The 60948-nt window shown below is 65.1% G+C and overlaps 6 protein-coding genes and 2 non-coding genes across 8 annotated transcripts; 6 read left to right on the top strand and 2 right to left on the bottom strand.

Annotated features, from left to right (window-relative positions):
• Positions 1-1243: 1243 nt before the first annotated feature.
• On the top strand, positions 1244-8638 carry APBB1 (amyloid beta precursor protein binding family B member 1). The gene is made up of 14 exons (XM_058823345.1): positions 1244-1464; positions 1950-2610; positions 2992-3170; positions 3468-3524; positions 3601-3701; positions 4061-4097; positions 4372-4509; positions 5026-5150; positions 5824-5938; positions 6672-6756; positions 7214-7297; positions 7414-7535; positions 7972-8148; positions 8253-8638. The coding sequence occupies exons 2-14, from the start codon at positions 2085-2087 to the stop codon at positions 8418-8420; spliced, it is 1914 nt and encodes a 637-aa protein (XP_058679328.1). The 5' UTR covers positions 1244-1464; positions 1950-2084; the 3' UTR covers positions 8421-8638.
• On the bottom strand, positions 8611-14479 carry SMPD1 (sphingomyelin phosphodiesterase 1). Its single transcript, XM_058825634.1, has 6 exons — positions 14201-14479; positions 12474-13246; positions 11541-11712; positions 11385-11461; positions 10671-10816; positions 8611-9962 (listed from the first exon to the last, which is right to left on the bottom strand). The coding sequence occupies exons 1-6, from the start codon at positions 14477-14479 to the stop codon at positions 9547-9549; spliced, it is 1863 nt and encodes a 620-aa protein (XP_058681617.1). The 3' UTR covers positions 8611-9546.
• A 912-nt stretch (positions 14480-15391) lies between these two features.
• CCKBR (cholecystokinin B receptor) lies at positions 15392-19150 on the bottom strand. The gene is made up of 5 exons (XM_058800365.1): positions 18931-19150; positions 17838-18089; positions 16985-17240; positions 16791-16918; positions 15392-15947 (listed from the first exon to the last, which is right to left on the bottom strand). Exons 1-5 carry the CDS (start codon positions 19085-19087, stop codon positions 15430-15432), a joined length of 1311 nt encoding a protein of 436 aa, XP_058656348.1. The 5' UTR covers positions 19088-19150; the 3' UTR covers positions 15392-15429.
• A 4933-nt stretch (positions 19151-24083) lies between these two features.
• FHIP1B (FHF complex subunit HOOK interacting protein 1B) lies at positions 24084-33780 on the top strand. Its single transcript, XM_058825523.1, has 14 exons — positions 24084-24140; positions 24522-24563; positions 26302-26563; positions 26642-26890; positions 27267-27653; positions 28758-28916; positions 28996-29082; positions 29198-29365; positions 29536-29615; positions 29802-29974; positions 30616-31551; positions 31620-31798; positions 32071-32233; positions 33337-33780. The coding sequence occupies exons 3-14, from the start codon at positions 26426-26428 to the stop codon at positions 33606-33608; spliced, it is 2991 nt and encodes a 996-aa protein (XP_058681506.1). The 5' UTR covers positions 24084-24140; positions 24522-24563; positions 26302-26425; the 3' UTR covers positions 33609-33780.
• A 1989-nt stretch (positions 33781-35769) lies between these two features.
• RPS11 (ribosomal protein S11) lies at positions 35770-38130 on the top strand. The gene is made up of 5 exons (XM_058800032.1): positions 35770-35823; positions 36803-36934; positions 37108-37183; positions 37597-37726; positions 37972-38130. The coding sequence occupies exons 1-5, from the start codon at positions 35809-35811 to the stop codon at positions 38093-38095; spliced, it is 477 nt and encodes a 158-aa protein (XP_058656015.1). The 5' UTR covers positions 35770-35808; the 3' UTR covers positions 38096-38130.
• Positions 37269-37352, top strand: LOC131554996 (small nucleolar RNA SNORD35). The gene has a single exon (XR_009274491.1). It is a non-coding gene; the product is annotated as a small nucleolar RNA SNORD35 (small nucleolar RNA).
• LOC131554995 (small nucleolar RNA SNORD35) lies at positions 37796-37885 on the top strand. The gene has a single exon (XR_009274490.1). It is a non-coding gene; the product is annotated as a small nucleolar RNA SNORD35 (small nucleolar RNA).
• An 11056-nt stretch (positions 38131-49186) lies between the features above and the next one.
• LOC131572453 (olfactory receptor 52B2-like) lies at positions 49187-50167 on the top strand. Its single transcript, XM_058825633.1, has one exon. The coding sequence runs from the start codon at positions 49190-49192 to the stop codon at positions 50165-50167; it is 978 nt and encodes a 325-aa protein (XP_058681616.1). The 5' UTR covers positions 49187-49189.
• Positions 50168-60948: the final 10781 nt, after the last annotated feature.

Below are 60948 nucleotides of genomic sequence, written 5' to 3'. Positions count from 1 at the left end.
CTGGCCAGGGCTGTCCCAGAGCTGTCAGTGACCTGCATGGAGCCTGGAGTGTGTGCTCAGTGAGCCCATGGGCCACACACGGCTGGTTGGGATGTGGCTCTGCCGAGGGCAGGAAGAACCCCAGAGGGGCCTGGCCAGGCTGGACTAATGAGCCAAGGCCAGCAGTGTGGGGGTCAACAAGGGCAAGTGCTGGGGCTTCTGCTCGGGTCACCAAAACTCCTGTGACACCCCAGGCTGGGCAGAGGGGCAGGGGGCTGCAAACGGCCCTGGGGGTGCCGGGCACAGGGGCTGGATGTGAGCCCAGGTGTGCCCAAGTGGGCAAGGGGCTGATGGCACCTGGGCTGTGCCAGTGCCAGTGTGGGCACAGCCCAGGGCAGGGATTGTCCCCCAGGGCAGGGATTGTCCCCCAGGGACAACTCCTCGAGGGCTGTGCCCAGTTCTGGCTCTGCAGGAGAGACCTGGAGGGGCTGGAGCGTGTCCAGGGCAGGGAACGGAGCTGGGAAGGGCCTGCAGAATCCCTGAGGAGCTGGAAGGGGCTGGGGCTGGAGCAAAGGAGGCTCAGGGGCCCTTCCCAGGAAACAAGTGACAGGACAAGAGGAAACGGCCACAAGCCGTGCTTGGGGAGGTTCAGGTCGGACTCCAGGAGGAATTTCTCCATGGAAAGGGCTCCCCATGTTGGAAGGGGCTGCCCAGGGAGGTCTGGAGTGCCCATCCCATGTTCAGGGTACAGCTGGGGGTGGCACTCAGGGCTCTGGGCTGGGGACAAAGTGGGGAACAGTCACAGGTGGGACTCAGCCTTGGAGGTCTCGTCAAACGGAGTGGCTGCGATCGTGTACGGGACCAGACCGGTCCCCACACCCCGTGTCACCGTCGCTGCTCCCGGCCGGACCCCCCGGTGCTGCCTCTCCGGGGCTGCTAAGAGCCGGGACCCTCCCGGTCCAGCCGGGGTTGGGGGCTCCGGGGGCACAGCAGCGCACGGAGTCCCGGTGCTGCCCCGGGCCCGTCCCGGTGCCGCTGCGGGGGCAGCGGGGCGGAAACCGGCGGTGCCGGTGCCTTGGGGGATCCGCTAGGGGTAACGGGGGGCTCAGCTGGGCTCAACGCGCCCGTGGCACCGCAACAGCGGGGCGGGCACGGGCAGTGTCGGGGTCACCGGCCTGGTAGTATCACCGGGGGAAAGGTCCCCCGTTCCGCCCAGGTCCCGCTGCCCGCCGCCGGCAAGGCCTGGGGCGCCCGGTCCCGGCGGGTACTCGGGGGTCTCCGGTGGTGCGTGCCGGGCAGGGCCCGGGGAGATGCCGGTGGTCCCGGCCGGCGCCGGTACCGGTACCGGGGAGGTGCCGGCGGTCCCGGAGGGTGCCGGTACCGGTACCGGAGGCGGCGCTGTCCCCCCGCCGGCCGGAAGCGGAAGTGACGCGGCCCCGGGCCCCCCACCCTCCCCCGCGACCCCCGGCAGCGGAGCCGCCGCAGGTACCGGCAGCGGGCACAGAACGGGGGAGGGAGCACGGGCGGCCCCGCTCGCTGGGCACGGGTGGGGCCGGGGGCCGGGCCCCGCGCACACCCCCGGGGCCGGGCCGGGGCAGCGGAGGGGGCCGCGGGTGCGGGTCCCGGTGGGATCCCCCTGGCGGGGCCGCGGGGCGGATGCGGAGGGACCCCGGGCCGGGGCATGGCGGGGTCACCCCGGGGGCTGCGGGCGCGGAGGGGACGGCGGGGGGAGCCGGGGCCGGGCGGGATGCGGGGCCAAGGGGATGCCGGTGCCGGGCGTCCCGGGTTCCGGGATGCGGGGATGCGGATGCCGGTGCCCCGGGATGCGGAGATGCGGGGATGTGGATGCCGGTGCCGGGGAAGGCTGCCCGGGCCGGGAGGGGGCTGCGGGGGGATGCCGAGTCCTTGGGAGGAGCCGGGGCCGCGGAGCGTCCGTGCCGGGGTCCCGGTGCTACCCGCGCTCCCCACAGGCCCGATGGACGCGGAGGCGCCCCGGGGTCTGTAGGACCCCCTCCGCCCGCCGTCCCCAGCACCGGCAGCCGCGGCCGGGCCGGGCCGGGCCCCCGCCGCGCCGGGGGTCCCGCCGCCCCCCGCGTCCCCGCGCCATGTCGGGGGCCCTGAGCAAGCGCAGCGACCTGGCCAACGACAACCGGTGCCCGGGGCTGAGCCTGGGGCTGCCCGCGGGCCCCGACCCCCGCACCGGCCCCGGCGGCGCCCCGGCCGAGGAGCTGCCCGGCGCCGGCTGGGCCAAGGCCGGCCAGGACCAGAACCGCAACGAGCTCGAGCCGGGCCCGGGGCCGGGGCGCTCCCCCGGGCCGCACGGGGACTCCCCCGGAGCGCTGGAGCCGGGGCTCCGGGCCCGCAATGCCCGCAACGCCGCCCGCGACCCGCGGGCCCTGCTGATCGGCGCCTCGGAGGAGGAGGAGGAGGATGAGGAGGAGGACGAGGACGAGGAGGAGGAGGACGGGCCCGGGGCGTCCCCGCCGGCCCTGGGCACGGAGCGCGGCCTGCGGGAGCCGCCGGGGCGCAGCGCCAGCCGCCTCTTCGGGGGGCCCGGCCCCGGCAGCGACGAGGACTCGAGCTGGGCCACGCTGAGCCAGGGCAGCCCCGGCAGCTCCCCCGATGAGCCAGGTGGGCACCGCCGGAGCCCCCGTGACCTGTGGCTGCCCCGCGGAGCCCCACGGTGAGCTCTCGCTGCCCCACAGCTGCCCCATGGAGGCTGCCCACACTCTCTGGCTGCCCCGCAGAGCCCGATGGCTGCCCCTGCTCCTTCCTGCCGTGCCCCGTGCTCCTGTCAGCTCCACATCTCCCTGGGCCCTGGCTGTGTGTGCCGCTGCTGCCCTCGCAGCCCCCCGGGTGCCGACCTGGTCCCCCAGCCCTGGGCACTGTCCTGTGTCCCCAGCCCACACTGGTTCCATGCCCCCCTTTGTCCCCATGTCCCTGTGGAGCCCCCGTGTCCCTGGCACGGGGGGCTGTGGGGGCCGGGCTGAGCCCTCTGCCCCTGCCCCACAGAGTCGCTGTGGCCGTGCGGCGCGGGGGCACACGGGGACCTGCCCCCCGGCTGGCTGCAGGTGCAGGACACCTCGGGCACCTACTACTGGCACGTCCCCACCGGGACCACCCAGTGGGAGCCCCCCGGCGCGCCCCACGAGACCCCTTCCGACGGCAGCACCCCCACCGAGGGGCCCACCGTGAGTGGGGACCGAGGGCTGGCCTTGGGCTGGGGGTGGCTCTAGGGCAGCCCTTGTGGGGCCGTGGGGGTGGTTGTAGGGCAGCCCCTGTGGGGCCATGGGGGTGGCTGTAGGGCACAGGGCGGCCGGGGGATGATGGTGGGGCGGCTGTGGGGGGCTCAGGGCACCCCTGGTCGGGGCGTGGGTTTGCTCTTGGGGTTACCATGGAGCTCCCACACTGTGCTGTGGGGTGACTGGGGGGAACCGTGGGGCACTGGGGGGCTGCCCTACGCAGCACCCTGACCCAGACCCCTGCAGCTCTCCTGGACGAGCTTTGCCCCAGCTGAGACCTTCAATAATGGAGACTTGTGGAAGGTGAGAGGGGCTGGTGGATGGGAAAGGGTGGGGGGGTCAGTGCCCCCCCAACCCCACAGAGCCCCCTTGCCCCTAGGACCCCACGGCTGAGGAGGAAGAGGAGGAGGAGGAGGAGGAAGACGAGGAGCCAGGAGTGTCAGACCTGGAGATGCTGTCACCAGGATCGCCAGGAGAGGGGTGCGCTGGGGGCACAGGGACGGGGGCACACGTGGGCAGGGCCGTGCCTGGGCCCTGTGGGGGTGTGGGACACTGGGTGACAGCGAGAGAGGGTGTGAAATGGGGGCTGTGGGGCAGGGACCCAGGTGTGGGGCAGCGAAATGGGGTCTCAGGATGAATTGGATTCATCCATTGGATGCCTGCCCAGGATCTCAGTGCAGGGGTTCGGGAGGGAAAGTCTGAGGTACTCAGGGTGCAGTGACCCAGGTGTGGGATGTGGGGATCCCAGAGGGGATGGGGCTCTCAGGGCAGGGTTTGGGGGTGCAGAGGCCCCAGGGTGTCCGGGTGCAGTCGGTGACGCCCCCACCCTTCCCTTGCAGCATGGCCCTGTGCGAGGAGGATGTGCTGGACTCCAAGGTAGGGCCCCTCTCCTGACCCTGCCGGCCCGCAGGGCCCCTTCCCCACTGCCTGCTGGGGGCTGGGACCCAACGCTGCCCCAGGGGTGCCCCAGGTGTCACCTGCAGGGGAGGGGCCTGGGCCACGCCCTGTGCGCCCCGCCCTGCCCCGGGGCGGTGCAGATGGGGCCGGGTTGCTGCTGCGGAGCTGAGGCCGCCCCGCACCGTGCCCCTGCCCCCGGCCCCTCAGCATCCCTGCCCCGCACACGCCCTGAGTGCCGTTCCCGCTGCCCCAGGGCCTCCCGGTGCGCTCCCTGGGCTGGGTGCAGCTGCGGGAGGAGGAGCTGGGGCCCGGCCGCAGCAGCAGCGCCGTCAGCGCCTGCATCCGGCAGCTCTCGGGGCCCCGCCAGGGCCCGCCCGGCGCCTGGGGGGAGGTGAGTGAGCCCAGAGCCCCTGTGTCCATCCCACACCCTGTGCTGCCCCCCTGGGGGAGCTGAGTGACCCCCAACCCCCTGTGTCCATCCCACACCCATCGCACTCCCTCTGTGCTGGTCCCCCGGCACCTGGGGGGAGGTGAGTGACCCCTGTGCCCCCTGCACCCATCCCGCACTTTCTCCACTGCACCCCCGGCAATGGGGGCAGCAGAAGCCCCACTGACCCCCTGTTGCCCCACACCCTGTGCTGCCCCCCTGGGGGAGGTGAGTGACCCCAGACCCTCCCTGTGCCCCCACACCCATCCCACACCCTGTGCTGCCCCCTGGCACCTGGGGGAGGTGAATACCCCCCTGACCCTCTGTGCCCTTTGTACCCATCCCACACCCTGTGCTGCCCCCCTGGGGGAGATGAACACCCCCCAGACCCCCTGCGCCCCCGTGTCTATCCCACTCCCTCTGTGCTGCCCCCCGTCCCCCGTGGGAGGTGCCCCCCTGACGGTGCCATGCCGTGCCCAGGCGCGGGCGCTGCTGGTGCTGGAGGAGCGCACGCTCAAGCTGGTGGACCCGCAGGACCGGGCGCTGCTGCACGCGCAGCCCGTGGGCGCCATCCGCGTCTGGGGCGTGGGGCGGCACGGCAGCAGGTGGGGCTGGGCACGGGGGGCACTGTGTGTGTGCAGTGCTGGGGAGGGCGCATGGGGCACAACTGTGTGTGTGTGTGTGTGTGCTGGGGGAGGGCACACCGTGTGTGTGTGTGTGTGTGTGTGTGTGTGCACCCGGGGAGGGCACACAGGGGGCTCTGGGGTCTGCGGGGTACCCAGGGCTGGGGATCCTGTGCACGTGGGGAGCAGGGATGGGGGATCTGGGTGTGTGGGACCCCCACGGGGCCTGGAGGTCCTACACAGTGTGGGGTGGGGGCTCTGGAATGCCGTCTATGGGGGCATCGGGGTGTGGAGGGGCCGTGGGGCTGGGCTGAGGTGTGGGGCTGTGAGGGTCACCTGTGCACTGGGCTGGGAGGTCCCACGTGCCAGTGTGGTCCCATGGGTTGGGCAGGGGGGGCCATGGGGTCCCAACACTGAGCCCCCCAGCAGAGAAGGGTGTGGGGCAGGATCAGATCTGCCCCTCGGGGCTGTGGGGTGGGTCCTGGGCCTGAGGGGCCCCCAGCACCCCCTAAGCCTGCTCTGTCCTGCTGTGCTGCCGGGGACACAGGGAGAGGTATGGCTGCAACCCGCCCCCAGACCCGCAGTGCCCCCAGTCCTGGCTCGGACTGGGTGGGGAGGGCAGTGGGGTGGTCCTGAGCGTGCCCCCCTCCCCCAGGGACTTTGCATACGTGGCCCGGGACCCCCTGACGCAGGTGCTGAAGTGCCACGTGTTCCGCTGCGAGGGGTCTGCCAGCGCCATTGCCGCCGGGCTGCACCGGGTCTGCGCTCAGGTGAGACCCCAGAGCCCCTCACACTGCCCTCACACTGCCCCATGGTCTGCACCGGGTCTGTGCTCAGGTGAGACCCCAGAGCCCCTCACACTGCCCTCACACTGCCCCATGGTCTGCACCGGGTCTGCGCTCAGGTGAGACCCCAGAGCCCCCCAGCACTGCCCTCACACTGCCCCCCATGGCCTGCACTGGCTCTGCGCTCAGGTGAGACCCCCCCTAAACCTCACCTGGGACCCCCACTCTGGCTGGGACTGGTTCTGTGTCCAGGTAAACCCCCCCAACCCTCTGCTGGGCTTCCCCTCAAACTGCCACCTTGGCCTGAGCTGCGTCTCTGCCTAGATGAGACCCCCACAAAGCCCCTGAGAACCCCCACCTGGCCTGCACCAGGTCTGGGCCCAGGTGAGACACCCTCAGGAGCCCCCCAGGCCCAGGTAACCCACCCCAGATTCCCCTTCCTTGGTCTGCACCACATCTGTGCCCAGGTGAGACCCCCAGAACCCCGCCAGGACTTGCCCTAGCCTGCACATCTGCACTCAGGTGAGACCTCAGGCCCCTCCAGCCGGCCCCCAGGGGTGACCCCTGCCCACCCCAGTGTCCCCACAGACCTGCCACAGGGCACCGGGGCCAGGGGTGCCCAGGGTGTGACAGCCAGCAGGGCTGGGGGTGCCCGTGTGTGACATCTGGGTCACCGTGCGGGTCCCCGGGGTCACTGTGGTGTCACATCTGTCCCCAGCTGACGGCGGAGCGGCGAAGTGCCCGGGCAGCAGGCAACGGCCTGGGGACAGAGCCCCCCCGGCTGGGGGAGCCTCCCCTGCAGGGTACGGGTTTGGGGGCACTGGGAGAGAGCTGGGGGCTCTGGGGGGGCACTGGGAGAGAGCTGGGGGTAACCGGCAAGGGGGAATCCTGCAAGGGGACAGGGCGAGTGCAGGGAGGGGCCTCGTGGGTCTGGAGGGTGCATTCCCTGGGGGAGGGCAGTGGGAGGGAGGGCGGCTTTTAGGGAGGGTTGGGGGGTGTCTGGCAATGTCCCCCCCACAGCAGGGCTCCCAGCCCCCAGGAGCAGGGCAGTGCATTGGGGGTGTGGGAGTTCTGGGTGTGCTCTGGGGGTCTTGGGGCTCTGGGGAGGTGTGCCACGGCCCCCCACACTGCAGTGCCCAGCGTCCGAGAGCTCTTGGGGGGTGCTGGGTGAGCCCTGAGCCTTGGGGGGGTTCTGCGGGGATGCTGGGGCTCTGGAGTGTTTTGGGGGCTCTGGGGGTGTCTGACAGTGCCTCCCCACAGTGGAGTTCCCGGCCCCCAAGAGTGAGGTGGTGCAGCGCTTCCCCGTGTGTTACCTGGGCTGTGTCCCCGTGGCCAAGCCAGTGGGTGAGTGGGGGACTCAAGGGGAAGGGGGGAGTCTCGGGGGGCTCCTCTGGCCCACACCCAGCAGCTGTGGGGTGAGGGCACGCCCAGGGCTGCCCTGAGCCTCTGTGTGCCCCCAGGCATGGATGTGATCAACGCGGCGCTGGAGGCGGCGCTGGCCCCTGCCTCGGGGGAGCCCCCTGTGCCCACCCCCGTGGTGGTCAGCGTGGCCCCTGCCACCCTCACCATTGCTCACCGCCAGGTGTGTGCCCCCTCCACCCCTGCCCTGGCACCCCCACCTCACCATCACCATCCCCAGGGGCATCCATCCCCACCTTGGACCACCACCCTGGCCTAGGGGGGCTGTGGTGACCCCGCTCGCTCTGGGGAGATGTGTTGACCCCCACCCTCACTGGTGACCCTGTTCGGGGGTCTGAGTGACCCTGTCATGTGTCAGAGGGGCTGCAGAGACCCGTCCTTGTACCAGGGATGGGTTGGGTACCACCATGGCTCCTCCCACCGTGTCCCCATCCCACCCCATCCCGCGGGGCCTCGGGGATCCCCTCCCAGCCCCGTGGTACCGCGGTGACCCTGTCCCCACCCTCCCCGGGTGACACCCCGTGTGCCCTGCTGGCCCTGTCCCCGTGCCGGGGGCGTCCCCAGGCCCGCTCCCCACCGCGGTGTCCCCGTGTCCCCAGACAGAGGCGGTGCTGTGCGAGTGCCGCGTGCGCTTCCTGTCCTTCATGGGCGTGGGGCGCGACGTCCGCGCCTTCGCCTTCATCATGGCCAGCGCCCCCGGCACCTTCCGCTGCCACATGGTGTGGTGCGAGCCCAACGCCGCGGGGCTCAGCGAGGCGCTGCAGGCCGCCTGCGTGGTGAGTGCCGCCCCTGCGTCCCCCCGGGCCGCCCCCGGCCCCGCTGAGCCCCCCGGGCCGCCCCCGGCCCCGGCTGACCGCGCTCCCTCGCTCCCTGCCCGCAGCTCCGCTACCAGAAGTGCCTGGATGCGCGGCCCCAGGCCTCCAGCTCCTGCCTGCCCGCGCCCCCGGCCGACTCGGTGGCGCGGCGGGTGGGCTCCTCCGTGCGCCGGGGGGTGCAGACCCTCCTGGGGACCCTCAAACCGCGGCGGGGAGGGGCGCAGACCCCCTGAGCGGGGCGAGGGCAGGGGGGGCATTGGCTGGCGAGGCAGCGTCGGGGGCAGGAGCACGGACCTGACGCTCCGGGGCACGGAGTTACCCCGGGTGTCGGGTCGGGGGTCCTGCCCCCACCACTGCCCCCACGGTGGGTCACGCCCCCCCCCCAGGGTCCCCAATGCATGTGGCGTAACGAGGGTCTGTGTTGTACTAAATCATTAATTAATAAACCCATTCCACCAGCCCGGCTCGGCTCTGCACCTAGCCTCACACAGGGAAGAGCAGGGTGTTGTGTCTGGTTTGGGTCTTCTTGGGATGTCACAGGTGCAGAGGGGCACTGGGGTCCATCCACACCCTGTTAGGGGGGCAGTGGGAGCACAGGGATCACGGGCTGGTCCCAGTTGTGATCCCAGTGGGTGAGAATTAGCACAAGGAGGCGGGGTGGTGGCGCCCCAGCATCCCTGATTTGGGTCTCCCTAAGTGGTGGCTGAGATCTGCAATGAGGAGGATGAAGGACAGCGAGATCCATCACACCTGTACTGGGGGGTGATGGGAGCATGAGGACTACATGCTGATCCTAATCTCAGTTCTGGCCCTGGTGGAGAGGATTAGGAGGGGTGTGGTGTCCATTGTGCCTTTATTGTGTAACTGGTGGGACATGGGGACCACGTGCCAATCCCAGTGACCTCGTACCAATCCCGCTCCTGCTGTGATTGTGCTGGATACAGCCCTGCTCCCTGTGTGACCGTGTCCCTGCCCTGCCTCCAGTGAGACCATTGCTGACCCTGCTGCCAGTGTCACCACGCACCGTGTCCCGGGGTGTCACCACATCTCAAGAGCTCCTGGTGTAACCATGTGCTGGGAGCTCCCAGTGTGACCATGTCCCAAGGGCTCTTGGAGTGACCACATACCAGGAGCTCCTGGTGTCACCACATACCAGGAGCTCCCGGTGTCACCACATCCCAGGGGCTCCCGGTGTCCCCATCTCCCAGGAGCTCCTAGGGTCACCGCATCCTGAGAGCTCCTAGGGTCACCATGTCCCAGGGGCTCCCGGTGTCCCCGTGTCCCAGGGTTTCCCAGTGTCACCACGTCCCAGAGGCTCTGGGTGTCCCCGTGTCCCAGCCCTGCACCTGCGGCCGAGGCTCAGCAGAGGCGCCGCTGCAGCCAGAGCTGCTGGATGTGCGGGAAGGGCAGCGCGGGGCGCAGGGGCCGGCAGAGCGCGGGGTCGGCGGCGCGGCCGGAGCGCAGGGCGCAGAGCAGGGCGGCCTTGCAGGGCGCGCCGCAGGGCTCGCGGGGCGGGTGCCCCTTGTGCAGGTGGAACCAGAAGAGCTGGAAGAGCGGCTCGTCGTCCTGCATGCGCCGCACCAGCCGGTCCCAGTCGGCCGGGAAGGCGGCGGGCAGCCCGTAGGCCTCGCGGGCGCCGTAGAGCCGCCGCCAGCGCGGGGCCGTGCCCGGGGGCGCCGCGTTGGCCTCCGTCAGGTTGAGGATGAAGGTCTCGTGGTCCAGCACCGCGTGGGAGCTCCCGGGGTAGGAGGCGGCCACCTCGTACACGCGGTACCCTGCAGGGAGAGGGACGGTCAGCGCCGGGGAGCGGGGGACACACGGCAGGGGACACACAGTGGGGGACACACAGTGGGGGACACATGGCGGGGGACACACGGCAGGGGACACACAGCGGGGGACACACAGTGGGGGACACATGGCAGGGGACACACAGTGGGGGACACACAGTGGGAGACACACAGTGGGGGACACATGGCAGGGGACACACAGTGGGGGACACACAGTGGGGGACACACGGCAGGGGACACATGGCGGGGAACACACAGTGGGGGACACACAGTGGGGGACACACGGCAGGGGACACATGGCGGGGAACACACAGTGGGGGACACACAGTGGGGGACACATGGCAGGGGACACACAGTGGGGGACACACGGCAGGGGACACATGGCGGGGAACACACAGTGGGGGACACACAGTGGGGGACACACAGTGGGGGACACACAGTGGGGGACACACGGCAGGGGACACATGGCGGGGAACACACAGTGGGGGACACACAGTGGGGGACACATGGCAGGGGACACACAGTGGGGGACACACGGCAGGGGACACATGGCGGGGAACACACAGTGGGGGACACACAGTGGGAGACACATGGCGGGGGACACACAGTGGGGGACACACGGCGGGGGACACATGGCGGGGGACACACAGTGGGGGACACACAGTGGGAGACACATGGTGGGGGCTCGTGGCGCACCAGGGTTGAGGTTGATGTAGGTGGTGACACTCGGTGCGACGAAGGCGATGGACACAGGACGTGACAGCGTCTCCTCATCGTAGAACAGCTCAAACTCATCCAGGTGCGTGTGCCCAAAGAACTGAGCCGCGATGGTGCCCTCAAACCTGCCAGGGTGGGTGAGCAGGGGGCATCCCCAGACCCCCACCCTGGAACCCCAACCCTGGCCATCGGCATGTGGGCTGGGGGTCCCGGATACACAGGCTGGGGGTCCCGGATACACAGGCTGGGGGTCCAGGATACACGGGGTGGGGGTCCAGGATACATGGGGTGGGGGTCCAGGATACAGAGGCTGAGGGTCCAGGATACATGGGGTGGGGGTCCAGGATACAGAGGCTGGGGGTCCAAGACACAGGGCTGGGGGTCCAGGATACACAGGGTGAGGGTCCAGGACACAGGGGCTGGGGGTCTGGCACATGGACCGGGCAGTCTGGTGCATGGGATGGAACACGGAGAGAGAGCCCGGGGTGTGGGGTGGTGCAGAGGTTCAGCATGTGGGGCAGGGGCCTGTTGTGTAGGGCAGGGGGACCACTGCGTGTGGGGTGGGAGGTCTGGTGTGGGGGTCAAGGGCACATGGGCAGGGGTCCAGCACATGGGGATGGAGGCCAGGGCATGGAATGGGGGTCTGGTGTGTGGGGCACATGTCAGGGGTCTGGGCAGGGGTCAGGCACCGACCTGCTGATGATGCGGTAGTAGTTCCAGCTCCAGCTGCGCAGACAGTGGGCTGGTGGGATGTGCCCGATGATGTGCACCTGTGGGCAGGGAGCCAGGGCTGGGGGTTTGCCCAGGGCCCACCAAGACCCCCTATGTCCCCCCAGAACCCCCCCACACCTTCTCCCCATCACGCTCAGCATCTGCCAGGACCCCCATGAGCCACTGGAGCTGCCCTGCGGGGTCAGTGGCGTTGATGAGAAGCCAGAAGTTGGCCTGGGAGCAGAAGTTCATGTTGAGGGAGACGACGCGCAGCCCAGGCCAGACCTGTGCCGTGTAGAACCCGCCAGCCCTGCGTGGAAAAGGGGGGTCAGTGCTGAGTCCCCTGAGCCACAGACCCTGCACCCATCCCACGGACCCCCAGCTCTGCCACCTGCACTGCCCACCCCCCTACAGCCCCCAGCCTGGAGCCCCCGTTACCCCACAGCCCTCTCTGTACCCCAGCCAGCCGTGACCCCCTCCATGCACCTCTCCCCCCATAAAGCTGAGACATCTGCACGCAGGCCCAGCTGTCCTGGTACCCCCACTGCCCCCCAGCATGCACACCACGCCGTGTCCTGCTAGTCCTGAGCCCCCAGGTGCCCAGAGTCCCCTGCTCTGAGCCCCCAGCCTGTGCTACTGCAGCTCCCACAATGCCTGACAGCCCGGAGCCCCCAGTCTGGAGCCTCCCTGCGCCGTGTCCCCTGATCCTGGTACCCAAATGCCACAGCCCCAGGCCCCCGGTAGCCCAGAACCCCCTCCCGTGCCCTCCCACCCCCCAAGGCACAAACCCCCCATCCCCGGGCAGAGGGATCCCCATGCCCATCCCTGGGCAGAGGGATCCCCCATCCCTGGGCAGAGGGATCCCCCATCCCCATCCCCATCCCCGGGCAGAGGGATCCCCATGCCCATCCCTGGGCAGAGGGATCTCCATCTCCATCCCCGGGCAGAGGGATCCCCCATCCCCATCCCCGGGCAGAGGGATCCCCCATGCCTATCCCCGTGCAGAGGGATCCCCCATCTCCATCCCCATCCCCGGGCAGAGGGATCCCCCATGCCCATTCCCGTGCCCACCGCAGGGTGCGCAGGGCGGCGGGGGGCAGCCAGGGCTGCCAGGCCTCGGCCATGGCATTGTAGAGCCAGGCAGCGGAGCGGTTGCCGCGCACGTAGGGCGGCGGGAAGGCGTTCACCGGCGTGGCCTCGTGGTTGCCCACGGCGGGGAAGACGCGCAGCGGGCCGAGGCGGGCGCGCAGCAGCGCCGTCACCGTGCGCAGCGCCCGCAGCTGGTCCCCGCGGCTCTGCTGCCACACGTCGTGCGCCGGGATGTCCCCGGTCCAGTAGGCCGCCGCGAAGCCGCCGGTGCCGGTGCCGTTGGGCAGCTGGGCCAGCAGCGCGTCGATGGTGTGCAGGGGAAGGTCGCACTTGCCGTAGGTGCCCCAGAAGCCCGCGGCCCCCGGGCCCTGGGCGGGCGCCCCGCGGCAGCACAGCGGGTCGGGGCAGGCGGCGGCGCTGCCCGGCACGTACTGCCGGTCCCAGTGCAGGTCCGTGAGGAACAGGATGCGGGCCGTGGGCGCTCCGGGCGGCGGCGGCACAGGGGGCCGTACCGGCGGCTTGGGCGCGGCGGGCAGCGACAGGTTCCAGTCGCCCAGGATGTCCCAGTGGCCGCAGCGGGGGCCCAGCAGGAGCCCGCAGGCCTCGGGCGGGCGCAGCACGGAGCGGGCCCAGGCGGCCACCACGTCGCCCTGGAAGAGCTGCACGGCCTGGCGGCACACGGGCGGCCGCGCCAGCCGCAGCTCCTGGCACAGCCGCGACGCCACGCGCCCCACACGGGCCACGTTGGGCTCCAGCTGCGGGGAAAGGACACCGGGATGGACACGGCACCCCCGAGATGGGCACGGCACTGCCGGGATGGGCACAGTTCCCATGGGATGGACATGGCACTGCCGGGATGGGCACAGTTCCCATGGGATGGACACGGCACCCCCGGGATGGGCACGGTTCCCATGGGATGGACACGGCACTGCCGGGATGGGCACGGCACCCCCGGGAGTGGCACGGCACCACCAGGAGGGGCACGGCAAATCCAGGATGGGCAGGCACTGCCGGGATGGGCATGGCACCACCGGGAGGGGCATGGCACCCCAGCTGCCATCACCGTGCAGTCCCCAGCAGCTCCGCGGGATGACCCCTGGTTCTGTCACTGTCCCACAGCCCCCGGCCACCCCGATCCACCCAGCTGGATATCCCGAGGCCAGAAGGGACCCACAGGGTCCCCCAGCCCCTCTGGTCCCCAGCCCGGTGCCCTGCTGCCTCCGTTCCCGTCCCCGCCCCAGCCTGTTCCTGTCCCGGTTCAGGTTCCTATCCCGGTTGCTGTTCCTGTTCCTGTCCCGGTTCCTGTTCTGCCCCGGTTCCTGTTCCTGCCCCAGCCCGTCCCCGTTCCCCCGAGCGGAGCCGCCGGCATGACCCCGCCCGTCCCCGCTGCTCTTCCAGCCGTCCCAGCCCGTCACTCGCCCGTCCCCGCCCGTCCCTGTCCCCATTCCCAGCCGGTCCCGTGTCTGTCACAAGCCCCGACCTGTCCTGGCCTGTCCCGGCCCCGGCCCGTCACGAGGGACTGGCCCGGCCTGTCCCTGTCCCGTCCCGCCCTGTCCCCGCTGTCCTGTCCCCTCTGCCCCCGTTCCTGTCGCCCCCGCTCTTCCCGTCCCGGTGTCCCGGTGCCCACCTATCCCCGTGCCTAGCCCGGTGTCCCCCCGGTGTTCCCCGCTGCCCCCGTGTCCCGGCACTCCCCGACGCCCCGTGCCCACCTGCAGCGCCAGGTCCAGCGCCCCGAAGAGCACCCGGCAGGCCGGGCACGACACGTTCCGCCAGCCCCAGCGCGGCGCCGCCGCCGCCAGCTGCTCCCCGGGGCCGGGCGGCGACCCCGCCGACACCGGCAGCGCCAGCAGGGCCAGGGCCAGGGCCAGGGCCAGCGGTGGCAGCGCTGGGCGCGGTGTCAGCTGTGGCCGCGGGGGCCCCGGTGGGCACGGCGGGCGCGGGGTCAGCCTTGGCCGCGGGGCCAGCGGGGCCCGAGCCCCGGCCGCCATGGCCGAGGGAGGGGCGGGGCCGGCTAGGGGGCGGGGCCGAGCTACGCCATTTATGGATGAGGGGGCGTGGCAAGGACGCATGGGTCGGGGCAGGGCCCGCCCCCGGCGCCACGGCTGAAAACGACGGGGGCGTGGCCTCCAGGGGGCGCGGCCACTCGGGGCGGGAACCGTATGCAAATGAGGAAGCCGGGCTACGCAAGGCGCGCGGGGCACGGTGGGAGATGGAGTCCTGGGGCTGGTGGCGCTTCCCGGGGTCCCCTCCCCTGTGTACGGTCACCCCCCCCCGCCCCGGGGCGACGCTGGGTGCACCGGGCCCGGTCGTCCCATCCCCAGCTGCCGCCGGGCTCAGCAGTTCCCGCAGCGGAGGGTCCCAGCCCGCAGCCCCCGAGCCTCGCGTGGCGCCGAGCCCCCCCTCCCGCCCGGTTCTGCCCCGCGGAGGCTCCGTGCCGGCGGGCAGGAGCGCTGGGAGCAGCGGCGCAGCTGGGCTCGGGGTCAGTTTATTGCGGCCGTAGCCGGGGAGCAGCGCGGGGAGACCCCGGGCTGGGCTGGACTGGGTGCCCTCCCTGAGCCTCCCCCTGCCCGGCCCCGGGGCTCCTCCCGCCGCCCTTCGCTCCCACCCCGCCGGGGCTCGGGGCCGCTGGGATGGAGCCGGGGGTGCCGGGCAAGCGTTTCCCGGGAGGGCGGGCGGGCGGCTGGGGGTGCACCGGGGGGCACGGGGTGTCGGCAGGGCAGCGTTCATGCTCGGGGGGTCCTGCTGGGGGTGTCCAGCTGGGGGGAACAGGCACTGGTGTTGGGGGCCTAAGGGGGCTAGCTCGGGGGTCCCAGGCTGCTGAGGATGGGTAGCTGAGCTTGGCGAGAGAGGAGTTGGCCGTGGGGCTCGTTGGGGTCCCGCTCACAGGGGCCCAGGCACCGGCGTTGGGGGGCTCGGGGGTTCCAGCTCGGGGGGCGGCTCAGGGCGGCCCCAGGCTGCTGACGGTGGTGTAGCTGAACTTGGAGAGCGAGGCGCTGGCCATGGGCGGCTCGTCCTCGGGCGGGCGGCGGGGGCAGGCGCGGCGGCAGCCCCAGCCCGCGCAGGTGGCCCCGAAGGCCTTTCGGAAGCGGCGGTTCATGAAGCAGTAGATGAGCGGGTTGGCGCAGGCCGAGGTGTAGGAGAGCAGGTGGATGAAGGCGATGGGCGTGCCCGAGAGCGCCCGCTGCGCCGCCCGCGGGGAGAAGGCGCGCCAGGTGTTGGCGGCGAAGATGGGCAGCCAGCAGAGGAAGAACATGGCCACGATGACCACCAGCATGCGGATCACCCGCCGCTTGGCCGCCAGCTGCGCCCCCGAGCTGTTGATGCGGGCCCGGTCCTGCTGCGCGGCCGCTCCCAGCGCCCGCAGCTCCAGCGCCGCGCCCGGCCGGGACAGCTGCAGGTAGCAGCCGTCACCCTCGTCGCAGCTGGGCGCAGGGTCCGCCCCGGAGCCGCGCTGGGCTGTGGAGCGAGGAGGCTTGGTCATGGCCACGGCACTGCAGGGACACGCTGCAGCCCGACACCTCGGGGGCGTCCTCCGGGAGCAGGGGACATGGAAATGGCCGTGGGGACACGCTGCACCCCAGCACCGTGGGAGGGTCCTCCAAGGGCACGGGATGGGTGCAGGGGACACGGAAATGGCACCATGGGGACACGCTGCACCCCGACACCGCGGGGAGCATCCTCCAGGAGCAGGGCACACGGAAATGGCCATGGCACGATGGGGACACGCTGCACCCCAGCACCGCGGGAGTGACCTCCAGGAGCAGGGGACATGGAAATGGCCATGGGGACACGCTGCACCCCAACACTGCCGGGAGCGTCCTCCAGGAGGATGGGATGGGGTGGAGGGCACATGGAAATGGCCATGGCACTGCAGGGACACAGAAATGGCCGTGGCACTGCAGGGACACAGAAATGGCCGTGGTGCCATGGGGACACGCTGCACCCCAGCACCGTGGGAGCGTCCTCCGGGAGCAGGGGATGGGTGCAGGGCGCACGGAAATGGTCATAGGGACACGCTGCACCCCAACACTGCCGGGAGCGTCCTCCAGGAGGATGGGATGGGTGCAGGGGACATGGAAATGGCCATGGCGCCACGGGGACACGGAAATGGCCACGGGGACACGCTGCACCCCCAGACCACCAGGAGGTCCCCGGGAACGGGGATGTCCCAGAGGAGCACACCGCTGTGGGAGCAGGGCTGAGGGCTCAGCCCTGCCTCTGCTGCTGGCGTGGGCACTCTGCCCACACAGGAGCCACGCCAAATGTCACCCGCAGTGTCACCCCCGCCCCACCCCTCACCTGCCACGTCCCTCTTGACGTCCAGCTCGAAGCGGATGCCCCGGTAGAGCTCGCGGGAGATGAGCCCGTACGCCACCGTCATCACCACGCCCGGGATGAAGAAGAGCACGAGGAGCAGCAGCACGTACCTGGGACGGGCGGCCCCGGTCAGCGGGCGTCCCCCCGGGCCCGTCCCCCCCGGTGCCCGGACTCACCAGAGCTGCCGGACGCGCTCGCTGGGCCAGTGGTGCGTGCACTGCGCGGGCGGCGGGCGCGGCGCGGCGGGCCGGGTGCTGCTGTACACGGCGTAGGGCAGCATCAGCAGCGCCGCCAGCGCCCAGGTGCCCGCGATGACGCGGCACGCGTGGGACCGCGTCTGCCAGGCGCGGGACTGCAGCGGGTTGCAGATGGCACTGTAGCGCTCGATGGCGATGGCCACCAGGCTGAAGGTGGACACGGCCACCGAGACCCCTGCGGGCAGCGGGGCGTGTCGGCGGGCGCGGCGTGACCCTGCAGGCCCCCAGCTCCCCTGAGCCCCCTGAGCTGGGCTCCGTGCGCCCAGGGCTGGGCATGACCCCCAGGGATCCACGGAGAGGGACGAGCCCCCTCCCTGCGCCCCCGGTACCGGCAAGGCGGGGATGAGGCCCCCCTGTGTGCCCCACCCCGCCCAGGAGAGGGGACAAACCCCGCGTGCTCCATCCAGGAGAGGGGACGCGTCTCCGTGTGCCCCACCCATGACAGGGGACAAGCCCCGGTGTGTCCCACCCATGAGAGGGGACAAACCCTGCATGTCCCACCCATGGGAGGTGACGAGCCCCACTGTGTCCCACCCAGCAGAGGGGACAAGCCTCCGTGTGCCCCACCCATGGGAGGGGACAAACCCCCGTGTCCCACCCGGAAGAGGGGACAAGCCCCGTATGCCCAACCAACAGGGGGGAACAAGCCCCCACTGTGCCCCGCCCATGAAAGGGGACAAGCCCCCCGTGTCCCACCCTACCCACGAGAGGGGACAAACCCCCACTGTGCCCCACCCATGGGAGGGGACAAGCCCCCCGTGTCCCCCCCTACCCATGAGGTAGGCCACGAGCTTGCAGACGACGTCGCCGAAGATGAAGGCGCCCATGAGGCCGGGCAGCAGGGTGAAGGGCATGCAGCACAGCGCCAGCAGCAGGTCGCTCAGGGCCAGGGACAGCAGGAAGCAGTTGGTGACCGTGCGCAGCCGCCGGTTCAGCGCCAGCACGGCCACCACCAGCGCGTTGCCCCCGACGCTCAGCACGAAGATCAGCACGTAGAGCACCACGCGCACCGCCACGTCCAGATCTGCGGGCACGGCGCTGCGCTGGCACCCGGGGCACCGCGAGGGCACCCGGGTGGCACCTAGAGGCACTGTGAAAGCACTCCCGAGGCCACCACCGAGACACCCCCATGGCACCCCGAGGGCAGCCCAGACACGCTGCGAGGGCACCCCAAAGGGGCCCCAGTACAGGCCCGGGCATCGGGACACCGGGGCTCCGGCGCGGGCTCGGCGCACACCCATCAGATGAGAGCATCGTTTCCCCGCGTGTGGCGGCCGCCGGGATTCGGGGTGAGCCCCCCGCCCCTCGCCTCAGTTCCCCGAGGGTGAGGGACCCCCATGCAGATGGGTGCCCCATCCTGCCCACCCTCCGCCTCGGTGCCGGGCGCGGGGACCGGGCACGTCCTGCCCGGAGCGCGGAGTGGCACCGAGCAGGGGTGGGCTCGGTGGTCCCAGCCCAGGGTCCGCTGGAGTCCTGGCCCGGCAGCGGGGCAGGGGCGCGGGGCGGGCGCTGCCGTGTCCGTGGCGTCCCTGTCCGAGTCCCCTCCGCCCTCCCGCTGCCGCCGGCACAGCCCAGCGCGCTCCCCCGGCAGCGCCGGGATCCGCATCGGAACCGCGGGCAGCGCCGGGGCCGCCGAGCCCGCGGGGGTCGGGACGATGGTGCCGGCTGAGGAGGGGCACGGCGGGCACGGGGCGGCTCCGTTCGGGCAGCGGGGGAACCGGAGCACAGGGCGGTGAGCACCGGGGCAGCACGGCGGGACGGAGCGGGATGGTACCGGCGGGCGGGGGGCGCAGGGCCGGGCACGAACGGGGGTGGGGGGTCCCTTCCCGGGTCCATCCCGCTCCTTCCCCCCGCCCCGCTCTCACCTCTGGGCGCCGGGGGCCCGCGGAGGCCCCTGCGGAGGAGGTCGCAGACCGAGCCGTTGGTCCCGTTGCCGGTGCCGGTGCCGGGTCCGTTCCCGGTGCCGTTCCCGGAGCGGCAGAGCATCTCCTGTAGCGACTCGTTGAGGGGCCGGGGGTCCATGGCGGGGCTCCCCCCGCCTGCCCCGGCCCCTCCTCCGGCAGGAGGCACCGGGAAGGAGCGGGCACCGGGAGGCTCCGGCGGGGACGAGGCTCCGATCCGCTCCGAGCCGCCGCTGGATAAGCGGGGGCGGCGCCCGGCGCGGGGCGGGCCGGGGGCGGGGGGCGGCGGCGGCGGCGGGGGGAGCCCGGGGGGTGCCGGGGGGCGCGGGGGAGGCGGGATCGGGGCGAGCCCGGGGCGGGGGGGACGGGCGGGGCGGTGGAGAGCGCCGGGAGCGGGGCTCGGGGGGTACCGGGCTGTAGCCCAGTCCCGGGCGGCTCGGGGGGCTCGGGCGGCTCGCGGGGAGCGCTCCTGAGGCACCGGGCGGCGGCCGCCACCGCGGGTCGGTCACCGCTTCCCCCTGCTGCCCCGGGACGGGCGGCGGGGCCGGGGATCCCGAGCTGCTCACGGCCCCGAGACTCCGTGACCCTGACCCGGCCCCGTCCCCGTCCCGGCTCCTTCCTCTCCCGGTCCTGCAAGAGCAGCTGCCGGTGTCACCCACACCAGCGGTCGCTGCTGTGTCCCCCTCCGGTCACCCCTCAGTCCCGCGGCAGCCCCGCCCCTCGTGGGACCCCCTGAGCCCCGGGGACATCCTGTGCCCCTGTGGATCTCTGTGCCCCGGAGGGACCCCGGGCCCTGCGCAGAGCCTGTGCCCTGCCGGGACCGTACATGGCACTGGGGCCTCGCGTCCCGATCTGCCTCCGTGCCCTGGGCAGCCCCTGCGCCCTGAGGGGAGCCTGTGCCTCCCCAGGGCCATACATGCCACGGGGACCTCGTGCCCCAATGCGACCCCGTGCCCTGTGGGGCCCCTGCACCGTGGGGGTACCGTGTGCTTTGGGAGCACCTGGCACGTCACTGGGACCCTGTGCCCTGTGGGCACCCTGTGCCTTGGAGGGGCCCTGCATCCCAGTACGACCCTGTCCTCCTGCGGAGTCTGGCTCCTGTGCCCTGGGGGCACCCCGCACCTCGGAGGGACCCGGTGCCCTGGGGGGACCGTGTGCCCTGAGGACATCCCGTGCCTCGGTTGGATCCTGCACTCTGGGGGGAGCCTGTCCCCCGGTAGGACCCTGTGGGCCGGGAGGCTGCTGCGGTGAGGCCGTTCCTGCTGTCCCGTCTGCCCGCACCGCTCTATCCCGCACGGCTCCATCCCGCACGGCTCCGTCCCGCACCGCCCTGTCCCGCACGGCTCCATCCCGCACGGCTCCATCCCGCACGGCTCTCTCCCTCCCCGCTCTCTCCCTCCCCGCTCTGTCCCGCCCTGCCCTGTCCCGCCCCGCTCCGTCCCGCAGCTGCAGCCGTCCCTCGAGGCGCCGGACGCGCAGGGCCATGCGCAGGGCACTGGCCTCCAGCTGTGCCAGCAGCCGCGCCGCCCGCGTCTGGAGCCCCTCCAGGGCCGTCTCCAACCCCCGCAGCCGCCGCTCCGCCTCGGCCTCGGCCGCCAGCGCCGCCGCCTCGGCCCCGGTGTCCAACTGGCCCATGCGGAGCAGCAGCTCCCGGCCCTTGGCCTCCATGGCGGCGCGGGCGCTGGGGAACTCGGCCAGCACCTCCGCCAGGTCCTCCTTGCCCAGGCAGAAGAGGTCCGAGTAGCCGATGCTCAGGATGTTGGCCGTGCGCCGGTTCCCGGCCACGTTGCCTGCGGGGCGGGGGCCGTGAGCCGAGGGCAGCGCACCGGGCAGGGCGCCGGGGCGCGGCGCGGGGCTCACCCTTGATGTTGATGAGGCTGATCTCGCCGAAGTAGAGCCCCGCGCCCAGCACGGCCAGCTGCGTGACGCCGTCGGCGGCCAGCACGGCCAGGCGGCCCTCGCGGATGAAGTACATCTCTCGGCCCACGTCCCCGCGCCGGCACACGAACTCGCCGGGCCCGAAGACCTGCGGCCGCAGGCGCAGCACCAGCTGCCGCAGCACGCCGCGCTCCCAGCCGCGGAACAGCCCCACTCGCCGCAGGGCCGCCAGGTGCACGCTGGCCGCCACCTCGGCGCGCAGCCCCCGCGGCAGGTGCCGCAGCACCCGCCACTCGGCCGGCGGCTTGCGCTGCGCCCGCAGGTGCTGGTGCCAGCGCGCCACCCGCGCCGCCAGCCGCCCGCCCGCGCCCCGCGCCCGCAGGTACCGCCGCACCGGGCCCGCCGCGGGGTACAGCGCGCTGCCGGCCGAGCTCAGGTTGACGATGACGGTGCTGATGCTGCCGGTGATGGTGGCGAAGCCCAGCACGGCCAGGAGGAAGCCGGCGGTGAGGAAGAGGAGCTCCTCCTCGCGCTGCGCCGGCGGCGTGTCGCCCACCATGGCCAGCACCAGCGTGGAGATGTAGAAGCTGTGCAGGTAGCGGCGCAGCAGCCGCGGGGAGCTGGGGCACACCCAGGGGTCGGCGCCCAGCCCCAGGCGCGCCGACAGCGCGAAGTAGAGGCAGGCGTGCCAGTGGATGCCCAGCAGCAGGTACAGCATCAGCTTGGCCATGCGGAAGGCGTTGGGCCATCCCGTGCGCGTCTCGCACCGGTCGAAGGCCTCGAAGAGCCGCGGCACCCGCAGACAGCGGTTGGCACGGGCCGCCGGCACCCCCGGCACCCTCGGCACCCCCGGGAGCAGGCACAGCAGCTCGGTGGGCAGCACGGCCACCACGTCCCAGGGGAAGCTCCAGGAGCCCAGATAGCGCCGCCGCGTACGCCTGGCGTCCCGCACCAGGATCCCGTCCTCCAGGAAACCTGGTGGGCAGCCAGGGCAGCCGTGGCACCCCGGGCACCCAGCCCTGCAGGGGCTGCTCCCCGTGATGGCAGAGGGGACCACGCAGGCGCCCAGCCCGGGGCACAGGGAGGCACAGGAACACTGGGTGGGCACCCTCGGGAGGTCGCTGGCGGCTCCCTGGGCTGCCATGGGGCTGGGGAGTGAGGGTGGGTGTGAAACTCGAGACCACCCACCCAGACACCCTCTGTGTGGGGCTGGGTGGTGGCTGTACCAGGTGGGAGTGCACACGTGTGTGTACGTACATGTACACACCTGCACGTGTGTGTGTGTGTGTGTGTGTGTACACACCTGTACCTGTGCGTCTGTGTGTGAGTGTACACACCTGTGTGTCTGTGAGGTTACATGCCTGTGTCTGAGTGTGTACGTACCTGTGTGTCTGTGTCTGCGTGTGCCTGTGTGTCTGTGTACACACCTGTACCTGTGTGTGTGTCTGTGTGTACCCGTGTGTCCGTGTGTCTGTCTGCGTGTCCGTACCTGTGTGGAGGTGCACGGCGATGTCCAGCAGGTACAGCACGTCGCTCAGCCCGTCCAGGGCCTGCCACAGCCCCGCGTGGGCCTCCTGCACCTCGGGGAAGCAGCACCTGGGGTACGAGTGGGGCATCGCTGGGACGGGGCCGGGACACCCCCACCCCAACCCCGACCCCAACCCCAACCCCACTGCCTGGCACCTGAGGATGAGGACGACCCAGTTGTAAAGGATGGGCAGCACCATGAGGCTGATCCATCGGTAGTGCCAGTCCCCGGCGGGGTCCAGGGTCCAGTTCCGGGGGGTGGCAGTGCGGCTGGGGGCACAGAGGGACCGGGGGTCACTCTGTCCCCATTTGGGGTCCAGGGTCCAGCTCCGGGGGGTGGCAGTGTAGTTGGGGGTGTAGAGGGATCGGGGGTCCCTCTGTCCCCATTTGGGGTCCAGTTCTGGGGGGTGGCAGTGCGGCTGGGGGCACAGGGGGACCGGGGGTCACTCTGTCCCCATTTGGGGTCCAGTGCAGGGGTGGCAGTGTGGCTGGGGGCACAGGGGGACCGGGGGTCCCTCTGTCCCCATTTGGGGTCCCTCTGTCCCCGCTCAGCCCGGCTGCCGGTGGCTCCGAGGCTCAGCCGCCCCCCAGCACCGGTGGGACTCAGGGGGTCCCTGCGGCGCCCCTACCCCACGCTCGCAGGAGGCGGCCGTGCCCCGCTCACCCCGTGCCGTGTCCGGTGCCGGTGCCAGCCCGGGCTGCGGCCATGGCTCAGCGGTGCTGCCGGGATGGAGCCCGGCCCAGCGGCGGGTCAGGACGGAGCCGAGGGTCCCGGTGGGGTCCTTCTCAGCGGGGATCCCGTGTGTCCCGGTAACCGGGGGTCCTGCACACCTGAGCACCTGCCGGGCGCTGCTGCCGGCCCCGGTGCCGGGCGCGGCTCCTCCAGGGTACCCGCGGCTCCTGCGACACCGGGCGTGTCCCAGCAACGAGGGGTCCCCAGGGCACCGCCGGCCCCGGGGACACCTGGGCGGAGCAGCCACCGTGCCAGCTCCGCCGGGCACGCCGGGGCACGGAGCCGTGGCCAGGTGTGCGGGGCCCAGGTGAGCTCCGGGAACAACAGCCGGTGCCAGGCAGCGCCCGGGGCAGAGGCGGCGGCGGCGGCTCCCGGCACCTGGCACGGGCTGCCTGGCACAGAGGTGCCCGGTACAAGGTTATCTGGCACAAGGTGCCCAGGGCCAGGGAGGGCCCGTTTCTGGGGTGCCCGGCAGAGGGGTTCTGGGGGTCCCGGTACCGGGGTGCCCGGTTCCGAGGCGCTCAGTTCCGGGGAGTGCAGCGTGCAGGGGTTATCCGGTGCAGGGTTACTGAGGTATCCGGTTATCCGGTGCAGGGTTGCCCGGTACCGGGGTGCCCAGTTACAGGGGTGGCTGGGCAGCGCGGTGCCCGGTTCCGAGTGGTGCCCGTGCTGGGGCTCTCGGTGCCGGGAGTCCCGGCAGCTCGGTACCGCTGCCCGGCTTGGAGGGCTTCCCGGTTTCTGGGGATGCCCCGCTCCGGGGGTGCTCGTGCAGGGTACCCGGTGCCGGGGTGTCCCGGTACCGCCTGTCCCTGATCCCGGCTCCCGGTTCCCACGCGCCCCGGCCCCGCCCCACTCACGGCCTAGCCAATGAGCGCTCGGGCTTTCCCGGAGAGACCACGCCCACCGAGGGGTGTAGGCGTGTCCCCGTGCCGCGGTGGGCGTGGCCGTGCCGCGGTGGGCGTGGCCGCGCGCGCGGTGCGTCGGGCGCGGCGGGAAGATGGCGTCGGGAGCGCGGGGCCCGTGGCGGGGGCGGGCGGTGAGCGGCGGCGCCGGGCGGACCGGGAGCGGCCGGGGGGCGCCGGAGCGCCGGCGATGGGGACGCGGCGAGCGGGGACAGCGGGAGGGGGGGCGCGGGGAGCGGGGCGGGCCGCGGGGCAGGTCCAGCCGCCCTTGTGCCGCGGTGCCGGGGTGCCCGGGCCGCCGCCCGCCCTTGGCCGCGCGGGGCCGGAGGGACCGGCCCGGCCCGGGCGGTGTCGAGGGCGAGGGGCCGCGGCGGGGACGGGTCCGGGCGGGCCGCAGTGCCCAGGGGCGAGGAGCCCCGTCCTGCGGAGGCCCGCGGAGTGCCGGGGGCTCCCGGGGGTGCCGGGGGGTCCCGGGGTCCCGGCCCCGCGCCCGACGCCTCCTGTGCCCTCCCCAGGTGCGGCGCTGACGGGACGGGACCGCCGCGACCTTGACCCAGGTAGGCGGCCCGGCCCCGCGGCATGCAGGGGCCCCGCTCCGGGTGACCCCGGAGCCCGAGGGCGTCCCGGTTCCTGCCATGGTGCCGGTGCTCCGCGGCTCCGGGATTGAGGATGCCCGAGTGAGCAGCGCCTTCCGCGGGCTGGGGAACCGCGGCCCGGGGCTGTGACAGCCCCTCGCCTCACCCGCACCGCCCTGGCGGCCCCTCGGTGACCCCCGCACGGTGCTTCGGTTCCCGGGTGCACCGGACGGGCCGGCGCTCATCGCCCACAACCTCCTGGCACTGGGAGCCATCCTCTGCCCATGGTGGCCGTGCCCCGGTGGCCCTGTCCCTGCCCTGGTGGCACCTGGTGTCCCTGTGCTCTCGGTGTCCTGCCTGCAGTGGCCCTGTCCCTGCCCTGGTGGCGCCTGATCACCCCCAGTGCTCTGGGTACTTGCTGCCTGGGCAGGTGCTCTCCCACCTCAGCCCGTCCTGGTGACACTGGGGTGACACTGGGGTGACACTGGGGTGGAGCCACGGCCCTGTGCTGTGCCCCAGTGGCTGGGTGCTTTGGCATGTGACAGGCACAGCCAGCTTGGGGTGAGGGGCACTGGTACAGGACAGGAGTGGTGGCAGCGGGTGCCCCTGTCCCAGCAGCACGGCTCTGGCCGTGTGTCACACAGGTCCCTGCGCAGGGACACCACACTGTGGCCTTTGCCTCTGTTCCTGCAGGGCCGCAGGGCTGGCACTGCCCTGGCATTCAGTGGCTCTAACTTTAGCAGCCACACGAGCGCTGGCTGTGGGTGGGACGGGCTGAGCGGGGTATAAATAGACAGGCCCTGCCTGTGCTGTGTCCCACTGCCCCAGCTTCAGCCACTTTCCCTTCCTGCCTCTGTGGTTTGGGGCGTCTTTAATGGCTCTTTCACTTCCCCAAGCGCCGTGTAAGGGCTGTGGCACTGACTCTCAAAGCTACTGCCCTCCCCACGAGCTGATGGGGACCTGGGGGGCCCCTCTGGTGTCTCTGTGGTGTCTCTGTGCCCCTGGCACACCGGGGCTGTGGCTCTGGGGCTCAGTGCCGTGCAGGTGCCTGCGGTGGCAGTGCTGGTGCTGGGGCACGGGGCACTATAAATATCCTGGCAGTGCTGCCATGGGTGCTGCTGAGCATGGGGGTGGGCAGCTGTCCCAGCTGTCCTGGTGTCCCCGTGGCTGCTGGGCACGCCCCACACCCATACTGGGCCAGTTCCCAGTTTAAAGTCCAGTCCTGGGTGTGAGCAGGGCTGGGATCCAGAGTCCTGCAGCCACCACTGCTCCGACATGCTTGCCCGGCCCAGTTCCCACTGCTGTCCCTCCTGCCTGCCTTTCCTCTCCATTGCCTTCCTTTCCTCCTGACTTTCTTCCTTCCTGGTTTCCCTCCTCTTCCCCTTTCTGCCTCCCTCCCCGCTGCTGGCCGTGAGGTCGGGCTGGCCATGGTTGGGCCGGGTGAGGTCGGGCTGGCCGTGGTTGGGCCGGGTGAGGTTGGGCCAGGTGAGGTTGGGCCGGGTGAGGTCGGGCTCGCTGTGGTTGGGCTGGCCGTGGTCGGGCTCGCTGTGGTTGGGCTGGCCGTGGTCGGGTTCGCTGTGGTTGGGCTGGCCGTGGTCAGGCTCGCTGTGGTTGGCCTGGCCGTGCTTGGGCCGGGTGAGGTCAGGCTGGCCATGGTCAGGCCGGCCGTGGTCGGGCTGGCCATGTTGGGCCGGGCTCTCTGATGCCCCTGTCCCTGCAGCCCGCTGGCAGCAGCATGGAGACAGGCCCCTGGCCCCCTGCCCGCTGCCCCGTGCCCCTGCGGTGGTGCCAGGCCGCATGCAGCCCGGCTGGGGCGCCCCGGTGCCGCGCGTGACCCCGTGCCCATGGAGAGGATGAGCTGGCTGAGCAAGCTGACCCCACGGGCGGGCGGGCAGCGAGCCCCCCGCAGCGCCAGCCTGCAGCCCCCCGTCACCGCCGACCCCGAGACCTGCCTCATGGTCTTCAAGAACCACTGGGCGCAGGTGAGCGGGGCTGGGGGCGGCGAGGATCCCCGACCCTGCGGCCCCCAGCGCCCACTGCTGCCCCTCTCCCTCCCACAGGTGCTGCGGATCCTGGAGCGGCGCGGGAGCAAACCGGCCCCCGACGACCTCAGCGCCGTCCGCAACAACACCTACCAGATGCTGAACCTGCTGGCTGAGGACCGGCCCTGGGGGGACGGGGACAAGGACAGGGCACAGGGGGATGGGGACATGGCCTGCGGGCCCATCCTGGAGTTTGTGGCTGCTGAGAACCTGCTGGAGCGGCTCCTGTGCTGGCATCTGCAGGGCGACTTCACAGAGGAGAGGAAGGTCTGAGTGAGGGCTCTGAAATGCTGGGGGGTTTCTGGGGACCTTGGGACAGGCTGGATCCCAAGGGTGAAGGTGCTGGGTTGGGGGTCAGCCAGGCCAAGGGTAGGGCACTGTCCCATGGCAAGTTCTGGTTGGGTTGGGGTTGAGACTGCCCAAGCCATCCTGGAAACTCTGTGGTGCTGGAGGAAATTCCTCGTGGAAGGAATTCCCTGCAGCCCTGTCCCAGATGGCGCAGGGCAGTGCTGGGATCCCCAGCCCTGGGGGGTTTCACAGCCACGTGGATGTGGCATCTGAGGCTGAGGCTGAGTGGGCTGCGTTGTGCTGGATGAGCAGCAGGCCCGGGTGGTCTCTGTACCTTTGCTGTGCCCGTGTGCAGGTGGAGCAGCTGAAGCTGTACGAGATGCTGATCAGCCAGGCCCGGCAGCCCCTGCTGCGGCACAAGCCGGTGCTGACGCCGCTGCTGCGCCTGCTGAGCGTGTGCGCCGAGCCCGCCTCGGCCCCGCTGGAGAACAGCCTGGTGCTGCTGCTCAACCAGCTCTGCGTCTCCGTGGCGCGCGAGCCCGCCATCCTGGAGCTCTTCTTCCACAGCCACACGGACCAGGGCCCCGCCAACCTCATCATCTTCTCGCTCCTCATCCCCTTCATCCACCACGAGGGTGCGCGGGGCCAGCAGGCACGGGACGCGCTGCTGCTCATCATGGCCATGTCGGCCAGCAACCGCGCCGTGGCCCAGTCCATCACCGACAACTCCTACTTCTGCCCGGTATGGATCCTCCTGGGGCAGCGTTCCTCTCCTGGAGCAGCGTTCCCCTCCTGGGGCAGCGTTCCCCTCCATGGGCAGCATTCCTCTCCCCGTGGGCCAGTGTTCCCCTCCCTGGCGCAGCGTTCTTCTCCTGGGCCAGTGTTCCCCTCCTCGTGGGGCAGCGTTCCTCTCCCTGGGGCAGCGTTCCCCTCTATGGGCAGCATTCTCCTCCCCGTGGGGCAGCATTCCCCTCCTGGGGCAGCGTTCCCCTCCTGGGGCAGCGTTCCCCTCCTCAGGGCAGCATTCCCCTCCCCGTGGGGCAGCATTACCCTCCTGGGGCAGCATTCCCCTCCTGGGGCAGCGTTCCCGCGTTCCCCTCCATGGGCAGTGTTCCCCTCCATGGGGCAGTGTTCCCCTCCTGGGGCAGCGTTCCCCTCCATGGGCAGCATTCCCCTCTATGGGCAGCGTTCCCCTCTCCGTGGGGCAGCATTCCCCTCTCCCTGGGGCAGCGTTCCCCTCCCTGTGGGGCAGCGTTCCCCTCCTGGGGCAGTGTTCCTCTCCTTGGGGCAGTGTTCCCCTCCTGGGCCAGTGTTCACCTCTATGGGCAGTGTTCCCCTCCCCAGGACTGTGCTGGGATCCTGCACTGCTGGCACAGGGTTGGGCAAGAGCCATGGACAGGCCTAGAGGGAAAAGTCCTGCCCTGGCCTGGGGATGGTGGGGGGCAGGGCTGGGGATTATGAGGGACTTGGGAATGATAGAAGCTGAGTGATGGAGAGCTTGCAAATGATAGAGGGCTTGGAGATGGTGGGGGGTCTGGGGCTGATGGAAGGTCTGCAAGTGATGGGGGGCTTGGAGGTGACAGAGTAGCCTGGAGATGATGGAGGGCTTGGGGATGAGGGGCCTGGGAGCAGGGTGCTTGGAGATGATGGGGGGACTTGGTGGTGATGGGAGGCTTGGGGATGGTGGAGGGCCCAGTGCAGTGGTGGATGCAGGGCCCAGCCCAGCTGCCCTGCCTGGAGCTCTGCAGTGGGGCAGGTCTGTGGGGCAGGCTCCTGGGCTTTGGGGAGGGCTGGCTGGGTGCAGCGGCCGGAGGGGCTGCGGGGCAGCAGAGCACGTGTGTTCCAGGTGCTGGCCACGGGCCTGAGCGCCCTGTACTCCTCCCTGCCCCGCAAGATCGAGGTGCGAGGGGACGACTGGCACTTCCTGCGGCGCGAGGACTGGATCGGCGTCTCCTCCCTCGTGCTCTTCATGAACTCGCTCGAGTTCTGCAACGCTGTCATCCAGGTGGGGCTGAGGGGCTGCGAGGGGCCGAGAGGGGCTCCCAGCCCCACAGGGGCTGCCTGACGCCCCTGCGGCCCCTCAGGTCGCCCACCCGCTGGTGCAGAAGCAGTTGGTGGATTACGTCCACAATGGGTTCCTTGTGCCCGTCATGGGGCCGGCGCTGCACAAGGTGAGGGACCCCCGGCAGCAGGGGTGGGATGGGGGTCTCCTGCCCGTGCCACAGCCCCTGCGGGTGGGCAGGGCCCCGTGGTGCCCGTCCCCAGCTGCCCGTGCCCCTCGTGCAGACCTCGGTGGAGGAGATGATTGCGAGCACGGCGTACCTGGACCTGTTCCTGCGCAGCGTCAGCGAGACGGCGCTGCTGAAAACCTTCCTGCGCTTCGTGCTGCTGCACCGGCACGACAACACCACCATCCTGGACACGCTGGTGGGCCGCATCAACAGCAACTCCCGGGTGAGCCCCGTGCCCCCTCGGCCCCCCAGCACCCTGTCAGCATCCTTATCCCATCCCCAGTGTCCCCATCCCTGTGCCATTCCCATCCCCTTCCCCTGTCCTGCCATGGGGTGGGTGGCACTGCCCCCTGCCCGCTCTGCTGCCCCTCTGACACCTTGCACTGTCCCCAGCTGTGCATGGTGTCCCTGAGCCTCTTCCGGACGCTGCTCAGCCTCAACTGCGAGGATGTGATGCTGCAGCTGGTGCTCAGGTGAGGGAGTGAGATCATCTGCTGCTGGCCCACTCTGGGGCTTCTCTGGGATGGGCCTGGGGTGTTGTGCCAGGTGGGCATGCAGATGTGAGGCAGCCACATCATCTGCCCCACTGTGAAGGGGCTGGGGTCCTGTGCAGGGTCCCCGTGTGTCCCCTGCAGCTGCCCTGTGCCACCTGCCCGCAGGTACCTGCTGCCCTGCAGCCACGTGATGCTGAGCCAGAAGCGGGCGGTGCGGGACCTGGACATCTACGGGAAGACAGCGGCCAAGTTCCTGTCCCTGATCCCGCGCTGCTGCCGGCCCGAGAGCCCCCCGCCGCCCCGCGACCGGGACGAGGAGCCCCCCGCCCGGGCCAGGGGTACGCCACTGCGGCCCTCAGAGACCCCCACAGCCTTCCCGTGGCCCCTTGGACCCTGTACCAGCACTGAGCCCTCTCCCAGGGTCCCTGCAGCCCCTCAGACTCCTTTCCTACCCTGGCTTGGCACTGAGCTGTCCCATGCTGTCCCTGTGACCCTTAGACCCCATCCCCCTCCTGGCTTGATGTGGGGCCCTCTCCTGGGGTCTCCATGGCCACTTGTAACCCGCCCCTGCTCCCACTTGTTGATAGTCCCAGCTGTGCCATCCCTATGGCCCCCTCAAACCGTGGCCCATCCTATCCCATTGCTGAGCTCTGCCTTGCTGTCCCCTTGGACTCTGTCCCAGCTCAGCGCTGAGCCCCTGGTGCCATTCCTGTGGCAGCTTGAGCCCCATCCCACCCCATCCTGCCACAGTCCTCCGTGCCGTGCCATGCCGTGCCATGCCATCCCCCCACATACCGGAGCCTGTCCTGGCACTGGGCTCTCCTGTGCCACCTCTGCAGCCGCTGGGACCTCGTTCCTCCGCCAGCTGAGCTTTGTGCCACCATCCCTGTGGCACCTGGAATTCCCCCAGCCCCAGCCTGGTGTTGACTCCCGGTCCTGACCCCCGTGCTGACCCCGGTGCTGCCCCGTGTCCCCGCAGGCCACGGCAGCCCCGGCGCAGACGCGCCCCTGGCCCCGAAGCCCTCGACGCCGTCGCGCCTGTCGTTCTTCATGCGCCAGGCCGGCAGCGCGGCGCCCGCCGAGGCCGCGGCCCCCCGCTCGCCCGGGCCCCCCGCGGGCAGCCCGGCCCGGCCCGGGCCCCGGGACGAGGTGGCCGAGCTGGACAGGAACTACCTGGAGTACTTGCGGGACGCGCGGCACAGCATCGACCGCTGCGCCTGGGCCTGCCGCGTGTGGTCGGCGCCCTACGACGGCGAGGAGCCGCGCGCCCCCGAGCCCGACAGCCCCCCGGGACGGCCCCCCACGCCACGGACTAAGAAGCGGGGGCTGCCCGAGGAGGGGGCGCGGGAGGCGCCGGGGGGGGCCCTGGGGGACGACGAGCCGCGGGCGGGGGGGCCCGGCCCCGAGCCCCGCGAGGGGGGGACGCTGCTGAACGGGGCGCACGGGGCGGCCGAGCCGGGGCGGCCCGAGGGGGACGTGGCGGTGAAGAAGGTGCGCCGCAGCCCCCAGGGCGAGGGGGAGGGCGGGGGGGGCGCTCCGAACGGGGCCGCTGGGGCGCGGCCGCCCGGCTGGGAGCCCCTGCCCTCGGTGGACTCGCTGCTGGAGGAGCTGCTGGCCCGCGTGCCCGCCGAGCCCCCGGGCGCCGGCGTCTCCATCGAGACCTTCACCGAGGAGCTGCGGGAGATCGAGGCCGAGATGCAGAACGGGGGCGTGGGGGGCGCCCCGGCCGCCCCCACGGAGCCCCCCGAGCCGCCCCTGTCCCACGAGGAGGAGGAGGCCTTCGCCAGCTTCGCCGCGCTGCCCGAGGGGGACGCGGGCACCGGGCGGGCGCCGCCGCGGCCGCCGGACCCCCTGGCGCAGGTGGTGGCCAGCCCGCCGCGGGCGGTGGGGCCGCCCCCCAGCCAGCCCTTCACAGGTGGGCACGGGGGCACGGCGAGGGTCCCGGCTCCCTGCGGGCCCTGCCTGACCCCGCCGTGTCCTCAGGCCCCTTCGTGTCGGTGCTCTTCGGGAAGCTGGAGAACATGCCCCACAACTCGCTCTATGTCAACTTCCTGCTGACCGGGCTGGTGGCCCAGCTGGCCTGCTACCCCCAGCCCCTGCTGCGCTCCTTCCTGCTCAACACCAACATGGTCTTCCAGCCCAGCGTCAAATCCCTGCTCCAGGTGTGGCCCCTGGGGAGCCCCTGCCCTCATGGAGTCACGGGAGGGTGTTGGAAAGGCTTTTAACCCTTTTTAACCCCAAGATTGCTGAGTTTGCCCTGTGCTGCCCAGCCCACCCCTGCCCCATGTCCCCCATGGCTGGAACCCCCTCTGGATCCCCTGTTACTGCAGAGACCCCCCCCCCCATTCCTGTTGGGGTACCCTGTGCTGAAGGGAACACCCCATCTGATGGGGACCCCTGTTCCTGTGGGGACCCCCGTGCTGTGGTCCTGCAGGTGCTGGGCTCGGTGAAGAACAAGATCGAGAGCTTCGCTGCCACTCAAGAGGATTTCCCAGCGCTGCTCTTCAAGGCCAAGAAGTACCTGATTGCCCGGGGGCGGCTGGACTGGGCCGAGGGGCCCGGGGCTGTCCCGGCCCTGCGGCGCGCCGACACCCTGGGTGAGGACATGGCTGGGGACTGGTGTCTGCATGGGGGCTGGGGTCAGCCTGGGGGCTGGGGGCTGCCTGGGGGGCTGTCCCTGCCCTGTGGCGCACCGACACCCTGGGTGAGGACATGGCCCTGGCTGCGGGGCTGGGGTCTGCCTGGGGGGCTGCGAGTTCTGCAGGCAGCTGGGACAGGCATGTGGGGCTGGGGGCTGTACACTGTGTGTTGCCCGGGGTCTGCACAGTGTGTAGTGCAGGGGGTGAGGGCTGCATGGCAGGGCTGGGGTCTGCACAACAGGCTGCACTGTGCAAGGGGCTGGTTGGTGGCCGGTGGGGTGGGCTGGGGGTTGCTTTGGGAGTCTGGTGTGTGGGTGGGGTGAGGCGTCTATGCAGGGACTGGGGAGGGGGCCTGGCGATTGTGTGTTGTGTGATAAGGAGGGTTGGAGATGGTGTGGGGGAGCTGAGGGCTGCACTGGGGGCTGGGTGCCGTCCCCTCTGTGTGTGTGCACAGCCACGAGCTGTCCCTGGGCTCCGGGCTGGGGTCTGGGCTGGGGGCTGCACTGGGGGCTGTGTGCCTGGGTGCCTGGGCTGGGGGCTGCGCTGGGGGCTGTGCTGTGTGTCCCTGTCCCCCAGCCCCTGTCCCTGACCCCCCGTGCCCCCAGCCCGCAGCCGGAAGCCATCCCTGGGGTCCGGGCTGGGGGCTGCACTGGGGGCTGTGCTGGGTGCCCCTGTCCCCCCAGCTGGTGTCCCAAGCCCGCAGTCAGAAGCCGTCCCTGGGGTCTGGGTGCCCGGGCTGGGGGCTGTGCTGGGGCCATGTGCCTGGGCTGGGGGCTGTGCTGGGGGCTAGGGCTGTGCTGTGTGTCCCTGTGCCCCAGCCCCTGTCCCTGACCCCCCGTGCCCCCAGCCTGCAGTCGAAAGCTGTCTCTGGGGTCTGGGTGCCCAGGCTGGGGGCTGTGCTGTGTGTCCCTGACCCCCTGCACACCCCAGCCTGCAGCCGGAAGCCGTCCCTGGGGTCCGGGCTGGGGTCTGCACTGTGTGCCCGGGCTGGGGGCTGCGCTGGGGGCTGTGCTGTGTGTCCCTGTGCCCCAGCCCCCGTCCCTGACCCCCCGTGCCCCCAGCCCGCAGCCGGAAGCCGTCCCTGGGGGAGCTGCTGCTGCGGCACGCCAACAGCCCGACGCGGGCGCGGCAAGCGGCGCAGCTGGCGCTGCAGGGGCTGCGGGACGGGGGGCTGCACCCCCTGGGACCCCCGGCGCGGCACGGCGAGGCCCTGCGAGTGCGCAACGCCGTCTACTGCGCCGTCATCTTCAGCGAGTTCCTCAAGGAGCTGGCCGCCATCGCCCAGGCCCACGCCGTCACCTCGCCGTTCCTCACCGAGCCCCCCGAGGAGTGAGCCCCCTTTTTAACCCGGACCTTTTTAATTTATTGGGGCGGCGCGGGGCCGGGCCGGGCCGCACCGTGGCCGGCCCCGCCGCCGCCGGGGGAGCAGGGCAGGACCCTGGGGAGCCCCGGGGCTCGCAGGGCGGGGGGCGCGGGGCGGGCTGGCTCTGCCCCCTCGGCCCCGCCGGCCGGCCGCTCTCTATGCAAGCCCCGGGGCTGGGCTGGGCGGGCTGTGCATGGGGAGGGCTGTGTGTCTGTGCTGTGTAAACCCTTGGCAATAAAGGGTCTGATTGAGGGCGGCGCCTCCCGGGGCTCTGTGCGGCGCTCAGCGTGGGGGTCAGCCAGGGCCCGCCTGCACGGTGGGGTGCCTGTCCCGCTGCTGGCCTGGGACAGCCCTGTCTGCTCTGGGCGTCTGGGGGTCTGTGGGCAGCACAGGCCCTGGCTGAGGCTGTGACTGTCAGGGACAGCAGGCAGCTCGTGGAGCAGGTGTCAGCACTGGCTCCCAGGTGCCACCGCAGTTCCCATCCAGCACCAACCCCTGGGGACACCGCCAGGACCCCCTCATGGCCCTCACACAGAGGTTTCCCACTGTTCCTGGGGTGAGGGTGGAGATGTAGATAATTAGGATGGGATGGGGATGAAGATGGGGGTGGGATGGAATGAGGCTGAAGGGGATGGAGCCCCATTGGTGGGGATAGCCAGTGGTGGTATCTCCTGGGGGGTTCTAGGGGTACTGAGCCCTCTGGGCCATGGCTCCATTCTGTGTCCCAAACACCCCCTGGCTGTGTGACCTGTGGGAACAGGGACTGGACAATCTCTGGATTTCAGTACTTGTCTTTATTCCTGTGAGTTTCTCCAGCTTTTCTCCAGCTGCACGGGTGCTCCGGGCAGAGTGGGGTGAGCTGTATCCAGCCTTGCCCTAGCAGTGTGCAATGTCAGCCAGCCAGCAAAGGGACACGGAGCCAGCCCGGGCCAGAACCTGGGGGTGCTGCCTGCGTTAGCTGCACTTCCGGCCCTGCAGCCGAGCCTTTTCACAACTGCCAATCCATCTGTGACCAAGTCCCACTCACCTCTTGGGGGTTTTGCCCCACGTGAGGTCCTGTCTGTAGCAGAGACAGTGCGGCCAGCAAGGCAGGGAAGCGCCCTGTGCCGGCACTGCTGAGGCCACACCTCGAGGGCTGGATCCATCAGTTCAGGAAGGACAGGGAGGGGCTGGAGCGTGTCCAGGGCAGGGGTGGAGATTTCCTGAGGGAGCTGGGAAGGGGCTGCAGAATCCCTGAGGAGCTGGAAAGGGCTGCAGAATCCCTGAGGAGCTGGAAGGGGCTGCAGAATCCCTGAGGGAGCTGGAAGGGGCTGCAGAATCCCTGAGGGAGCTGGAAGGGGCTGCAGAATCCCTGAGGAGCTGGAAGGGGCTGCAGAATCCCTGAGGAGCTGGAAGGGGCTGCAGAATCCCTGAGGGAGCTGGAAGGGGCTGCAGAATCCCTGAGGAGCTGGAAGGGGCTGCAGAATCCCTGAGGGAGCTGGAAGGGGCTGCAGAATCCCTGAGGAGCTGGAAGGGGCTGCAGAATCCCTGAGGAGCTGGAAGGGGCTGCAGAATCCCTGAGGAGCTGGAAGGGGCTGCAGAATCCCTGAGGAGCTGGAAGGGGCTGCAGAATCCCTGAGGGAGCTGGAAGGGGCTGCAGAATCCCTGAGGAGCTGGAAGGGGCTGCAGAATCCCTGAGGAGCTGGAAGGGGCTGCAGAATCCCTGAGGAGCTGGAAGGGGCTGGGGCTGGAGCAAAGGAGGCTCAGGGGCCCTCGTGGCTCTGCACAAGTCCCTGCCAGGAGGGCACAGCCGGGGGGGTCGGGCTCTGCTCCAGGGAACAGGGACAGGAGCAGAGGGAGCGGCCTCAGGCTGGGCCAGGGCAGGCTCAGCTGGGACAGCAGCAGCAATTTGCCCATGGAAAGGGAGCTCAGGCCTTGGCAGGGGCTGCCGGGGGGGGTTTGCAGTGCCCATCCCTGCAGGTGTCCCCTGCAGCCGGCACACGGAGGGCACAGCCGGGGCTCTCGGGCCCGCTCCGTTCCCGCTCCCCTCAGGAATTCCGGGCCCGTTCCCGCCTTTCCGGCCCCGCCGCGGCACCCCGGCCGCGTGACGTCACTTCCTGCCCCTGGCCCCGCCCCGGGTTAACCCGCGCCCCGCGCGCTTCGCGGCCTCTTTCCGGCCGCGCTCGCCAAGATGGCGGACACGCAGGTGGGCGCTGCGCGCGGCCCGCGGGACAGGCCCGGGATAGCCCGGCACCGGCCCGGGATAGCCCCGGGGGGACCCTCAGGGGGTGATACCGGCCCAGCAGTGGTGGGGGGTGCGGGGAAGGCGGCCCGGACCGGGGAGGGGCGGCGGGAGGGGCGCTCGGTGCCTTAAGGGCGTGAGGAGGTACTGAGGGGGCGGCGTGGGGGATCTCGGTGTGCAGACCCGTTCCCCGCGGGGGACCCGTTCCCCGGGGTCGGTGGAGCGAAGGGGAGCCGGAATCCCGGAGCCGGCGAGGCCGGGGATGTCTCGATGGGCCGGGGTTTGGGGAGGGGGCGGCTCTCGGTGCTCCGGGATGGCGGGGGAGCGCAGAGGGTGCCGCGCTCCGGGGTTTCGGGGCGGCGGAAACCTCCGTGCCCTGGGCTTTACCCAGGGTGGGGGGCATGTTTCGGGGCAGGGGGCGGAGGAGCGGGCGGAATCCCGGTGCCCTACGGGTGCGGGCTAGGGGAGCAGAGCGGTCCGTGCCCGGAGCTCGGGACGGGCCTCGGTGCCCCGAGTTTGGGGGAGGGCAGAGGATCCGGTGTCCCGGGGCTGGAGGGAAGGATGTGGGGGCTCTGGGGTTTTGTGGGGTATCGTCAAGCGAGATGTAAGTTAGAATTAAGAAGGAAATATTTCACAGAAAGAGTGGTCAGATACTGGAATCATTTACCCAGTGAGGTGGTGGAGTCATCATCCTTTGAAGAATTCAAAAAAAGACTGGATGTGGCACTTGCTGCCATGATCTAGTTGAACAGTTAGAACATCGGCTGGACTTGATGATCTTATAGGTCTCTTCCAGTCTTGAACTTCTGTGATTCTGTGATCGGTGCCCCGGGGCCGGGCTCACTCGGTGCTGAGTTCCTCCTCTTGCCGGGGGTCCCGGTGCCCGGCTGCCCGCGGGGCCCGGCTCCCCCCGGTGCTGATTGCCCGTTGCCTGCCCCCACAGACGGAACGCGCCTACCAGAAGCAGCCGACGATCTTCCAGAACAAGAAGCGCGTGCTTCTGGGTGAGGGCGGCAAGGAGAAGTTGCCCCGCTACTACCGCAATGTGGGGCTGGGCTTCAAGACCCCCAAGGAGGTGAGGGGACTGGGCTGGGGGCTGTGGTGCGATGGCTCCGTGGTGGCCTTGGCAGTGCTGCTTAGACTCGAGGCCTCTGCTGGCTTTCCCCACCTGTGTGTGAGTGCTCTCTGGGCTCTGCTGGCACCTGGGCTGTGTGTGTGTGCCCACCTGACGCTCACCTGTCTCTGCAGGCCATCGAGGGCACCTACATCGACAAAAAGTGTCCCTTCACGGGCAACGTCTCCATCCGGGGCCGCATTCTCTCAGGTGAGCTGGAGCCTCCCCGGAGGAGTGCCGGGGCAGGTGTGTGGGGCAGGTAGCCAAGGTAAGCCAGCCCCGAGGGTCCTGGAGCCGCAAATGATGGCAATCTCACGATGGTCTGCCGAGCCCGCGTGGGCATGACGACACTGCCACAAGGCTGTACTGATGCTGTGACGGGACCAGGTGTGCTGGGGGCACGTGGGGTGGGGTGTGGTGCTGTGGGGAGCGTTAGCAGGGGTGTCAGAAGGGTTTGGAGAAGAGCCAGGGTGGGGTTTGTAGCAGAAACGGGGAGGCTGTGGGCTGGCACTGAGGGCCATGAACAAGGGGAGGCTCCTGGAGCTGGTGCCTGTCGCTGCCAGGTGGCACGGGGATCCTGGCAGTGCCCTTGCAGCCCCTCGGGCGTGTGTCCCCCGTTGCAGGTGTGGTGACCAAGATGAAGATGCAGCGCACCATCGTCATCCGCCGCGATTACCTGCACTACATCCGCAAGTACAACCGCTTCGAGAAGCGCCACAAGAACATGTCCGTGCACCTGTCCCCCTGCTTCAGGTGCGTGCTGGCCCTGGGCTGTCCCCACACCTGGCAGGGACACAGCTTGTCCTCCTGGAGCCTGCCCACAGGTCATGATGTTCAAACTCACGATGGTCTGCAGAGTGCCCCGGCTGGGGGGCTGCTGACAATGCCTCTGGCATCCACTGAACCAGGGGCAGGTTCCAGGCACTGGCTGTGCCAGGAGGAGGCTCTGGGGGCCAGGTGAGCCCCAGGAGCTCCCTGACCCCCAGGTGTCATTGCAGGGACGTGCAGATCGGGGACATCGTGACGGTGGGCGAGTGCCGCCCCCTCAGCAAGACCGTGCGCTTCAACGTGCTCAAGGTGACCAAGGCTGCCGGCACCAAGAAACAGTTCCAGAAGTTCTGACACCTGTGGGAGCAATAAATGTTGGGAAAGTGGAACCCCCTGTGTGTGAGCTGAATGACTTGTGTGTGGTGCAGCCTGGGACCGGTGACGTGTGGGCTCGGCTGTGTGCTGCTGGGCACAGGTCACAGCACAAGGTCACAGCTCAGGTGTGTGCTGCTGGGCACAGGTCACAGCTCAGGTGTGTGCTGCTGGACACAGGTCACAGCAGAGGCCTCAGGTGTGCTGCTGGGCACAGGTCACAGCACAGGGCTCAGGTGTGCTGCTGGGCACAGGTCACAGCATAAGGGGACACTGCAGCTGCTCTTGTCCCCTGCTGTGCCCCAGGTCAGTGTGGTTTGTTCTGGGCTGTGTCTGCCTTCCCAGTGCTGCTGCAGCAGGTGCTGGGTGTGGGTTTGGTAATAATTCAGAGTGTGGAGTGACCTGGTGGTGACAGGGCCAGGCCCTGAGGGTCCTCCTCAGCAGGAATGAGGGGTTCAGCACTGGTGGCAGCACCTGGGGCGAGCTCTGGCGGTGTCACCTTCACATTGAAGTGTCCAAGGCCAGGTTGGACAGGACCTGAAGCATCCTGTCCCTGCCCATGCAGGGGGTGGAACTGGGTGAGCTTTAAAGGTCCCTCAGCCCAAACTGATTCCAGGACCTCTGGCTGCCTCACCTGCTCCAGGTGAGCCACACACCTTTGGCTGTGGGCTGGAGCTGCAGCTCCAGGGTGGAGCTGGAGCCACTCTTCCTGCTCAGACTCCTGAAGGAAAGCTCTCTGTTTGAGGTAAGTTCACACAATTCCCAGCAAATTCAGATTTTTGGGGCTTGGTGGCATCCGTGGCTGTGTTCCTGGTCCTGCCAGAACCACGGGACTGTGCACTGAAATCAGAGAGCAGTGCAGCACCAGGGACCCGGTGCAGGGACAAACGAGAGTTTCCAGCTGGTTGGGGGTTTCCTGCTGGTGTCCAGTGCCAGGAGGTGCCAGGGGTGCCCTGGGGCTCATGCCCAGGTGCCAGGGGTCCTGGGTTACCTGAACCTGCTGTCCTGGGGGCTCCCAGAATGGGGCTGGGTCCTGCTGCAGGGCCCCCCTCGCTGTCCAGCTGCGGTCTGTCAGCACCGGGGGGTTTGGGAGCACTGGCCTGGTGCAAACCTCATTTGTGATGATTCCTGTGGCAGCTCTGTGCCCTCAGCTGCCCTGGGCTGACCCTTCCCGGGGCCAAAAGCCACTGGGGTTTTTCTCTGAGCCCTGCAGCACTGAGGGTTTGTGCTGTTTGTGCTGTTTTTGTGCTGTTTGCCCCCACAGTTCCCCCAGGGCCAGGACACAGCACAGGCTGCTTGGAGCCTGCATCCCCCACACCTCAATCCCCAATTATTTGCTCTTTGGGAGATTATCCCAAGCCTTCATCCCGGAGTGATTAGTCCTCCTCCTGCGCTCCCTGAAGCAGATTTGCCTGGCTAATGCGCCTCCCCTGTGAATTACCCCAGCAGGCTGGTTTTAACCCAAACTGTGATTTCAGCGGGGGTCTGAGCTGGGGGTGGGCTGTGTCACCCCTGCTGGGAGCTGTGGGGCCCTGCTGCACCCCAGAACTGGCACAGGGACAGCTCATGCTAAAAGCTTTCCCTCTTAATCCCTCCTAAACCCTCAGGACATGCTCAGAGCTGCTGCATTTGGGTTTTTCAGGGAGGCAGCTCCCAGCAGTGGTGAGGGGAGTGATTTGTGTCCCTTGGGGACCCCCATTTCCCCACCCCTGGGTTTCACCTTCTCACAAACAAGGGACCAACCCCTTCCTGTGGCAGGAGTGGGGCACTTTGTCCTTTCCTGCTTTGCTGCAGAGCGGGAACTGCTGCCTTTGGGGCTGTGGGGACCGGAGGGTGCTCTGGCACAGCAGAGCCAGCCTGGCTGCTCCGTGCCCCCAAGGAGCCCCAGCCTGGCACAGCAGAGCCCCAGCCTGGCACAGCAGAGCCAGCCTGGCTGATCCGTGCCCCCAAGGAGCTCCAGCCTGGCACAGCAGAGCCCCAGCCTGGCTGCCCACGCCCCAGGAGCTGCTGGCTGCTCCTTTGCCCTGGCCATGGCCCTGCCAGGCTGGAGCAGAGCCCCCATTCCATCCCGAGGGCTCACATCGCCAGCCTCATCCCCACCCAGCTCTCTCCAGGCTGGCACATTTGGGATGAATTCCCCTGCCAGGCAGCCCAGTTACTGTCACTGCCTTTGCTCCAGCTGCCAAAGGGGCCCCTGACCTGATCATTCCCTGTCACAAAGTGGGAATTCGCCCCCCTTGGGCTGACTGTGGCGCCTCTGCTTTCAGTCCAAAGTTCCCAAAAACAGAGACATCTGTGCATCTAAGGGGCTCCTGATTCCAAGGTGGAGCTCCCCAATTCCGATTTGTCCAAGCTGGGAAGGACCTTAAAATCCACCCAGTGCCACCCCTGCCATGGCAGGGACACCTCCCACTGTCCCAGTGCCCAGCCTGGCCTTGGGCACTGCCAGGGGTGCAGGGGCAGCCCCAGCTGCAGGGTCCCACGGACACCTGTGTGGTGTTTTCAGGGACCCTGTGGCAGGAAGGAAATGATGAATCTGACTCCATGTTCTTAGAAGGCATATTATTATATCACATTACATTACATTATATATATTATATATATTATATTATTTATTTTTATTGTATTATATTATTTTTATGATATTATACTAAACTATGCTCTAGAATAGAGAAAGGATACAGACAGAAGGCTAAAAGATACTAAAGAAAACCTCATTACTCTCTCCAGAGTCTGACACAGCTTGGCTGTAATTGGCCAATGAGTAAAAACAATTCACCCGTTGGATAAACAATCTCCAACCACATTCTGAAGCAGCAAAACACAGGAGAAGCAAATTAGATAATTATTGTTTTCTTCATTCTCTGAGGCTTCTCAGCTTCCCAGGACAGCAATCCTGGGCAAAGAGGATTTTTCAGAGCACATGATGGGGACAGCCCTGGTGCCCAGCCCAGCTCCAGGCCCTCAATCCCAGCCTGGGGCAGTGGCGACGTGCTGGGCTCCTCGTGGAGCTGCAAATCCCTGTCCCCACCTGGGCCGTGGCTGTCCCACCCTGTCTCACACCACGGCCCATGGCCAGCCAGGCTCCCTCACTCCCCAGAAACCCCCAGAATGTCCCCAGGCCGTTTGTCCTGCTCCCTCTGCTGCCCTGTGGGATGTTCCAGCTCCAGGAGGGCCGGGAGCAGCGCCAGGCTCCGTGTGGGCTCAGACACAGAGTGACGGATCCTGCGAGGGACATCAGCCTTTGGGACCTGAACGGGGCAGGGAGGGGACCTGGGACCCCCAGGGACACCCAGGGACAGGGACAGAGCAGGGGTGGCACTGGGGACACGAGACTCCAGATCTAAACCCGTGAAGAGGAGCTGCTGCCAAATGTGCTGGGAGATGGACAGATGTCCTGAGGAGATGGCAAATGTCCTCAAGGGTGGCCAGTGCCCTAAGGAGCTGGCCAGTGCCCTGAGGAGGTGCCAGTGTCCTGAGGAGGTGCCAGTGCCCTGAGGAGGTGCCAGTGTCCTGAGGAGGTGCCAGTGTCCTGAGGAGATCGGTGGCTTTGCCGGAGACATGCCACCCTGCGTGGCAGCTGTGGTGTCCCCCGGTGGGCACAGTGCCCAGCAGGGCTGGGGGTGCTGCCAGGGCTGCTGTGCCCCTGCAGGGAGCAGGGCAGGCGAGGAGCTGCCCCCATCCAAAGGGGGGTGTGCTTGGACCATTACCTCACCTGAGGCAACAGGTAAAACCAACGGGGCCCTGAGGGCTCCATTGAGCTTCTCAGGGTGTGCCAGCCCTGCCCAGGGGCCTGAGCACAGCTTGGTGTCCCTGTCACCTGCCTGGGTCAGCTCCCTGGGCTGTCCCTGTCCCTGTCTCTGTCTGAGCCCCCCTCCTGGCCCCCCGGCCCCCGGGGGTTCCTGAGATGGGGCAGAGCAGACCTGGCCCCGTTGTCAGCCCGGTGCTGAGCTCCTCACCCCACCTGGCCAGGTGGAGAGCCCGGGCCAGGCAGGAGCCCCCTCCCTGCTGCTGCCAGCCTGTGCCAGGGGTGTCCCGGTGGAATTGTGTCACAGACACATTTATCAAAATCCTTTCCTTGGGATGTTTCCTCCTGAGAAGCTGGGAGGCCTCAGGAACAAAATGCAAACAATGGTTATCTGCTGCTGTGGAATGCAACAGGTGCATCTGGGATTGGTTTCATGTGGTTGTTTCTGATTAATGGCCAATCACAGTCAGCTGGCTCTGACAGAGAGTCGAGCCACAAACCTTTGTTATCATTCTTTCCTTTCTATTCCTAGCTTAGCCAGCCTTCTGATGAAATCCTTTCTTCTATTCTTTTAGTATAGTTTTAATGTAATATATATCATAAAATAATAAATCAGCCTTGTGAAACATGGAGTCAGATCCTCATCTCTTCCCTCATCCATAAACCCTGTGAGCACCAGCACAGGATTGCTGTTTCTGTGGCTGCCCAGCCTGTGCCAGGACAGCTGTCACACAGGAGGGTAATTACATGTCATCATCTGTAATTATGTGTAATTCCACGCCATTCTTTGCCGTTTTGGTGACAGTGTGTGCTGGGCTGGGCTCAGCCGTGCTGCGTCAGCCTTTCCCCAGCCAGGGACTCTCCCATGGGGATTCCTGACCTTGCTGTGGCCTGAGACCCCCACGTCCCCCTCACCTCGCGTCACCACACACCCCCTTTGTGTGCGTGGCCCTGGGACAGGGTCCTGGTGGCCCTGGCAGGGCTGGGGCACAGCTGGGCTCAGTGCTCCAGAGGGGGGGAAAAACGCCAGTCACTCAGTTTTATAAAATTGTAAAAGTTTAATAGTAATAAAATGGTTATAAAAGTAGCAATATAATTAGGGTAATAATAATTTGGACAATTTGGATTAGGACAATATGAGACAATAGAAACAAAGAGTTACGGACAGTCTGGGTACCTTTTCTGGGCAAAATAAGCCGGAAAAAGGACCCACGTTAACAGAGGATTAATCAGGAGAAATGAACTTCTTCCCGCCTCACTCAGCCCTGGAGATGCCGTCAGGATCCAGAGGAAGGAGCTGACACTGCCCAGCCAGAATCCTGTGTTTGAATGGAATTTATGCATCATGGATGAGGTGTATGAATATGCAACAGGTGATTGTTTTTAAGGGTTAATCCTCTGTTAATGTGGGTCCTTTTTTGGGCTTGTGCTGCCCAGAAAAGGTACCCAGGCTGCCCGTAACTCTTTGTTTTTATTGTCTCATATTGCCCTAATCCGGATTGTCCAAATTATTATTACCCTAATTATATTGCTATTTTTATAACCATTTTATTATCATTAAACTCTTAAAAGTTTCAAAAATAAGTGATTGGTGTTTTTCACAGGCAGAGAGGGCAGTTAATTGAAACAATTAATTACCTAGATAATTAATTGCCTGCTGCTTCTTCATGAGGCCCTTAATTGTCTATTTATTTATTTATTTAGCTATTGGCTAGTTTAGTTGTTTATTTAGTTATTCCATAAAGTCATTAGTTAATTACCAATGACTTTAATAATTTAGTTATTCTGGAAATTCATTCTTTAATTAGTTAGTATTGTAATGATTTATTTTTTCAGTAAAATAATTATTTTACCAGCCCAATCTCTGTCAGCCCAGCAGTGCCAGGAGCCACCACAGAAATAACCAGGGCAGCAACAGGGAAATTCCTGCAGGTTTGTGGAGTCTGAGCCCTGAGTGCCCCTTTGTGTCACCTGCCCTGAGCCTCCTCCTCCTCCTGGGCTGGGAATGCCCTGGGCTGAGCCAGCTCTGCTCCTGGAACGATGGGAAATGGGGGATTTTGGGTGTGAATTTGGGATGGGAAATGGGGGATTTTGGGTGTGAATTTGGGATGGGAAGTGCGGGATTTTGGGTGTGAAACTGGGATGGGAAATGGGGGGTTTTGGGGTGTGAAATTGGGATGGGAAATGGGGGATTTTGGGTGTGAAATTGGGATGGGAATTGGGGGATTTTGGGTGTGAATTTGGGATGGGAAATGGGGGATTTTGGGTGTGAAACTGGGATGGGAATTGGGGGATTTTGGGTGTGAAACTGGGATGGGAAATGGGAGACTTTGGGTGTGAAATTGGGATGGGAAATGGGGGATTTTGGGGTGTGAAACTGGGATGGGAAATGGGGGATTTTGGGTGCGAATTTGGAGGTTTTGGGATGGGAAATTGGGATGGGAAATGGGGGATTTGGGGTGTGAGATTGGGATGGGAAATGCGGGAATTTGGGGTGTGAGACTGGGATGGGAAGTGTGGGATTTTGGGGGAGTTAAATTGGGATGGGAAGTGTGGGATTTTGGGTGTGAAACTGGGATGGGAATTGGTGGATTTCGGGTTGTGAATTTGGGATGGGAAGTGGGGGATTTTGGGTGTGAAATTGGGAAGGGAAATGGGGAATTTTGGGGTGTGAAATTCAGAGCTGGGTATGCCCTGGGGCTGAGCCAGCTCTGCTCCTGGAAGGATGGGAATTGGGGGATTTTGGGTGAGAAACTGGGATGGGAAATGGGGGATTTTGGGGTGTGAAATTGTGATGAGAAATGGGGGAATTTGGGTGTGAAACTGGGATGGGAAATGGGGGATTTTGGGTGTGAAACTGGGATGGGAATTGGGGGATTTTGGGTGTAAAACTGGGATGGGAATTTGGGGATTTTGGGTGTGAAACTGGGATGGGAAATGGGGGATTTTGGGGTGTGAAATTGTGATGAGAAATGGGGGAATTTGGGTGTGAAACTGGGCTGGGAAATGGGGGATTTTGAGTGTGAAACTGGGATGGGAATTGGGGGATTTTGGGTGTGAAATTGGGATGGGAATTGGGGGATTTTGGGTGTGAAACTGGGATGGGAAATGGGGGATTTTGGGTGTGAAATTGGAATGGGAATTGGGGGATTTTGGGTGTGAAACTGGGATGGGAAATGGGGGATTTTGGGTGTAAAATTGGAATGGGAATTGGGGGATTCTGGGTGTGAAACTGGGATGGGAAATGGGGGATTTTGGGTGTGAAATTGGAATGGGAATTGGGGGATTTTGGGTGTAAAATTGGAATGGGAATTGGGGGATTCTGGGTGTGAAACTGGGATGGGAATTGGGGGATTTTGGGTGTGAAATTGGAATGGGAATTGGGGGATTTTGGGTGTGAAACTGGGATGGGATATGGGGGATTTTGGGTGTGAAATTGGGATGGGAAATGGGGGATTTTGGGTGTGAAATTGGAATGGGAATTTGGGGATTTTGGGTGTGAAACTGGGATGGGAAATGGGGGATTTTGGGTGTGAAATTGGGATGGGATATGGGGGGTTTTGGAGTGTGACACTGGGATGGGAAGTGGGGGATTTTGGGGTGTGAATTTGGGATAAGAAGCGCGGGATTTTGGGTGTGAAGTTGGGATGGGAAATGGGGGATTTTGGGGTGTGAAACCGGACCTGGGACTGTCCCACCCGTGTCCCCAGGCCCAGGGGCAGGGGCAGTGCTCAGGGGACTGGGGCAGCCCTGCAGGGCTGGGGAAACTGAGGCACGGTGAGCAGGGGGGTTCAGGCTGGCTGAGGGGATGATGCAGCCCCCGTGCCCGGGGCTTTAAGAGCCCTGAGGGTTGGCACTGGGGGCACGGGCAGCGGTGCCCTGGCAGTGCTGGGGAGTGTGGCAATTCCATGATTCCATGATCTGCAGGGCTCTGTGGGCACCCCTGGCCTGGCCGTGCTGCAGCGGAGGAGAACTGACACTGTTGAGTCAGGGATGGAAGGAAAGACTCCCGGTGGACCAGAAGGCTCAAGAATGATCTTTATTAGCAATCTCTATTAGAGTTGTTTTGACTTATTGGCCAGTTATGGTCCAGCTGTGTCGAGGCTCTGCAAAGAGTCACGAGTTTTTCATTATTGTCTTAGGGTTAATGATTTTGTGGATTAATGATGATTTAGTGGATTGTTGATTTAATCAATGATCCTCCCGATAATTATAATCACGGTGGTCCATCAGTGCCCATGGGCTGGGTTAAGGATTTAGTGAATTAATGATGATTTCGTGGATTTTTGATGTGATCAATGATCGTCATTGATAATTATAATTGATAATTATAATCAGGATGGTTGATCAGTGCCCATGGGCTAGGGTTAGGGTTAATGATTTTGTGGATTGTTGATTTGATCAATGATCCTCCCGATAATTAAAATTGATAATTGATAATTGATAATTATAATCAGGTGGTCCATCAGTGCTCATGGGCAGGGCTGGTGGCAGAGGGGCCCGGCAGCTTGAGGGGATGCTCGGGGAGGTTCCAGCAGTGGAGACAGACCATTTCCACCTGCTGCGGGTAAACTCTCAGACATCCGTTGTGCCCTGGATGCCAGCTGTGCCCATCTCCCGCTCGGCTCTCACAGCCCGGCCCGGTGCCCCAGGAGAGAGGAAAATCCCTCGCGATGCAAATGTGGGAGAGCAGGAAATGCCTCGCCGGCAGCGTTAACTGCAGTTAATGGTTAATGCGCCGGCGATTTAAACCTGCCCGGGCAGGGGCCGGTTGCTGCTCCCGAGGTGTGCAGGGCAAGGATCGGTACCCGGGACCGGTACCCGGCCCCGGCCGGGCTGCGGCTCCTGTCCCCAGCCAGGGGCTGCTGTCCCCATCCGGACCTGCCCCGGTGAGTCCTTCTCCGCCGCGCGCCGGGCTCTGGGGCAGCGATTCTGCTGAGGATGCTGAACGTGCGAGAGGAGCAGGTGCCCACATTGCTGGGAGGCCGAGGGGGGAAGCCTCGCTGCGCTGCTCTGCAGCCCGCGCACACGCCCGGGGATGCGCCCAGGCTGATCGAGTCCCTGCTCTGCCCCACGCTGCTCCATCCGCCCACCCGGGTGACACGGGTCTGCGGGTGGGACAGGCGACTGCGCAAATATTTGCCGTGAGCTGAAGGTCCTTTCTGGCCCGAGCCGTGTTTTCTGTGGGCTTTTGGTTCAGGGAGCTGAGAGTCCTTAATGGAAGCACTTAGAAATGCAAACACGTCCGGCTCGGGTACCTGCTGCTTGCGAGGAAAGCAAATCTGGCTGCAGGCAGGGAAAGGTTTACCTTTGGTCCGAATCCAAGTGGTTTTCCTCCATCCCAGCCCTGGCCTGGAGCTTTCCTGATGTACGATGGGGTTTACACAGGGGTGAGACGGGGGAAGCTCACAGACCCAGCAGCGCTGTGGTGGGATCTCCTCTCCACGCAGCCCTTCCCATGGCAGGAGGATTTGCAGCTTGGCTGGTCTGCATTATTCACATCTCCAGAGATGCCCTCAGGCCATCAGTCATGGGACAGTGCTTGCAGGTGGGGACAGGGGTGCTCCCAGCGCTTCAGGAGCCGGGAAAACCGAGCTGAGAGCCTGGAGGGGCTGCAGGGCCAGGAAAACTGAGCTGAGAGCCTGGAGGGGCTGCAGGGCCAGGAAAACCGAGCTGAGAGCCTGGAGGGGCTGCAGGGCCAGGAAAACCGAGCTGAGAGCCTGGAGGGGCTGCAGGGCCAGGAAAACCGAGCTGAGAGCCTGGAGGGGCTGCAGGGCCAGGAAAACCGAGCTGAGAGCCTGGAGGGGCTGCAGGGCCAGGAAAACCGAGCTGAGAGCCTGGAGGGGCTGCAGGGCCAGGAAAACCGAGCTGAGAGCCTGGAGGGGCTGCAGGGCCAGGAAAACCGAGCTGAGAGCCTGGAGGGGCTGCAGGGCCAGCATCCGTGCAGAGCTCTGCATTTGGGGTGTCACCCTGGGCTGTTTCTGCTCCGGGCCAGAACTCCTTTGTCCAGGGGTCACCCTGTGCAGTCCACCATGTCTCTGTCCCTCTTAGTGAAGGAGTGGAAAAGGAATGAAGCAAAAGGAGGAAAAGAAAGGGCTCCCTCTGCTCCAGCGCCAGGCTGGGAGGGCTGGGGCTGTTCAGGCTGTCCAAGGTGACCCTGGAGCCCCTTGCACTGCCTCAGGGGGCTCCCAGTGAGAAGTGTAATGGGCGGCACGGCCCTCAGAGGTGCAGCTGGGTGTCAGCCACACCCCAGACACGGCCCAGCATCGGCACTGGGGAAGGATTTATTCCTGTGTTTGGGGTTTTACAGGGAACTTTGGTGTGAGCAGGGTGAGGAATGCGTCATTCCACCTCCCTGGAGGAGCCTGGAGTGCCACCACAGGCACAGCTCTGTGTGTGCTCACAGATGGAGCCGCTGGCTGGGAAGGCTGACTTTATGGCTGTTTCTATGACTTTCACAAGGGTTTTGTGGCAGTGGATAAAGCAGAGCTGGGAAAAGGCCTGGCCTGTTTAGCAGTGGCAGAGCAGAGATGTTTTCCTTCCAGCCACACCTGGCAGGGCTGGCAGTGTGACAGCATTCACAGGGGTCCGAGGATGAGGGAAGAGACGAGGGTCTGACTCCGTGTTTCAGAAGGCTGATTTATTATTTTATTTTATATATTACATTAAAACTATACTAAAAGAGTAGAAGAAAGGGCCAGCCAAGAATAGAAAAGGAAAGAATGAATAACAAAGGCTTGTGGCTGGGACAGAGAGTCCAAGCCAGCTGACTGTGATTGGCCATTAATCAGAAACAACCACATGAGACCAATCACAGATGCACCTGTTGCATTCCACAGCAGCAGATAATCATTGTTTGCATTTTGTTCCTGAGGCCTCCCAGCTTCTCAGGAGGAAAGATCCTAAGGAAAGGATTTTTCAGAAAATATCATGGTTACATGGCAAGACAAGCAGGGTCCTTTGTAGAGAGCACAGCGAGGGAGGGCGGCCCTTGGGGCAGAAGGCAGGAGCCTTGTCACCTGTGTCCTGCTTTGCAGCACCTCTCAGGTGCCACGGGCAAGGCCAGGCTCACAGGGTGGTTTGTCCTTCCTCATTTGCAGCATCTCTCAGGTGCCACGGGCAAGGCCAGGCTCACAGGGTGGTTTATCCTTCCTCATTTGCAGCATCTCTCAGGTGCCACGGGCAAGGCCAGGCTCACAGGGTGGTTTATCCTTCCTCATTTGCAGCATCTCTCAGGTGCCACGGGCAAGGCCAGGCTCACAGGGTGGTTTGTCCCTTCTCCTTCCTGCAGAGAGCCGGGTCAGGCCGGGGCTGAGCCTGGGAGCGCCATGTACGAGCTCAACGAGAGCAGCTTCGACCCCATCACCTTCGTGCTGACGGGCATCCCGGGCATGGAGGAGTCCCACATCTGGATCTCCGTGCCCTTCTGCCTGATGTACCTCACCGCCGTGCTCAGCAACCTGCTGCTCCTCTTCCTCATCGCCACGGACCGCAGCCTGCACGAGCCCATGTACCTGTTCCTGGCCATGCTGGCCCTCTCGGACCTGCTGCTGTCCACCGCCACCGTGCCCAAGATGCTGGCCATCTTCTGGTTCGGCGCCAGGGAGATCTCCTTCGATGCCTGCATGGCGCAGATGTTCTTCACGCACTTCAGCTTCATCGTGGAGTCCTCGGTGCTGCTGGCCATGGCCTTCGACCGCTACGTGGCCGTGTGCGCCCCGCTGCGCTACGGGGCCCTGCTGACGCCCTCGGCCATCGCCAAGGTGGCGGCGGCCGCCGTGGCCCGCGGGCTGTGCATCATGTGCCCGCCCATCTTCCTGCTGAAGCGCCTGCCCTACTGCGGGCACAACGTCATGCCCCACACCTACTGCGAGCACATGGGCGTCGCGCGCCTGGCCTGCGCCGACATCCGCGCCAACGTCTGGTACGGGCTCACCACGGCGCTGCTCTCCTCGGGCCTGGACGTGGTGCTCATCGCCGCCTCCTACGCGCTCATCCTCCGCGCCGTGTTCCGCCTGCCCACCCGCGAGGCGCGCCGCAAAGCCCTCGGCACCTGCGGCTCCCACCTCTGCGTCATCCTCATGTTCTACGTGCCCGCCTTCTTCTCCTTCCTGACGCACCGCTTCGGCCGCCACGTGCCCGGGCAGGTGCACATCCTGCTGGCCAACCTCTACGTGGTGGTGCCGCCCATGCTCAACCCCATCGTCTACGGCGTGAGGACGCGGCAGATCCGCGAGCGCGTGGCCCGCCTGCTGTGCCCCGCGGGGACGGGCTGCGCCTGCCCCGCCTGGGGGCACGGCTGCTGACCTGCAGGGACCCGCAGGGGGACGGAACATGAGCAAATACAGGCAGTATAGGATGTAATCTTACCCCCCAAAGGGCTGCAGCTGAGCCAATCACTGAGGGTTAGGAGCAGGCCCGATGTTAACAGGCCACACCTGTAGCAAATAAGAAGAGTGTCATAAAAGAGTGGATTGGTTGATTGAGGGGAGCTGGAGTCAGTTGGCTGCTGTGAGGACAAGGAAGAGTCAGAGCTAGAGGAGGTGCCTACAAGGAACACCAAGGAGGTACAAAACTCTGGCAATATGGAACCCTGGCAATGTAATGACAATAACGACAATAGAACTCTTGAGCTGGATATGGCAGCAGGGATGGGTGTGGGATGGCTCTGGGGCGTGCCATGGCTCTGGGGCGTGCCATGGCTCTGGGGTGAGAGATGGTTCTGGCATGGAGAGCAGCACCAAGGCAGCAGCACGGCCGGGCCTGGAGGAGCCAGCCTTGCCCAAGGGCTTCCAGGGAAGCTGGAGGTGTTGGGGTTTCTGGAAATGTGGGCTTGGCCCGTCAGCGCCTCCGCTGCTGCTGGTTTCTGCTGGAGCTGCCTCCCCTGGGTTTCCCTCACTGGCACAGCCTGGGCAGGCTCAGCTGGGAAGCATCCAGGCACTCAGGCCTGCTGACTCGCTGTCACCTGCTGCAGCTGGGTGTGTTTGCTGCCCTACAGCCTCATTCCTGCCTGTTCCTTCACCTTTCCAACCACAGAGACGCACCACGGACACCGTGCTGGTCGCCAGATGGAGCATGGCACACCAAGCACAGCTGGACGGGCCCCACAGTGCCCACCATGGCACAGAGGGGCTTCGTCCTCCTGCCCTCGCTGCTGACATTGCTGCTGCTGCTGAAGGTGCTCCCTGCTGAAGTGCCCTGAGAGCTTGGGAAAGGCTTTATTGCCCGTGTTTGAGGGAAACATTTCCCTTAATGACTCCCAAATGCAATCCAGGCCTTCAGAGTGTGTGTAAAGGGACAGAGGTTTCCTACACCCACCACATCCCACAGAGATGTGTCGCTACAGGACACAAAATAACACGACACGGACATGCAGTTTTTGATGGTAAAAAGAGAACTTTTAATTTTTGACTCTTAACATTTATGGATTTCTGAAAGTGACAGTGGATTGGAGGGTGATGGTGCCACCTCTCCAATGACACTGGACAAACAAGTCTGTTAAATTTCTCTTCTTCCATAAAAGAATATAAAACCATAAGTTATTTACATAAAGTGTGTGAGAAAGTTTGTTACAAAAATATGAACCTGAGAAGGCTTAGAAAAACTTTAAAAATCAGGGTGACAGGGATGCTTTCTGTCTTGGCAGCACAGCTCTGCCCCATCCAGTCAGGGAAGGCACAGCTGGCACACCTGGCTGGGCTGTGGAGCCCTGTCACACCTGCCCAGGTGAGGAGGGCTCTGCTGCACACCTGGCTGGGCTGCAGAGCCCTTTGGGACCTGCCCAGGTGAGGAAGGCACTGCTGCACACCTGGCTGGGTTCATGGTTTCAGAGCAAACCCCCCAAAAGTTTTTCACTTTCGCAACGCGTTTTTTCCTCTCTTTGTTTTATTTCCCTCTGATTTGATCAAAGGTGGCACCCTGTGACAGGAACAGGGGAAATGAAAGTCTGTTCATTAAGGGCTGTTTGTCTAGCAGCAGAGATAACGGAGCTGGTACAAAAGCTGCTGCTGTCACTGGGCTTTTAATGTCCCCAGAATGTTCGTGTTTGCCTTGGCTTTCTTAGAAAAAGGGGAAAAAAAAGAGCGTTTGCACAGAGCTGCCGTGTGATTTTTGATAGGAGATGGGGCCGTGAGAAGGGAAATCTGTCAGGAGAGCGTGTTGCTGTGGGCAGCACACAAATCCAGCTGCCCCCTGGATTTGTCAATAAATGGGGCTGGAGCAGCCTGGCACAGGGGGAGCTGTCCCTGCCATGGCAGAGATGGGATGAGATGGATTTAGGGTCCTTTCCAGCCCAAACTGCCCCGTGCCCCCATGGCTCCATGGATCTGTCTGTCCCTGGGGTTTCCCAGGATGGAGTTACACCAGGGAGGAGGCAGAGCTGAGTTTGGAGGAGGCAGAGCTGAGTTTGGAGGAGGCAGAGCTGAGTTTGGAGGACGCAGATTTGATTGTGAGCCCCTGCTCTGCTCCTTGGCTGGAGGTGGGGCCGGGCCAGGACAAACTGCCCAGGAAATGTCCCCAGGTCAATGAATCACCAGCTGGGCCATTCCTGGCCAGGGGCCCGTGCCTAATGGGGCATTAGCCAGCCAAGCAGGGAGATTTATATTCCAAGGTGGTTAAAATGTCAGCTTAATAACTCACACCGGCTGGGAAACCACGGCTCCTTCAATTTTTTTTTCCAAATCTGGAGACACCCATTGTGTTTTTAGCTCAGTTCATGGCTTTTGTGAGCGTGCTTGGATTGCAGGGATCTTTGCCTGGGAGGGAGGGAGGGAGGGAGGAAGGGAGGGAGGAAGGCTCCCTGCCTGTGGCACGGAGTTAGAATGAGATGAGCTTTAGGGTCCATCCCCACCAGAACCATTCCACCATTCCATTATTCCATCATTTCATAGCATTCCATTATTCTGTCATTTCTACGGGTGCTTTTCCCACATGGAAGAAGTAAATAGAATGTCAGGAATCTTTGGGCAATAAGTGGAAGTCAGTGGGAAAGCTCATGTGCCCTCAGTGGATGTTTGTGTGCTGGAGAAGGAGCTGAGCCTGCACCTGGAGCGGGGATGGAGCCCCGGGCTGGGGACAGGCCTGGGGTGGGATGTGTGAGAGCCCACCGGGATGGGTGAGAGCCCACCGGGATGGGTGAGAGCCCACTGGGATGGGTGAGAGCCCACTGGGATGGGTGAGAGCGCACTGGGATGGGTGAGGAGCTCACCTGGGATGGGTGAGGAGCTCACCTGGGATGGGTGAGAGCCCACCTGGATGGGTGAGAGCTCACCTGGGATGGGTGAGAGCCCACCGGGATGGGTGAGAGCCCACCGGGATGGGTGAGAGCCCACTGGGATGGGTGAGAGCCCACTGGGATGGGTGAGGAGCTCACCTGGGATGGGTGAGGAGCTCACCTGGGATGGGTGAGAGCCCACCTGGATGGGTGAGAGCCCATTGGGATGGGTGAGAGCCCATTGGGATGGGTGAGAGCCCATTGGGATGGGTGAGGAGCTCACCTGGGATGGCTGAGAGCCCACCTGGGATGGCTGAGAGCTCACCTGGGATGGGTGAGGAGCTCACCTGGGATGGGTGAGAGCCCACCTGGATGGGTGAGAGCCCATTGGGATGGGTGAGAGCCCATTGGGATGGGTGAGAGCCCATTGGGATGGGTGAGAGCGCACTGGGATGGGTGAGGAGCTCACCTGGGATGGGTGAGGAGCTCACCTGGGATGGGTGAGAGCCCATTGGGATGGGTGAGAGCTCACCTGGGATGGGTGAGAGCCCACCTGGGATGGGTGAGAGCCCACCTGGATGGGTGAGAGCTCACCTGGGATGGGTGAGAGCCCACCTGGATGGGTGAGAGCCCACCTGGATGGGTGAGAGCTCACCTGGGATGGGTGAGAGCCCACCTGGATGGGTGAGAGCTCACCTGGGATGGCTGAGAGCTCACCTGGGATGGGTGAGAGCCCACCTGGATGGGTGAGAGCCCACCTGGATGGGTGAGAGCTCACCTGGGATGGGTGAGAGCCCATCTGGATGGGTGAGAGCTCACCTGGGATGGCTGAGAGCTCACCTGGGATGGGTGAGAGCCCACCTGGATGGGTGAGAGCCCACCTGGATGGGTGTGAGCCCACCTGGATGGGTGAGAGCTCACCTGGGATGGGTGAGAGCCCACCTGGATGGGTGAGAGCCCATTGGGATGGGTGAGGAGCTCACCTGGGATGGGTGAGAGCCCACTGGGATGGGTGAGAGCGCACTGGGATGGGTGAGGAGCTCACCTGGGATGGGTGAGAGCCCACCTGGGATGGCTGAGAGCTCACCTGGGATGGGTGAGAGCCCACCTGGATGGGTGAGAGCCCATTGGGATGGGTGAGAGCTCACCTGGGATGGGTGAGAGCCCATCTGGATGGGTGAGAGTCCACCTGGATGGGTGAGAGCTCACCTGGGATGGGTGAGAGCCCATCTGGATGGGTGAGAGCTCACCTGGGATGGCTGAGAGCTCACCTGGGATGGGTGAGAGCCCACCTGGATGGGTGAGAGCCCACCTGGATGGGTGAGAGCTCACCTGGGATGGGTGAGAGCCCATCTGGATGGGTGAGAGCTCACCTGGGATGGCTGAGAGCTCACCTGGGATGGGTGAGAGCCCACCTGGATGGGTGAGAGCCCACCTGGATGGGTGTGAGCCCACCTGGATGGGTGAGAGCTCACCTGGGATGGGTGAGAGCCCACCTGGATGGGTGAGAGCCCATTGGGATGGGTGAGGAGCTCACCTGGGATGGGTGAGAGCCCACTGGGATGGGTGAGAGCGCACTGGGATGGGTGAGGAGCTCACCTGGGATGGGTGAGAGCGCACTGGGATGGGTGAGAGCCCACCTGGGATGGGTGAGGAGCTCACCTGGGATGGGTGAGAGCTCACCTGGGATGGCTGAGAGCTCACCTGGGATGGCTGAGAGCTCACCTGGGATGGGTGAGAGCCCACCTGGGATGGGTGAGAGCCCACCTGGATGGGTGAGAGCTCACCTGGGATGGGTGAGAGCCCACCTGGATGGGTGAGAGCCCACCTGGATGGGTGAGAGCCCATTGGGATGGGTGAGGAGCTCACCTGGGATGGGTGAGAGCCCACCTGGATGGGTGAGGAGCTCACCTGGGATGGGTGAGAGCCCATTGGGATGGGTGAGAGCTCACCTGGGATGGGTGAGGAGCTCACCTGGGATGGGTGAGAGCGCACTGGGAGCTCCTGGGCCAGGATGCCCCTGGATCCCTGGGAGTGTTCCAGGCCAGGCTGGATGGGGTTTAGAGCAGCCTGCTCCAGTGGCAGGGGCAGAACCAGGATGATTCCATCACTCTGTGCAATGTTAGTTTAATAAAGTCCTATTTGAATACATCACATGGACTCCATTTTCTTCATGGTGGAAAAATCCTCTTCTTTATTCATGTAGCTCAGTTTAATATAATTTTTGCCAAAAAAAGCATTTTCTTGATTCACATAACTCGTATTTTTACCATTTTTTGAGACCTCCTGTGTGACCCCAATTGTTCAGGAGCTTCCTTGCCAATTACCTTTATTGGCTGATACCAAGTTGTTATTCTGTATTGATGGGTCTCAAACCCCGTGAGTGCCTGCAGGCACAGCAGTTTGCGAGAGGCAGTTTCCATTTTCCCATCTAACGTCGGTACAAGTGCTGGCTGCTTTTCACCCGGGAGCGGATTGCCGTGCTAACGAGCTGCTCTGCCCGCACCAGGGCTGCTTTCGCACGGGAACCTGCACAGGCCTGGCTTACACAAGGCCAGACACCGACCCCAGGAGAGCAGGCTGGGTTTCATGAAGCCTTTCTTTATGGTTTTTTACCTCACTGCAACAGAATCCCGCCCCACAGAAGGCAGAGGGTGAACAGCAGCCCCTCCTTGCTGCAATGGGATGGTGACTCAGCCTTGGGGCAGTGTTGGGTGGGGGTTTGGTCCCATGGGTGGAGGCTCCTGCTGGTGCCAGAGGTCCTGGCAGCTCCCTGGAGGGTGCAGGCACTCGGGAGCTGCTGACAGCATTTCCAGCCGAGGGTCTCTGCAGGGCTCTGGGGGTCCAAACAACCAGAAAGGGGCACAAAACCACCTGAGGGGATTCCAGCAGGGGTGAAATCAGCCCACCTCCAGCTCAGAGCTCCCAGTTTGCTCTCCACTGTGGTTCCCAGAGAGTTCAAACAGTTCAAACAGGTCCTAAAGCACTTCCAGGCTGGGGCAGGGCTCACAGGTCCCTGCCAGCCCATGGCAGCGGCGCAATGCGATGGGGTTGAAGGTCCCCCCAGCCCAAACCGTGTGTAATTCGGTGATTCTGTGATTGCCCAGCTCCTGCAGGTGAGCAATGGTGTGCTGCGCTCTTGGGGACACCAGCCAGGCAGGATCCCTGTGCTGCGCTCACCTGGGGGACACCTGGGCTGCAGAGGCTCCCCATGCTGGCCTGTGCTGGGAGCTGGGTCCTGCTCTCACTGCAGGGAGGTGTCGGAGCTCAGTGCATCCCTCTGTCTGTCCTGAGCTGCCAGGACCCCGCCGGGGGGCTCACAGACCCTGGCATGTTTCCCAAAACACCTGGGGATTTGATTGTGACCCCTGGAGCAAGTTACCAACTTGGTATGAGGACCTGAAAGTCACACAGGTTTGAACGGTGTAATAACAAAATGATCACAGGGTGAAAATGTAGGTTTTAGGATTTTTGGTATGGGGGTTATGGGGACAAGATGGATGAATCTGGGTGTGTCCAGCCTTTCTCCTTCTTGTTCTCCATTTCCTGCAGTGATGTTGGCACTTTGGGATTGGGTTAGAGTAGAGGTGCACTGTCTAACATGGGTGATAGGTATTGGGAATTAAGTGTAAATATGTTATACGTAGTTTGTAGTGTAAAAGGACAACACAGAGTGCCTGTGGCTGCCCTGCTGAGCAGATCTCGGCTGGGCAGAGAGAAAATTTCATAGATAAGAATTAATAAACAACCTCAGGACCGAACAGTGAAGAGTCCAGACTCGTTCTTCAGCTGCGTGAGCTGAAACAGAGACACCCTGCACATCTGGGGCTGCAATTATCAACCAAAAACCTGAGAGAGAGGGAGGGAGGGCAGCCCCAGCCCTGCACCCTGCTCTCCCAAACCCTTGGTGTCCTCTGCTTTCTGCCCACGCTCTTCTCTTCCACTGTGTGCCTGGTGCAGATGCCAAGCAAACCTTCCTCAGGTACCTCTGGCTCAGCCTAGCTATGGGAAAGGGAAAAAAATAAGAAAAAAAAGAAACAAGTTTCTGACTTAAGTCAGGAAAACCGTAAGTTCATGTGCTTAAATTGAACAGAGAAATGGGATTATCAGAGAAATCTGAAACAGCTTCCTTTGCCTTTAGATTCAAATAAAATAATGCTAAAGTGAATCTGAGACTTGATCAATAGAGTGTAAAAGGGCAGGAATGTAATTAACGGCAATCAGGGCTCGTTTGGGCATCCAGCTTCCGTGGAGACGTGGGATTTCATCTTCTGCTGCATCCAATGGGTGATAAAGTTACCCCAGCCTGAAAAACTGACCCCGGGGCTTGGTGTGCCCTGAGTGTGTTTATATTCACACATTGTGACACAGGGCTCAAACAAATGAATAAATGATAGGCAAAGCAGCTGCTGGTGGGCTTTGCAAAGTGCAGATCCTCTCTCCAGTACAGGTCTCATTTTCTGTGCGCTCTCTCCAATGCAGGTCTCATTTCTGTGTGCTCCTGGAGAGGGCCTGCAGGGACTGGCCTGATGCTGGCTCTGATGTCCTGTGATTGGGATCAGTTGTGCAAACACAAGCCTAAAATCGTTGCTAATGAGGTTTCTGGCTGATGCAGAGACACTCGTTTACTAATTTACTAATTTAATGGAGGGGAGAGCAGGAGGGGCCTGGCCCCAGGCTGGGCAGCTCAGGGGTCTGGGGGAAGGAAGGCCTTGGTGGGGGCACCTGGGTGGCCCAGGATGGTCACAGGTCACAGGTCTCTGTGTCCCTCAGCCAGGGAGGGTCGCCGGGTGTCTGTCTGTCCCTGGGTCGCAGGGTGTCTGTCTGTCCCTGGGTCACAGGGTGTCTGTCTGTCCCGGAGTCACAGGGTGTCTGTCTGTCCCTGGGTCACAGGGTGTCAGTGTGTCTGTCCCTGGGTCACAGGGTGTCTGTCTGTCCCTGGGTCACAGGGTGTCTGTCTGTCCCTGGGTCGCAGGGTGTCAGTGTGTCTGTCCCTGGGTCACAGGGTGTCTGTCTGTCTGTCCCTGGGTCACAGGGTGTCAGTGTGTCCCTGCAGCCAGGGAGGCTCTCTCTGTGTCCCTCAGCCAGGGAGGGTCACAGGGTGTCTGTCTGTCCCGGGGTCACAGGGTGTCAGTGTGTCTGTCCCTGCAGCCAGGGAGGCTCTCTCTGTGTCCCTCAGCCAGGGAGGGTCGCAGGGTGTCTGTCTGTCCCTGGGTCGCAGGGTGTCTGTCTGTCCCGGGGTCACAGGGTGTCAGTGTGTCTGTCCCTGCAGCCGGGGGGTGTCACGGTGGCAGCACAGGGCCAGCGTCCTGTCCCTCACCTGTCTCCCCAACACTCCCCCAGGTGTGACAGGTGTGTGTGTGGGTGGCACCAGCAGGGCTGGGGCTGTGCCGCCCCCAGGACAGATCCTGCTCCTGCTCCTGCCCAGCAGTGCCAGCAGTGCCCTGTGCCCTGGGACATGTCCCCTGTGCCAGCCTGGCTGCTCCCAGCCCCTCTCAGAGCAAAGCCCTTGCAGGGTTGCAGGGGACACAGCTGGGAGATCCCTGCAGTCCTTCCTTGGGAAAAGTGAGACTTTGGTCCCAGGACAGGACAGGCTCCTGGAGCATCTGCTGAGGGGATGGGAGGCACCAGGTGCCTTCAGGGGAGCCCTGGGTGTTGCCTTGGCCCTGGGCTGGGATGGGAGGTGGGCAGCTTTGCCTCAGACCTATTTCAGCATTTGTGGGGTTAAATTCCCTCCTGCCCCCAGCCCTCCCCTGTGTCTGGTGAGGCAAGGAGAGCAAAGCCCTGTTTGGGTCAGGGACATCTCTGTGTTGTCACCAGCATCTGCAGAGCTCTCTGACACCAGAGCAAAGCAGGAGCTGGAACACCTGCCTGCAATGCCAGCTCTCTCTGGACACTGTAAATTACCAGCTGCAGTGGGAACAAAGCATGGATTTTCTGTTTCTTCAGTCAATGCTTACATTTTGAAACGGTGTGGGGATGGAGGGAGGCAAATTGAGCTGGGGAGAAGAGGAAAACAGGCTCTGATTAGACATTTACTGTTAGATATTTACTGTTACTAGAAATTCATCCAGTATTAGATGTTTATTTACTATTTAGATATTTATCTGTTGTTAGATGTTTATTATTAGATGGTTGTATTGATAGTTGTTTAGCATTGTCCGATACTTATCTATTGGTGGTGGGCACCCCTGACCCGGGCACGGGGTCTGGGCATGGGCAGGATTGCATCACAGGGTGGGCTGGGGTTGGGAGGAGCCCTAAAGGGTGTTTCATCACCCCAAATGGGCATGGATGCCACTCTGAGCCTGAACTGTTCCACCGTCCCAAATGGGCACGGGTGCCATCCTGCTCAGCCCCACGAGGGATCCCGAGCCCGAACCCTGCTCCCATCCCCGGAGCAGCCGAGCCCTCCGACCTCCTCCCGCATTCCCACGGGGAAACTCTTTTCCAAATTCCCTTCGCCCAATTAATCACCAAGAGTGATCTGCATAACAATAATTATTCAGAGCAGGGGTTGCTATTTACAGAGGGTGCTGCAGCTCGCAGAACGCATCCCGCGTCAGAGCGGTGTGTGGGATCTGCGGGAGCCCCCGGGATCCACAGTGCAATATATGCTATGAAATAATTCATGCTATGGAGAGAATGTGTTTTATCAAGTTGTGAAATCCAAATGAGTCTCTGACCACAAGACAGACATCTACTTGAATTCCGAGGCTCCTGGAGGCCACAGGAGAACAGTACTCAGTTAACTCATGAACAGACGCTCACTGCTGTCCCGGGAGATTGGAGGATGCCTAAAAGGGATCATGGCCCTGTTGATAGCATCGGTCAAGATAGCAGAAGCCATCAGAAGGATACATGTGAGTATCTTCCTGACGGCCTCTGGGATTCGATCAACGCTGTCAACCAGGGAACGGTGATTGTCCAGCTCTGCACAGCGAAAGAACCAACTGTGAACACGCAGAGTTACAAAAGAAGCTTGGGCTCCTTGGCCTCGGGCACAATAAACTGTATGAAACATGAACAGTGGAAGGTCCGATGCGATAGAGGTCGGATCCAGGTTCACCCAGCACCGATCCTGGGCTCGACGCTGTCTCCTTGGCTGTGGTGGTTTTGGGGAACACATTTTGGTGGCAGAAAAAGATAAATAAATATTTTCGCATTTTTGATGATTTGGCTTTTGACTGATCGTTTATAACAGCGGGAACCGCCGGGTTCTGTGGGGACCCCCGTCCCTGAGCTCTCCCCAAGGCCGGGCTCAGGGGGCTCCAGCCCCTGTCGGTGCCGAACCCTCCCACAGCGACCCCAGAGCGCTCAGCCCTTCCCGGGGCACATGGAGCTCCTGTTTTATTTAATGTAAAAGGGAAAGGTTTTAGGGGAGAGGCAGAGCCCTGCACCCTTAGAGTCACATAGAAAAGTGTAATTGCAGAGTTTTATAATGAGGATGGGTCATGGGAAAGGACCCAGAACATCGTGGAGAACGGGCTCTGATAGGTTTGGGAGAAGGGGTCTAAAGCTGAGGGACTCCTTTGGTGCAGAGCTCCTGGGTGCTCTGAGATTCCCACTGGATCCCTGTTTATTTGCAGTTCAGTATTTTCATTTTGTCACAGAGGCTGAGCTGTTGGCATGGCAGCGCAGCTGCCAGCTCCCAGCACTGGTAATATCTATTCTCTTAACACCTCACATCTGTTTTTGTTTGATGCAGCATTTATACTGAACTGCTTTTTAAAAAATTACAAAATTTGTTGCTATTATTAGAGAATAGTAGGTTTTGTTATATAATAGCTCTTCTTCTTCTTCTTCTTTCTTCTTCTTTCTTCTTATTTCTTCTTCTTCTTTTCTTCTTCTTCTTCTTCTTCTTCTTCTTATTAT

Source organism: Ammospiza caudacuta, chromosome 2, assembly GCF_027887145.1.
Source record: "Ammospiza caudacuta isolate bAmmCau1 chromosome 2, bAmmCau1.pri, whole genome shotgun sequence".
NCBI lineage: Eukaryota > Metazoa > Chordata > Aves > Passeriformes > Passerellidae > Ammospiza > Ammospiza caudacuta.
The sequence above is the reverse complement of the archived record's forward strand: the minus strand, read 5'-3'. Positions and strand labels throughout refer to the sequence as shown.

Excerpts from the sequence above, each read along its gene's own strand:
- LOC131572453 (XM_058825633.1), top strand. The coding sequence starts at position 49,190 with ATGTACGAGCTCAACGAGAGCAGCTTCGACCCCATCACCTTCGTGCTG.
- CCKBR (XM_058800365.1), bottom strand. The coding sequence starts at position 19,087 with ATGGACCCCCGGCCCCTCAACGAGTCGCTACAGGAGATGCTCTGCCGC. Across the intron at positions 18,090-18,930 it reads CGGGCCCCCGGCGCCCAGAG|ATCTGGACGTGGCGGTGCGC; the intron begins GTGAGAGCGGGG and ends CCGTGCCCGCAG. Across the intron at positions 17,241-17,837 it reads GCTCGTGGCCTACCTCATGG|GGGTCTCGGTGGCCGTGTCC; the intron begins GTAGGGGGGGAC and ends CGCTGCCCGCAG.
- RPS11 (XM_058800032.1), top strand. Across the intron at positions 36,935-37,107 it reads GCTTCAAGACCCCCAAGGAG|GCCATCGAGGGCACCTACAT; the intron begins GTGAGGGGACTG and ends CTGTCTCTGCAG. Across the intron at positions 37,727-37,971 it reads CACCTGTCCCCCTGCTTCAG|GGACGTGCAGATCGGGGACA; the intron begins GTGCGTGCTGGC and ends GTGTCATTGCAG.
- APBB1 (XM_058823345.1), top strand. The coding sequence starts at position 2,085 with ATGTCGGGGGCCCTGAGCAAGCGCAGCGACCTGGCCAACGACAACCGG. Across the intron at positions 3,702-4,060 it reads CCAGGATCGCCAGGAGAGGG|CATGGCCCTGTGCGAGGAGG; the intron begins GTGCGCTGGGGG and ends CTTCCCTTGCAG. Across the intron at positions 5,151-5,823 it reads GTGGGGCGGCACGGCAGCAG|GGACTTTGCATACGTGGCCC; the intron begins GTGGGGCTGGGC and ends CCCCTCCCCCAG.
- FHIP1B (XM_058825523.1), top strand. The coding sequence starts at position 26,426 with ATGGAGAGGATGAGCTGGCTGAGCAAGCTGACCCCACGGGCGGGCGGG. Across the intron at positions 28,917-28,995 it reads TCTGCAACGCTGTCATCCAG|GTCGCCCACCCGCTGGTGCA; the intron begins GTGGGGCTGAGG and ends GCGGCCCCTCAG. Across the intron at positions 32,234-33,336 it reads GCGGCGCGCCGACACCCTGG|CCCGCAGCCGGAAGCCGTCC; the intron begins GTGAGGACATGG and ends CCGTGCCCCCAG.
- SMPD1 (XM_058825634.1), bottom strand. The coding sequence starts at position 14,479 with ATGGCGGCCGGGGCTCGGGCCCCGCTGGCCCCGCGGCCAAGGCTGACC. Across the intron at positions 11,462-11,540 it reads CTGAGCGTGATGGGGAGAAG|GTGCACATCATCGGGCACAT; the intron begins GTGTGGGGGGGT and ends CCCTGCCCACAG. Across the intron at positions 9,963-10,670 it reads CTACATCAACCTCAACCCTG|GGTACCGCGTGTACGAGGTG; the intron begins GTGCGCCACGAG and ends CTCTCCCTGCAG.